Source organism: Oncorhynchus mykiss, chromosome 7 (genome assembly GCF_013265735.2).
Source record: "Oncorhynchus mykiss isolate Arlee chromosome 7, USDA_OmykA_1.1, whole genome shotgun sequence".
In the NCBI taxonomy this organism is placed as follows: domain Eukaryota; kingdom Metazoa; phylum Chordata; class Actinopteri; order Salmoniformes; family Salmonidae; genus Oncorhynchus; species Oncorhynchus mykiss.
This window is the reverse complement of record NC_048571.1, coordinates 10,349,993-10,414,032: the sequence shown is the minus strand read 5'-3', so window position 1 is coordinate 10,414,032 and position 64,040 is coordinate 10,349,993. Positions and strand designations below refer to the sequence as shown.

Sequence of the window (64,040 nt, the reverse complement as noted above, 5' to 3'; positions counted from 1 at the left end):
CCTGCAGTGCCAGACATGTCCCCCTGCTTAAGCCAGTACATGTCCAGGCCCATCTGAAGTTTGCTAGAGAGCATTTGGATGATCCAGAAGAAGACTGGGAGAATGTCATATGGTCAGATTAAACCAAAATAGAACTTTTTGGTAAAAACTCAACTCGTCGTGTTTGGAGGACAAAGAATGCTGAGTTGCATCCAACGAACACCATACCTACTGTGAAGCATGGGGGTGGAAACATCATGCTTTGGGGCTGTTTTTCTGCAAAGGGACCAGGACGACTGATCCATGTAAAGGAAAGAATGAATGGGGCCATGTATCGTGAGATTTTTAGTGAAAACCTCCTTCCATCAGCAAGGGCATTGAAGATGAAACGTGGCTGGGTCTTTCAGCATGACAATGATCCCAAACACACCGCCCGGGCAATGAAGGATTGGCTTCGTAAGAAGCATTTCAAGGTCCTGGAGTGGCCTAGCCAGTCTCCAAATCTCAACCCCATAGAAAATCTTTGGAGGGAGTTGAAAGTCCGTGTTGCCCAGCAACAGCCCCAAAACATCACTGCTCTAGAGGAGATCTGCATGGAGGAATGGGCCAAAATACCAGAAACAGTGTGTGAAAACCTTGTGAAGACTTACAGAAAATGTTTGACCTCTGTCATTGCCAACAAAGGGTATATAACAAAGTATTGAGATAAACTTTTGTTATTGACCAAATACTTATTTTCCACCATAATTTGCAAATAAATTCATTAAATATCCTACAATGTGATTTTCTGGATTTTTTTCCCTCATTTTGTCGGTCATAGTTGAAGTGTACCTATGATGAAAATTACAGGCCTATCTCATCTTTTTAAGTGGGAGAACTTGCACAATTGGTAGCTGACTAAATACTTTTTTCCCCCACTGTATATCTCTCTGGTCACCCCCAAAACCAAATCTTCCTTTGGCCGCCTCTCCTTCCAGTTCTCTGCTGCCAATGACTGAGCGAACTACAAAAATCTCTGAAACTGGAAACTTATCTCCCTCACTAGCTTTAAGCACCAGCTGTCAGAGCAGCTCACAGATTACTGCACCTGTACATAGCCCATCTATAATTTAGCCCAAACAACTACCTCTTCCCTATTTATTTATTTGTTTTGCTCCTTTGCACCCCATTATTTCTATTTCTACTGCACATTCTTCCACTGCAAATCAACCATTCCAGTGTTTTACTTGCTATATTGTATTTACTTCGCCACCATGTCATTTTTTTTTGCCTTTACCTCCCTTATCTCACCTCACTTGCTCACATTGTATATAGACTTTTTTTCTACTGTATTATTGACTGTATGTTTGTTTTACTCCATGTGGAACTCTGTGTTGTTGTATATGTCGAACTGCTTTGCTTTATCTTGGCCAGGTCGCAATTGTAAATGAGAACTTGTTCTCAACTTGCCGACCTGGTTAAATAAAGGTGAAATAAATAAATAAACATGGTTCTTTTGTCCAACACGTCATTGTGTTTTCATCTAAACATGGCAGTAAACAATTATCGCTCACAATGAAGACTTTCACTCAGTCACTTGATGGAGTTTCTTTATTGTCAGTAGATTTGATGTTAGCCCATTTAAAGTTAAACTATCTGTAAATTAAAACTTCAAACTGCTTTAACATGGTTCTCTATAAAACACGTCTCCAGACTACCTGTTGACTATCTGGACCGGTCTATTGGAAGGACATTGATCTCAGTCCTGATCTCCAGACTACCTGTTGACTATCTGGACCGGTCTATTGGAAGGACATTGATCTCAGTCCTGATCTCCAGACTACCTGTTGACTATCTGGACCGGTCTATTGGAAGGACATTGATCTCAGTCCTGATCTCCAGACTACCTGTTGACTATCTGGACCGGTCTATTGGAAGGACCTTGATCTCAGTCCTGATCTCCAGACTACCTGTTGACTATCTGGACCGGTCTATTGGAAGGACATTGATCTTAGTCCTGATCTCCAGACTACCTGTTGACTATCTGGACCGGTCTATTGGAAGGACATTGATCTCAGTCCTGATCTCCAGACTACCTGTTGACTATCTGGACCGGTCTATTGGAAGGACATTGATCTCAGTCCTGATCTCCAGACTACCTGTTGACTATCTGGACCGGTCTATTGGAAGGACATTGATCTCAGTCCTGATCTCCAGACTACCTGTTGACTATCTGGACCGGTCTATTGGAAGGACATTGATCTCAGTCCTGATCTCCAGACTACCTGTTGACTATCTGGACCGGTCTATTGGAAGGACATTGATCTCAGTCCTGATCTCCAGACTACCTGTTGACTATCTGGACCGGTCTATTGGAAGGACCTTGATCTCAGTCCTGATCTCCAGACTACCTGTTGACTATCTGGACCGGTCTATTGGAAGGACATTGATCTCAGTCCTGATCTCCAGACTACCTGTTGACTATCTGGACCGGTCTATTGGAAGGACATTGATCTCAGTCCTGATCTCCAGACTACCTATTGACTATCTGGACCGGTCTATTGGAAGGACATTGATCTCAGTCCTGATCTCCAGACTACCTGTTGACTATCTGGACCGGTCTATTGGAAGGACATTGATCTCAGTCCTGATCTCCAGACTACCTGTTGACTATCTGGACCGGTCTATTGGAAGGACATTGATCTCAGTCCTGATCTCCAGACTACCTGTTGACTATCTGGACCGGTCTATTGGAAGGACATTGATCTCAGTCCTGATCTCCAGACCCTAAACCAATGCATTAGTAGTTGTAGGCTGGAAGGTGTAAGACAAGTTAAGCAGTATGAATGTCCTTGGTTAATTCTATGGAACCCTTGAACCCCGTAAAGCCCATCCATAGTGAACCAGTCGACCTATGGCCTTACCTTAACAGCACAACTTAGACCTTCAAACCGGCTACTGCATTTGACTATACGGCTTTAACTGAACTATAAGACAGAATTAAAGCCAACCTAATTATATTGTATTAGAATAACAACGTGGAAGAATTGATAAACACTAGTTTTTATACTGTAGTAGTGGGGCCATTTTCTGACAGTGGCTAAATCAATGGGGTAGAGATTTGGACGGGGCGAATAGGAAAAGGGTAGCCCAACTCATTTGGGAGGTGTGGGGGGGGTGACCGTTACCCTTCCAACAGCAGTAGGGGTGGAGGAGGGCTCTGTCCTATCTAAGAGGGCTCTGTCTGGGGCCCACATGCTGTGAGAGGCTGCACCAAAGACTCCAATTATCCAAAAACTACCAACTTAACCCAATTAAGTACATATGGTTAAGCACATATCCTATCAGACTTAGTGTTAACGACCCAAACTGAAAAACCTATCAACTGTACCCGTGTGAAAAACACACAATAACTTAAAAGGTCATATCTGGGATTCTTGCTCTACAATATTGTGATGGTGACAGAAGAGAGTTCTGTCCAGCCGTTGCTAGGTAGACTTTGGGGGCATCTTTAATCCAGGAATATACCACATTATAAATACATCATTGTAAATACATCATTATAAACATGCCATTAACAAATCAATGTTTACACCGTGACAACAGAAACTCAAATGGAAACCCTTACTGTGTGGGGAGAATGTTATTTCTGTTTCTTATGACAGAGTGAGTCAGGTCCCTAGACTTTCATACAGCACAAACACAAAGGGGAATTGAGTTCTGCCTGTAAACAGAACAGGGGAGGGGTGCTGTTCTAATCATCATATTACAAGTGGTCATTGTGTAAGCTTACTTGGTGTTCCTCACTGGAACATTGGGTTTTCCTTACAAACTAAGCAGCTACAACATGAGGAGCCAAAACTAAAACACTGCCAACGTGTTGACTTGTCTGTAGTGATAACACTATTGTTTAGCAGCTGCAAACAATCATGTGCATATTGACTCCTTTATGACTGATGGTCAGAAACAGCAGCCTGACACACTGAACTGGAATAACTGAGTAATATTGACTTTAATATTTATAGTGGTTTTATGTGTGAGTCATAAGGACATTTGAAAAAGAAACCTGTTCTGGGTACATGAGTTACACTTTTGCCCAGCAAACTAGATTTGAGCACTCACTCATATCCTTGTGTAATAATGTCCATTCCAAATGCTCTCTTCTATAGCATAACATAAAAACTAAACATTGCATGAACAATTTTATTCCATTTTACAATCCTATTATTTTGTACATGCACATTACATACAAGTGAGAAACAAACATCCTGTGACATTTTATTTAAAAAATAGTAATACAAAAATAGTATAAATATTACATGTATTGTACATTTAAAAAGTAAAAGTCCTTCAGTTTAGGGGTATTGTAGTAGTAGTGCATTGCTGATCAGGTATCTTGGCTACCTGCGGCTGCTCCCGCCGTTGCCCCGGCAACCGTGCAGCTCCATCACCAGGCTCCGGATCTCCTCCCTCTTCCTCCACACCTGTTGCCGTGGAAACCAGCGCTCCAATCGCAGGGGGAGGTCAAAGTGCACCACTGGGTTCTGGAGAAAGTCAGTGAGCCAACCAGAGGTTTGGAATAAGGTGTGATGTCATGCATTGAACGGGCAGTTATCATTTCAGATCAAGTGTTTTAGACAGTGTAGTGGAGACAGAAAAGTGCCCATGAAATGGATGGTTGATGTCAGCTTGTTGTTAAGCGTGGGAGGTTACAGGGGGAGGGCCGTACCTGCAGAAAGCTCTCCACGTACTGCAGGAGGTAGAGGCCACAGTCGCTGCTGTTGTTCTGTAGAGGGACTGTACAATGGGAAGCCTTCATACTGTCTACAGTGAAGTCTCTGCGTGTTCCTCTACGCACCTCCCACTCTACATGTAGGTAACTGGAGAGGACAGACGGGAGAGATTGAAACTAGTGTACACACACATACAGTGCCTTGCGAAAGTATTCGGCCCCCTTGAACTTTGCGACCTTTTGCCACATTTCAGTCTTCAAACATAAAGATATAAAACTGTATTTTTTTGTGAAGAATCAACAACAAGTGGGACACAATCATGAAGTGGAACGACATTTATTGGATATTTCAAACTTTTTTAACAAATCAAAAACTGAAAAATTGGGAGTGCAAAATTATTCAGCCCCTTTACTTTCAGTGCAGCAAACTCTCTCCAGAAGTTCAGTGAGGATCTCTGAATGATCCAATGTTGACCTAAATGACTAATGATGATAAATACAATCCACCTGTGTGTAATCAAGTCTCCGTATAAATGCACCTGCACTGTGATAGTCTCAGAGGTCCGTTAAAAGCGCAGAGAGCATCATGAAGAACAAGGAACACACCAGGCAGGTCCGAGATACTGTTGTGAAGAAGTTTAAAGCCGGATTTGGATACAAAAAGATTTCCCAAGCTTTAAACATCCCAAGGAGCACTGTGCAAGCGATAATATTGAAATGGAAGGAGTATCAGACCACTACAAATCTACCAAGACCTGGCCGTCCTTCTAAACTTTCAGCTCATACAAGGAGAAGACTGATCAGAGATGCAGCCATGATCACTCTGGATGAACTGCAGAGATCTACAGCTGAGGTGGGAGACTCTGTCCATCGGACAACAATCAGTCGTATATTGCACAAATCTGGCCTTTATGGAAGAGTGGCAAGAGGAAAGCCATTTCTTAAAGATATCCATAAAAAGTGTCTTTTAAAGTTTGCCACAAGCCACCTGGGAGACACACCAAACATGTGGAAGAAGGTGCTCTGGTCAGATGACACCAAAATTGAACTTTTTGGCAACAATGCAAAACGTTATGTTTGGCGTAAAAGCAACACAGCTCATCACCCTGAACACACCATCCCCACTGTCAAACATGGTGGTGGCAGCATCATGGTTTGGGCCTGCTTTTCTTCAGCAGGGACAGGGAAGATGGTTAAAATTGATGGGAAGATGGATGGAGCCAAATACAGGACCATTCTGGAAGAAAACCTGATGGAGTCTGCAAAAGACCTGAGACTGGGACGGAGATTTGTCTTCCAACAAGACAATGATCCAAAACATAAAGCAAAATCTACAATGGAATGGTTCAAAAATAAACATATCCAGGTGTTAGAATGGCCAAATCAAAGTCCAGACCTGAATCCAATCGAGAATCTGTGGAAAGAACTGAAAACTGCTGTTCACAAATGCTCTCCATCCAACCTCACTGAGCTCGAGCTGTTTTGCAAGGAGGAATGGGAAAAAATTTCAGTCTCTCGATGTGCAAAACTGATAGAGACATACCCCAAGCGACTTACAGCTGTAATCGCAGCAAAAGGTGGCGCTACAAAGTATTAACTTAAGAGGGCTGAATAATTTTGCACGCCCAATTTTTCAGTTTTTGATTTGTTAAAAAAGTTTGAAATATCCAATAAATGTCGTTCCACTTCATGATTGTGTCCCACTTGTTGTTGATTCTTCACAAAAAAATACAGTTTTATATCTTTATGTTTGAAGCCAAAAAAATGTGGCAAAAGGTCGCAAAGTTCAAGGGTGCCGAATACTTTCGCAAGGCACTGTATATGAATCACACACACACACAAAACAATGCAAGCGCGACAGACACACACACAGAGAGTACTCACTCCCGCAAGAGCTTATAGATGCTCTCATGGTAAGAGATCTTCAGGGAGTCCATGATGAGAATGCAGGGTCTACAGAGAGAAGACAACCCCGTGATACTACACACACTGTTATAGATGGAGGAAGTACAGCCAATTCATTCACAGTTAATGCACTCACTTCTTAATGATGGTCTCCCTCTGACAACCATCTTGGGTACACGCCTTCAAAATTCGGATAATGTAATTTAGAATGTTGCACACATGCTCAAAACATTTGATATTTTTTGTAATTTTTTATTGATTTACAAAAGAGGGTGATATTTACTGGTGGGTTGTGGGGCTTCAATGTAGGTTTCCCACTGGCTCCCCCTGAAGTACGTACACACACACACACACACACCATTTTTAAATCAGCAGCAAATGTTTAGTTCCTTTGATTTTGTTCTGTGGTGTTATGGCCAAATGTGCATGCTCTGTTTCTCAGTGTTTCTTGGCTGGGTATGGAGGACACGCTAGACCTGAACTACAGCCACCAGGCCAACCAAATAATTCCATCTGCAGTTGGGATTCAATTACACACATGCATGAACATGCACACATAACACACATCACATCCAGGTATGGCTAGAACACCCACTAACCGTCAGTTTCTTTTAGAGACCTCATTTTCAGAGGTCTTCAGTTGTTTTCAACATAAGCCCTAACATAGGGTTTTAAAGGGTAGTTAGGGACTGACATCGCAGCCTAAAAAGCCCACTAGCTGCCTTCCAACAATATTAAGGAAAAATAAAAACGATCTAACCCAACGTTAATTTGATCATTAAAGTTAAACAAAGCGTGTGAACACAACCTGGGTTGATTAGAAACACGATTACAGGGTCCTGGTGAGAGAAGTGAGATTCTGCCAAGGTAAATATCACAAACACACAATGCATCGGCGCTGTCCAACGCACCTGCTCCGTTCTGCAGTTTGGGGTTGCTGGCTTCTGGAGAAGGCCCAGTTGAAGCCTGGGACTGGCATTTCCTCTTCCCTCCGTTGGCCTCCACTCCAGCTAGGCCAGACCACTCCTCATGCTGGGCCTGCTCCAGGCCAGGGAAACAGATCACCACAAGGTACCAGTGGGCTCTGGGGAATCAGACACAAGGGAATCAGACACAAGGGAATGTGCAATGTATAATGTATGTGGCTATATGAGAAGTGTTCAATGTGTATGATAAGGGTAATGTATACATTATGTACAGTGTGTAATGTACAGTGTCTATTTTGTATACAGCAGTAGTGTGTGTCTAAGACAATCTGGGACATTACAGTTCATCGTATCCTATCCTATGTGAGAAAGCGTAATGGACTGGGGATACAGAGATCTGTGTTACCACATCTACATTCTCATCTACACATATAGATGGATTTGATCATGGAAATACAGAGCAACATGTGTTGTTTCAATGTGTAAAGAGAGAAACCAGCCAGTCTAGTGGAGTAAATGGCATTCACAAGACACTATAGGGAACTGCTGTGTCCCCTGTCCTAGCCTGGCTGTGTCCCCTGTCCTAGCCTGGCTGTGTTTCCTGTCCTAGCCTGGCTGTGTCCCCTGTCCTAGCCTGGCTGTGGCCCCTGTCCTAGCCTGGCTGTGGCCCCTGTCCTAGCCTGGCTGTGGCCCCTGTCCTAGCCTGGCTGTGGCCCCTGTCCTAGCCTGGCTGTGGCCCCTGTCCTAGCCCGATTCTCTTGTATAGGAACATACTGGAACATACCGTGTCAGAATATAAATCTGTATCTGTATCGTAGCCCATTTTCCAGCTACACGTCAGGGGACACAATACTCTTAACAAGAGTAAAATGCTCCTTATTGTCACTGATGCTTTTTTATAGAAAACCCATTAAGATATGTAAAATAGCTCTGCAGTTGTTGTATAATAATATATGCCATTTAGCAGACACTGATATCCAAAGTGACAGTGTCATGCCTGCAGACATTTTCCCTATGGGAGGAATTGAACCTACAGCACTTGGCATTGCAAGAGCCACGCTCCACGGACTGAGCCAGGGTTCTAAATCATTGTGCCGGGAACAGAAGACCGTGTTGACAAAGGTACAGTATGTAGACTAAAACCCTTCTACTGTGGTCCTAAAGTGAAGTGGGGAGTCGAGGGAACAGGGAACGCTGTATAGCACTCCATCCAGACCGTCATCATTCCACAGCCATATGAATGAAGGTACGCACATCCGGCCCCGTCTCTGTCAGGCGTGACAGAGGCTGTTTCAACACCAGCGCAGCCTTGAGACTAGTACACACACCCACAGACAGACAGAGACTACAGCTCAGGCCACATCCATTCATCTCCACTATGCTGGAGCCCTGCCCTGCCTGGACACTGCCTCCGCTCCAGTTTAATGTCCCTGTTTTCATGTCTCCTTGTCAGAGCCATGATAGCTAGAGGGAAGGAATAAGAAAAGAGCACTGTCTTCCCCAATCAATGGAGTGTGGTGTCATGTCGTGACATGTAGTGTACAGCAGAGTAGTGTAGTGTAGTATAGAGTAGTGTACAGTAGAGCAGTGTAGAGTAGTGTAGAGTAATGTAGTGTACAGCATAGTGTTGAGTAGTGTAAAGTAGCATAGTATAGGGCAGTGTAGTATAGTGTAGGGTAAAGCAGTGTAGGGCAGTGCAGTGTAGGGCAGGGTAAGGCAGTGTAGTGCAGGGTAAGGCAGTGTAGTATAGTGTAGGGTAGAGTATTCTGTTTCTGCGAGGTCGACAGAAATGGTGTCGTTCTTAGTCCAAGTCTTGGCTCTACCCTCTCTGTGTGTGTGTGTGTGTGTGTGTGTGTGTGTGAGAGAGAGAGAGTGTGTGTGAGTGCATGCGTGTCTATGATTCTCACTCACTTGTGATTGACCGGCACAAACAGGTAGTCCTTGTTGAAGATGTCAACATGGCGGGTCCACGTCCTCACCCTCTGGTGTCTCCTGTCCCTGGCCCTGAGAGGAAGGAGAGGGGACACACTTCACAGCAACGCATACTACTCCTTCCATCACAATCCAGGAAGAATATCTCTTAACAATACTCTTAACAAGAGGAAAATGCTCCTTAACTTCTGTCAATACCATCATTAACATCGTTAGCATGTGACTAAGCCACCAGCCTACGTAGAGCACGCCGCCAGGAGCCTAAAGCCAAACATGAGCCCCCCGCAGGACGCCATGTGACGCGCGGCCGATAAAAGACGCTGAGTGCTGATCTCCTTACGGGATGGCAGCCTCCTCCTCCAGGGACGTGTCCCGGCGGGTCAGCTGCTTGTGGAAGAAGCTGCTGAAGACATGACATCTCTCTGCCAGGGGCCCCGGGGCCCGCTCCAGGAGAAGATACCTGAGGGGACAGGAAGATACAGAGGTTTTGCTGGACTGTCACATGCTGTGTGGCTGAGCTAAACTAAGGGGACATGGCTGATTTCCATATATGTTAAATTAAGCTAATGTTAGGGTTTGGTTATGATAATGGTCAGTTTTAGGTTTTGGCTGGTCAGCCTGTCAAAGGGCTGCTGGTCAGAAAAGTCCCCTTAGTCCTGCTTCATTGTACTTAGTTGTGGTTTGAACCAATCAGCATTCAGGATTAGATCCACCCGTTGTATAATCACAGGTTACACGTCTGCCAGGTGGCTAAGATGTTCACATGACAGGAGAAAAACATTGGTCCACAGGCAGATCACTAGAACTCACTTAAGGTAGAAGTCGATGATGACATCATTGAGGAACTGGCCGCTGTCCAGACAGTCTAGGTCCTCTGTTGTCACGGTGATTCCTCCTTTGGAAGGGAGTGGTGGGTACTGGATCAGCCTGATGATGAAGAGATCCAATAGTTAATGTGTAAACAACAACAACTAATACTAACAGGTAGTATATTCTACATTGAAAATCATCAATAACAATAAACTGGTGAGCAGCAAGATATACTGCCCTCATCTGGTGAGCAGCAAGATATACTGCCCTCACCTGGTGGGCAGCAAGATATACTGCCCTCACCTGGTGGGCAGCAAGATATACTGCCCTCACCTGGTGGGCAGCAAGATATACTGCCCTCACCTGGTGGGCAGCAAGATATACTGCCCTCACCTGGTGGGCAGCAAGATATACTGCCCTCACCTGGTGGGCAGCAAGATATACTGCCCTCACCTGGTGGGCAGCAGGCCCTTGAGTCTGGAGTAAGGCTCTCTGCTTCTGTGGTTCCCTCTGGTCCGACTGGGGCTCCCCTGATCGGAACAAGAACAGAACAGAAAAACATTACAGAATCACCCGCCAGAAGTCATCACCCCAGTCAAACACCTCAGACTCTACAGATTCATCTGACTGCATGGGGGATTGTCCTCCAATGTATTTTGGACAAGGGGAACAGGTGACCAAATTCAACGTTTTGGTGAGTGATGAGAATGCGGGGGATCGAGATGATAAAGTCAAGGTCTGCTCTGATGATGAACAGCAGAGAGGAAGAGGATGACGCCACTCACTGTGTGTGTGTTGGCCAGACATGCTGCAGACTTGCCAACCCTGTCCAACTTGTTAGAGTACCAGATGCGCACGGCAAATTGGAGATTCAACTTGCAGAATTTGGGTTTTCTTTCACCCCCATACGCGATCGCAATTATAGAATTGTACCAAATCAAGTGTATAAAAAGGTTGGAATACTTTCTTTCTTCTCAGCATTTCATTTACACATATGGTAAAAGTCACTAACAAGATCTAATTAGAAAGAACACACAAAGGGCCTTTATTCTTGGAGTGTTTTAATTTTATTAAACAAGTAATAACAAGTTATTTGTTTAGGTACAAAATGTACAAATGTCCTATCAACGATAAAACATTTGTATCTATAACGTTTTTCTTAGCACATGCGCCCAAGTTTAGTCGCTATAGTATAGGAACGCTTGTCACCTCTCAAACTGGGCCAATCACTTGGGCCAGCTCACAAGTAGTGGCTTTCTAGACACGGTTCCTAATCAACACTAAAAGCAAAATCATTTTGAAAACATAAAAACAAAAACAAATGATGGCATCGACACAGACCGCAAACGGGCTACACAAAGCTTAAGTAGGCTACCGTCAAGAGAATCTGAACGCGGTTCTCTAGTCCGCTTGCCTATTGTATTTATTTGCAGCGCATACATCATTTCAGATTTTCGAAATGTATAACATCTCAAATCTAGTGCAAAGGCATTTTAGAAGCATTGCCTCTATAGCTAATACCCGACACTCATTCATTCTTTATCGCGCAGTCTTCTAAACTCCCGACTCCATTTAATGCCAAGACGTTAATATTGATTTTTTATTATACTTTTGTAATGCTTTTTGTGACGTGGATCATAATTACATTTACATTCTATCAGGTTGCGTGATCCTCGCAATGTTACGTGGAAAATACAACTAATGGGACGCAGAATTAAATGTATATCACAATCGCACAAATGCGACCAGTTATTTTTCGTATTTGCATTTAATTTATTTCACTAGCAAATGTGAGTGAACTGCTGGCACTTTAGAGTCCACTGAATGTCCATCTTATGTTCGCTAACGTTAGCTTGAAACAATTTGTGTTTACCTTTCCACGACACACGGAGTTGAAAAGGGATTTGTCCAAGTGTTTACCTACAGCTGACAGTCGGCAAACTCAGCATCACAACAAATAGGAGGGGCAGACACGGGGTAGCTGCGTCGAATAATCTCCATGTTCGTTGACACAAACTCCGTACATGTCTGTGTGTTGCAGTTCGAGAATCGGGATGTCAGATTTAGTCATTGGACTTATTTTTATAAAAATGTTTTTTTTTATTTTTTTTTAAAATCAGGCCCTATTCATTTATTCGTACTTTTAACTCAGATCTTGTACCTGCATACACGGACAGATAATTGATAGTTGGTGGCAAAATGCGTGCATGTTGCTGCTTCCACAGATGAGTTCAAGGGAACCAGCTCATAAAGACCCCAAAGAGGTGGCCTACTTTGGTCTATGCCAGCTGGCCCCAAAAACTCTGACGTTCCTGGGCCCTCCCTGGACACACACACACCACCCATGCCGTACTCATCATCCCCACCACACACACACACCTTCGCCCAGCCAGATCCCTTACTTCCTGTGTAATTCCTCCATCCTTCTAGGACCTGTGAGGGAGTAGAGACCAAGCACACTTCTGCTGCTGTTTGGGTGTGATCCCAACCCCACCTAACTCTATCCAACAAGCCATCTCCACCCCTCAGTCTCCCAATCTCTACAGCTCCATCCCTCAATCTCCCAATCCCTCCAATTTCCCCATCTCTCCCCTCGCTGGACACTGCCACTTCATCAAAACTGAGTCAGGGGCCACTCACACTGTGTGTGCGTGCGTGCATGCATGCGTGCGTGTGTGTGTGTGCGTGGGTGCTGACAGGGCCACTTCTTCTAGCTGGCGCTGCTAACTGGCCTTCATAGAACCTTATATTGAGCATCCAGACCTCACAGTGGATTGAATAACACAGACATTATTATAACAGGTTTATCAATTTATACCTCTGAGGCTGAGCCTGCATCTTAAGGCAGAGGAATGGAGAGTTGTGGGGGACAGGGGACGAAAGAGCACAGAGGTATATACACACTGTCAAGCATATAGACACACAGACAGAGTTCTGAGCTCCTGAGTGACTATACTGACCTTTGCTGTCCCCAGGCCGGGGTCTGCCAGCAGGCTCTGCCCCAGCAGGGTGAGGAGGTGGGCGTCCTGGGGACAGCTGTGTATCAGTGCCAGGCCGTCTGCCCAGGACAGGGGGCTCTTCAGGTCGTAGGAGCGGCCCTGACGGAAGGCCTCTACATCCAGCATGGAGGCTAGCAGAGCAGCCTGCAGATCACCCAGCTGTTCTCTTAGGACCAGGAGGAGGAATGGACAGGCCTGACCTATATATCCACAATAGGAGAGAACACACACAGACAGATGCACACACAGAGACACACACTGTTCCACACGTTGGCAGGTGATGACTTTTTCCTCTAGAAAGTGTGGTTGAGTCATGGCGGTGTGCTGCGTTGTAATACTCAGTAACTGGCCCACATTAAGGACAACGTACCACTTCTACACTTCCTTGTCTTTCTTTAGGTTTTGGAGGCAGAATCTTGAGAAGTTTGTTTTCCTGTTGACCTTCGCAGCTTGATTGAACCTTTAACTCAATTAATCCACCTCTGGATTCGGACGGAACACCAGTCCCAATTTATTCCGCCTCATGCATCAAATTCTCTGCATCTGGTGAAAATATGTTGACCCACTATTCATATTACTATAGATGTATTTATCCTCCATTTAACCAGGGAAGTCACATTGAGATTGACATCTCTTTTTCAAGGCTGCTCTTTTAAAGCTTACATGGACTCTCAAGTCTCAACTAACATTGTAATTAATTTCTCTGTCTTCGTTCTCCCAGTTGATAGAGTAGTCTTACCAGGCAGTGTAACGGGGTGGAGGGCTGAGAGCTCTGTCTGTACCAGGTTGGCCTGGGCCTCAGACACCCAGAGGAAGAGCAGGGAGGGGGCCGCTCGGCCGGGACAACCCTGGAAGAGACTCCCGTCTTGGGCTAGACCCCCGTCCCACACCGCGTACCCTCTGAGCTGGGACGCCACCAGGCTCACCGACAGCCCCCCCTCCTCCTCGGATGACACCCTGGAATCTGTTGGAGAAGGGGGAGGGTGTAATAATTCTGTTTTGATCTTACTGGATAACTGATGACAGGGAAGTCTTTTTTGTTGGATTATTTCTATCATTTATTTAAAGGTCTTCTACAGTATTTTGGAGAAGGCAGAAAGACTGTCTAATACACTGACTATCGGGGGTTAAGAATCCAAGACCCTGGAGTTACTAGCACCATGCTCTCACTAACTGACCACCTCCTGCTCAACATAAGCTTAGGACACTAGTAGGATCCACAGATTCACCCGGAGTCAAGTGGGGTGAAAAGGTTGTGCAGACCAGTATGGCCTACCGTCGCCAAACGTAAATAGAACCCTAAGCTGAGCTTCTTAACCCTAACCCAGTCCAGAGAAAAACAGGTACATGTGTAGATGTGTGTGTGTGTTCAGGTGCAAGTGTGTGTATGGGGGCACGTGTGTGTGACCCTCACAGGGTCACAGACAGTTGACCAGGGTCGTTACATGCTCACCTACAGTAAACAACTGGGTAAGCGATGGGACAATAACAAGAGTAACCGTAATGAGATTTATATAAAGGATTAAAGACGGGTTATCTAAGGGAACGTCAGGCTGGAATTAAATCATTACACATAATTAATATTACAAACTGGGTGGGTCGAGCCCTGAATGCTGATTGGCTGACAACCGTGGTATATTTCACCATATACCACGGGTATAACTGCTCTAATTACATTGTTAACCAGTTTATAAAAGCAATAAGGCACCTCAGGGGGTTGTGGTATATGGCCAATATACCACGGCTAAGGGCTGTATCCAGGCACTCCGCGTTGTGTCGTGTTTAAGAACAGCACTTAGCCGTGGTATACAGTTGTTTTGACCATATACCACACCCCCTCGGGCCTTATTGCTTAAATATAGAATAGGCTGATCTGATCCTTCTACATGTATATAATACCTGTAAATCGTTAACAACAAGTTTTTTGCATCGTACTGGCCAACTACCTTTCCTTGCTGGACAATGGATTTCAGCACTACACTTTCAGAACAGAAGTGTGTTTTCCAGTCTGACTTCACCAGCCTGGTTCCAGATCTGATTGTGCTCTTGCCAACTCATTTGCTTATTGTCAAGCCAAACATGTTTAGCATGACAATGAGGGCCAAGGAGTTGGCACGATGGCACAAACAGACTGCCACTCATCTGCCCGCTGCCCTCCTCATCTGAATACCTTGACCTAAGTCTCATGAGGCCGCAGTCTATGACGGCAGCAGGAAGAGGGTGGCTCAGCGAGGCTATGGAGCCCATCTGATCCCCCTGGGGAAGGGAAGGACTGTGTTGCAGTAAAGACTAAAACACACAGTGACTTCACCCTCTGAGGCTTTTTGAGAGCTTTTTATCATCTTCCCCCATCTGATCATTAGACTAGGTCATACTCCACCACACATACACACAGCTGCAATGTCAAGCTGTCAGTGATTACCTTTCAGCGGTAGAGTGATGCCATCATCTGTTACCTACAAAAAGAGGAGGGAGATGAAATATATTAGCAGGAGGAAAATGCTGACATGTTGTCATTACGGTATGTAATAAGAGGGAGGATGAATAAAATAGCTGATTAGAGAAGAGGTAAAGGAGGAGAAGAGATTGAAGACAGGTGGAGGGATATTATAAAGCATCCTGTTGGGTTTATATATTAAGGAGGGTAGACTGACCCCTGACCCTGATGCTCAGTCTTGACCAACCTTTAGAACCTTATTCCCCTAGACCCGTATTCCCCTAGCCCAGACCAGATGCACTTGTGTAGATCTGAAAGGATTGAATAGGTAGTCACATTGGACATGTTTATCATGGTTGCTATGGAAACAATACCAATCATAACAGAATAATACATATTCTGTTTAAAATGGTTGTCAATAAAAAAGACCTCGTTCAACAACAGAAGGAACATTTCCAGACATGACAAAAGCAGCTAAATAAATAAATAAATAAAATAGGCAATGGGGACTTCCCTGTTGTTTTGCTGACCTTACAGTGGAAAACAACAACAGTTTGACACAGTAATCTATTGACCACAAGGCAACTGCTCCGGACTCACTGACCACGGTTTAATTCACCGCGGGACTCTGTCATTAGCACCACACTATTTCTTAATTGCTTGTTAAAGGATTTTATGGCCCTTGAATGGATTTGATGGGAGTTTGGAGAACACCTGGTGATAAACTGCCGATGTTTTGCCAGTTATGGTCTTGAGTTGCTTATCATGTTATTGTCCCAGTAAGAGACTGGCATGTGGGTTTTTGAGACTGCCAGTGAAGGTTGTGTTCCAAGTGTTCAAAGTAGAGACACATATTTGATCTTCTATTTTATTACAGCTCTCTCCATCCGTCCCATCAGTGCCCTATTTTGTGAGGACTGGCCCATTAAGACGTTGGACAACACATGTCCTTTATTAAAATATAAACCAGGAACAAAAACTAGTGATGGGCCAATCACATTAAGGGGGAAGCTATCTGGAAGAGAGCATGGAAAGAAAGAAAGAAGCTGGGCAAATATTGATGTGAAATCAGGACAGTGGGGAAAGAACCTGGTTGTTTCTGTCTTACATTCATAAAGGCTTCAACTGAGACACACATTTGGAACGCACAGGTATTATGCTCAGCTAATTTTGAATGTGGAGCACAAGCACGCGCCTATGTGTACACAAAGATAGAGTGACCTACACACACACACACCACTAGCCAAAGTGTCTTACCACCAGGTTTCCATTGGCCTGCGCTCGGACCACCCCAGCGTGCAGTGTAGAGAAGGACAGTTCCATGATAGGAGGCAGTGGCTGTGTGCTGCCAGGTTGGTGCTCCGATATGCTCTGTGACCCCGTGACCTTCTCTCCAGCCTGTCAATCACAACACAGAGGCACCGGCACACATTGAAATAATTCACAGCATTGCATGAAACACCTCATATCCACCTCAACTGCTTAAACAGATTTCTTCCCAGGCATGAAACAAAGGCTTTCCTAGAAGCAAATGCTTTAAATCGACCACGATTTCCTAGAATGTTTTCAATTGGTGATGTCTTGTCTTTTAGGTGCAACAAGTTACAGTGGGTGGAGTTTAAGGTGGAGGCCTTTCAGCTAGGTCCCTCCAGCTACAGTAAAAGAAGAGACACTGCACTGAGCAACACAGAAATCCTAGAACAGAGATGGGAAGCTCTATTCGAGATGCTCAACAACAGGGGTTACATCTGTTCCTCTACAGCGTCCCGAAACACAATAACAAACATGTTGGATCTTAACCAGAGTTACCTGCTTCTTCTAAAACATCCACTGGGGAGGCTTTCTACTACTAATTATCTCACAGCACCAGACTGGTTTCTTTTATTACTTACACATTCCCAATCCCCACTGTCTGCTAGCTAGCTAAACCTCTACATGTGTTACAGACAGGCAGTTAGCTGACAAGAGCTGGCAAACCTCACCTCAGTCGTGATACAGGCTACAATGTTGTCTTCTCCAAGTCTGACCTCAATCCAAGTCTGAAATAGCTGGCTTCTCTGAGCACTGTCCTCTCTGAGTACTGCATATAAACATGTCCATCTTGATTTGTTTGCTTGATTTGATGCTCTCTGACTGTCAAAAGGCTCTAATATTATTCGAAACCAGACAATATGTTATTTGTCCAGGCAACCATGGAATTAGAACCATATCATTAGAATTCTACTCACTTAAAGTGAATAGGCCTATGCCATGTGATGATGTACCATGATCATTAAAGACACATGCCGCTCCCCCCCCCCCCCCCCCCATCCCTCCCTCCTACCTGTTTGGGTACATGTTCTTCTGGGGTGGGTTGGCCTTGCCTGGGGCTCTGTTGTGGGGTCTTCAGCCTGGGGCACTCTTCTTCATCATCTATGTCCTCCTCATCCTCACTGGAAAGCACAACTGACACACAGAGACACTCGACTTAGTATGGTGATTATACACTGTCGTTAAACAAACAAGGGGAACTGATAATATTACAGGCCAGTGGTCTGTTGCAGCAGCTGGGTGTAAAAACACTGGGCTTAAATGATAAGCGGAAGATAGTTACACCCAGAATATACTAGCCTTCCTTTCAAAATGAGGGAAGAGAGAGGAGAGAGAGACAGAGAGACACACCAGTCTGTAGGTGAGGGGATTGTACTGTATATAGTAAGGTGCCTACACACACTGAGGTCGATCCATGCCAAGGCTGGGGTTGGTGGGCCCAGGGTAATAGGCTTGCCAGGGAGTCATCTGGAGTGTGACGCTCAGCGCTGAGCTAGCCAGAACTGGAGCAACTTGTCCTGCTGTACCACCCATAACTGTTGTATATCTATGGTGCCACCTACTGGGACTGGCACCTTGAAGTGACACTGACACCGTTAGTTAGTGTGTCAATGGGGTGGCTTCACAAAGGAGCTGCTGGCACACTGACTGTGCCTGGAGTTGAGAGCAGGAGCTCCTTTCCATGCTCTACCACCGACTGAGACTGTCACTTCCAAGTCAGTGTGTTAATGAGTGTGTCAGTTGCTGGCACACTAACAGTCAGTGAAGGACTTAAGAGGATTGGAGTGGTATATATTTGTATTCAAGATGACTACTTTGATGAATGATTAGCTAATACACTGTAGGGAGGATGAGCGATTTTTAAAGCCCCCAAGCAGTCTTTGTAATTTTATTTTTAAATCACTGTATGTCTTATAAATCACTGTCTGTTAATGAAAATAACTCCAACATATATATTTTTTTATAATTTACACTGAGTATACCAAACATCAGGAACTGAGTGCATTTCCCTGAGCCTCCTTTCGCCCTTCAAACACTCTGTCTGATCGTGTGGGAGTTAGGAAACAAATGTGGAGATATTTACATAGACAGCCCTGATTGGCTGATAGGATGGTCTAGAGTCCATCCCCTTACCCAGATGAACAGTCATTGGTCTATTATAATCAGATCACATTGTGATGTCATGCTGTGGGCCAAAAGTTCCATCCCACCAGAACAAGCTGAAATTCAAGGCATTGTTTTCTAACATCTCTTACACAAAAAGGGCATTATCATAATTTCAGTGATATTAAGACAGTGTGAAAATAGCATCATCTTTTTTTAAGAATAATCACATTTTTAAATGCACCTCCCCTTTTAATATATCACATTGATGATGATGAAGTACGTAATATTAGCCTACATCATGTTGTTCACCAATACCTTTGACATAAATACAGATTAGCCTACATTGTACAGGTCCTGACATAGGATCACTGACCTAGCTGGAGATGGTTGTTAGCTGCTCACACAAAGTCCATGGGTTCATTTAAAGGGGGACTAGAAGCTCCTGGTAGCAGCGGAAGGACCCAGAGTTAGAGGGGGAAGTGGAGGGGGGAAGGGGATTGGGACAGTGTGGGTCAAGTGCCAGTTGACAGACACAGGACTAATGGGCTTTATAGGGAGCTTTGGCTAGCCACAGTAATCTGGGTGACTACTTGTCTTTCCCCCCCCTCCTCCATATAACACTGGTGTGGCAGCGCCATGCTCCACCCGCCCGCCCCTATCTATCGCTGGCACACTGACTGTGCCTGGAGTTGAGAGCAGGAGCTCCTTTCCATGCTCTACCACCGACTGAGACTTGAAAGCGCTCTCTCTCTCTCTCTCTCTCTCTCTCTCTCTCTCTCTCTCTCTCTCTCTCTCTCTCTCTCTCTCTCTCTCTCTCTCTCTCTCTCTCTCTCTCTCTCTCTCTCTCTCTCTCTCTCTCTCTCTCTCTCTCTCTCTCTCTCTCTCTCTCTCTCTCTCTCTCTCTCTCTCTCTCTCTCTCTCTCTCTCTCTCTCTCTCTCTCTCTCTCTCTCTCTCTCTCTCTCTCTCTCTCTCTCTCTCTCTCTCTCTCTCTCTCATGGAGGGACAAAGGGGACTGAGAATAACCAAGTATTCTCTCGTTATCACTATGGTATCTTCCTTGTCAGCACTTTGAGTGCATGTGAAGACACACACACACCTCACTCAAAAAAAGTGAGCCACCCCTCTGCGGTGGAGCCAGGCATTAATCTCTCAGCAACGCTGACAGCTGATGGTTTCCCAGGCCCGCCTCTGGCTACACATCTCTGACCACAAAGAGCTTGTAAAGCTGTAACTAGGACCCATTAGGAGAAGAGAGAACAAATGCAGACCAGATGAGGATCCTCATCGGACGTTGTGTCCTCATCATTCCCCTGGTGATGCCCGAGCCCCATGTTGACAGAAATATATTTTAATGGCAAATATTGCCTGTACCGAAAATTACAAACCGAAGCTTGAGTTTCCTCTCTCTTCCAACCGCTTCTTGGCTCCCCAGCTCCCCATGTCGTCATCATTATGAAGGCTCCTGTACTCGTTACTACCTAATCACTGTGGATTTGAAGGGCCAAGACTCCGCTAGAAAGAGGAAGCCCATGGGTCTCTGCAGGACAGGTCCTCGCTAAGGATGCAGCTCACCACAGATCCAATCAGTGGCTATGGGCGTGGCTTAGTTGCATAGAAGTTAAGGTTAGTGTTGGTTATAGGGGTGGAGCTTTGGTCCTTCCAGAGGATCCATTCTAACGCCATGGTGGTGGTGCACCATGCCAACAGAGGGAGTTTCCCTGTAAATTGCTTCCAGTGTGTCAGAATGTGCTCTGGGTCGTTCGTAAATTCAGAGTGTTTCACACTCGGGAGCGTTCAGAGTGTACACTGGACGCTCAGGCTGAGGAGAAAGGTTGATCCGAGCGTTCTGTAGCTGGCTAGCTACTTCCAGAGATAAATGAGAGAACACCTCTCTCTGACCATTTTACTCGCCCTAGCAGAGCTGATTAGGCTGTTTTCATGTTATCTAGAGCGTTGGTGACTAACTGTGATTCTGGCAACAATTTAGTTATGTTTTTTTGCCAACGTTTACTGACACCGGTAATATTCAACAGGTGTTGCACATTTGTAAATTCATCCGTTTTTAATCTGCTCTAGCCAGAGTGAATTTACGAGTCTCCCTCGCCTCCAGTCTGGTTTGCATAGCCACAAAGTCAGATTCCACAGCCACATTCTGCCTTGCAAATGACCTCATTACTTTCTTAAAGAGACACCGCACACTTTGATAAAAGATATTGCTGCTTCTTCTTCTGCAAATGTTGATCAGTACAATAAAATAATATGTTCTAACAGTTGCCAATAAAATAATATGTTCTAATAGTTGTCAATAAAATAATATGTTCTAATAGTTGTCAATAAAATAATATGTTCTAATAGTTGTCAATAAAATAATATGTTCTAATAGTTGTCAATAAAATAATATGTTCTAACAGTTGTCAATAAAATAATATGTTCTAATAGTTGTCAATAAAATAATATGTTCTAACAGTTGTCAATAAAATAATATGTTCTAATAGTTGTCAATAAAATAATATGTTCTAACAGTTGTCAATAAAATAATATGTTCTAATAGTTGTCAATAAAATAATATGTTCTAACAGTTGTCAATAAAATAATATGTTCTAATAGTTGTCAATAAAATAATATGTTCTAATAGTTGTCAATAAAATAATATGTTCTAATAGTTGTCAATAAAATAATATGTTCTAATAGTTGTCAATAAAATAATATGTTCTAACAGTTGTCAATAAAATAATATGTTCTAATAGTTGTCAATAAAATAATATGTTCTAACAGTTGTCAATAAAATAATATGTTCTAACAGTTGTCAATAAAATAATATGTTCTAATAGTTGTCAATAAAATAATATGTTCTAACAGTTGTCAATAAAATAATATGTTCTAATAGTTGTCAATAAAATAATATGTTCTAATAGTTGTCAATAAAATAATATGTTCTAATAGTTGTCAATAAAATAATATGTTCTAACAGTTGCCAATAAAATAAGTCCTAAATGGAAAGGATTTGCTTATCATCTGTAGCCCCATAATATCAGCTACAACAAGCTCAATGCACACAATCCTGTTGAATATTATGCATTCACCTGTATTGTGAATAGACCTAGGCTACATCTTGATTCACCCGGTTTATCAATGCAGATTTACCATTCAAATAAATTACCATTATGTTGTTTGGTACTTAGATTAGTAAAAACTAAGTCAAACTGATTGCATAACAGTAGCTGAGTTTATCTGTCTGGATCAAGTGCCATTCTGGGAATTTGTCTAATACGCCTTCTTTCTGTTGTTGTCGTGATACTAGCCAGTCTGTTATGTAATGGCCCTGAACCCCACTAAGACATACAGCTGAAACCACTTCCTCGCCTGTTCATCCATTGGTGTCGGATGATATTCTATACTGACGCCACTGGGTGAGGAGGGCATTTTGCTTCGTTTATAATGTTGGTTCAGCGTAACAACACTCATATTACAGAGTAGTATGTGACGTCATACCGCCAGTCTATGCGTGATGTGGTATGTTCTGATCAATATGCTTTGAAGGGTTCAACAGTGGGTCAACTTACTAGGTTCTGTGGAAGTGGGCTTGGGCCTCCTCAGCCTGAGATGGAGGGAGAGACACTTGGTTGGAGGCCTCCTCTCTCTGTCTGTGAGGTTAGCCCGGAGGGGAGGCCTGCTCTCTCTGTCTGTGAGGTTAGCCCGTAGGGGAGGCCTGCTAAAGGAAAAACGTTTCTCCTGTGTGGCCTGGGTCACTGAAGCCACAGCGGAGAGGGGGTGTCTCGGGGACCCTGTGGATGCACCTCTGGCCCATGACATCAAGGGGCGGTCGGGAGGGTCGTCACTATCTGGGCTCTGGCTTCGGTGGCCTGCGGGGACAGGGACACTTCCCCTGGGGCCCGTCCCTGGTGAACCACTAGTCTTCTTGATCTGGTTCTGCAGTGATCCTGAACTTCCCTTCCCCTCCTTCTGAAAGCATACCAGGTAGGACTATTAGTCACAGGGGTTAACCTAACAGAAAATCCCCTAGAAATGATTACAATCAACTAGAAAAATACAAATAAATCCTAAACGAAAACGTATGAGCCTGCAAATGCACCTACACTAACCAGTTAGTTCTCATATAGTTCGCTACAGTTTGTTTTCAACGGCCACACTTTACAAGACTCTATACTATAGACTCTATACTATTCTATAGACCAAGCCACCCTGGGGTGTTATCCTGTTGCAAGATATGGAGTTACCAGCTCAGCTGAATCAGGACTATCTGTATAGGGTGGAAGTTAAGCTACTTGGCTGTTCACCGTTGTCATTTCACTGTGAGGAATAGACCTAGCAACACTGAGTTAGCCAACACTAACATTGCTTGAAAAAGCTAGCTAACGCTCATCCTAGCTAGCGAACAAGTATGGTTACGACCAATAACTATGTACCAGACTAGTAAGTATAAGCAATTGTTTTCCACTAGACATATATTTATGTGAATCCTGAGGCCAGTCAACTGTATGTGTCCCAAACGGCATCCTATTAACTATAGTGCACTATCTAGGGAAGAGGGTCCCACTTGAGACACAGCTACCTACCTCTGTGTTTTGTGGAGGAGATCCATTCATCCCAGAGTCATGTCTCCTCCATGTTGAGTCTCCTGGGGAGACAGAGAGCCTGTCGTCCGTCTTTGAGGAACTGTCCACCTCTCTTTCTGGAGATGGTTCTGATGCAGAATCCTGCTCCGACTGCACTGGGCTGCATCTCACAGACATTTGGGAATCTCCTGAGGAAGATGTAAAACAGACAATGAATACTAAAATATATGCCGTTTAGCAGACACTTTTATCCAAAGTGACTTTGATAAACGTTTTCGTATGGGTGGCCTCAGCGGGAACCGAAACAACGAAACACAACAGTTCCATTTTGACCCTTGTTGAAGAGACAGTAGCCTGCTTGCCTACATGTATGACATGACAGCGATAGCCACAGGAGTTGGCTAAAGCACACAGCTAAATGTTGCGTCTCCTGAACGAGAAAGAGTTAAAAGAAAAGCAGTCTGAAGGAAAGAGATTGTTTACTGCAGACATTTTTAACAAGGCCATAAAGTTAAGCATTTGTTTATCCAACCAGGAAAATGGTCAGGCTTGCCAACACAATATAGAAGAAGAGGGAAACGCAGGGGGAGGTTTGGTTAGACACAGCAACACCTGCTAAACGTTAACCCCACTACTCATGCTTCAAGAGGGCCACCGTTGTTCCTGTTCCCAAGAAAGCTAAGGTAACTGAGCTAAACGACTATCGCCCCGTAGCAGTCACTTCCGTCATCATGAAGTGCTTTGAGAGACTAGTGAAGGATCAGATCACCTCCACCCTACCTGACACCCTAGACTCACTCCAATTTGCTTACTGACCCAACAGGTCCACAGACGACGCAATCGCAATCACACTGCCCTAACACATCTGGACAAGAGGGATACCTATGTAAGAATGCTGTTCATTGACTACAGCTCAGCATTTAACACCAGAGTACCCTCCAAACTCGTCATTGAGCTTGAGACCCTGGGTCTCGACCCGGCCCTGTGCAAATGGGTCCTGGACTTTCTGATGGGCCGCCACCAGGTGATGAGGGTAGGAAAAAACATCTCCACTCCGCTGATCCTTAACACTGGGGCCCCACAAGGGTGCGCTCTCAGCCCTCTCCTGTACTCCCTGTTCACCCATCACTGCGTGGCCATGCACGCCTGCAACTCAATCATCAAGTTTGCAGACGACACTCCAGTGGCAGGCTTGATTACCAACAACGACGAGACGGCCTACAGGGAGCAGGTGAGGGCCCTCGGAGTGTGGTGTCAGGAAAATAACCTCACACTCAACAAAACAAAGGAGATGATCGTGGACTTTAGGAAACAGCAGAGAGAGCACCCCCCTATCCACATTAACAGGACAGTAGTGGAGAAGGTGGAAAGTTTGAAGTTTGTCGGCGTACACATCACGGACAAACTGAAATGGTCCACCCACACAGACAGTGTGCCTCTTCAACCGCAAGAGGCTGAAGAAATTTGGCTTGTCACCAAAAACACTCAAACTTTTACAGATGCATAATCGAGAGCATCCTGTCGGGCTGTATCACCGCCTGGTACGGCAACTGCTCCGCCCACAACCGTAAGGCTCTCCAGAGGGTAGTGAGGTCTGCACAATGAATCACCGGGGGCAAACTACCTGCCCTCCAGGACAACAACCACCCGAGCCACTGCCTGTTCACCCCGCTATCATCCAGAAGGTGAGGTCAGTACAGGTGCATCAAAGCTGGGACCGAGAGACTGAAAAACAGCTTCTATCTCAAGCCTATCAGACATTGAGTGACATTTGAGTGGCTGCTGCCAACATACTGACTCAAATCTCTAGCCACTTTAATAATAAAAAATTGGATGTATCACTAGTCACTTTAAACAATGCCACTTTATATAATGTTTACATACCTTACATTACTCATCTCATATGTATATACTGTACTCTATGCCATCTACTGCATCTTGCATATGCCGTTCGGCCATCGCTCATCCATATATTTATATGTACATATTCTTATTAATTCCTTTACACTTGTAAGGTAGTTGTTGTGAAATTGTTAGATTACTTGTTAGATATTACTGCACTGTCGGAACTAGAAGCACAATCATTTCGCTACACTCGCACTAACACCTGCTAACCATGTGTATGTGACCAATAACATTTTATTTGAAACTCCAACAAAACACTTAACGAGGAAAAACCTTGATTACACAAGTATGTTTGACCCTTAATTGGTTAAGACAATGTAGATATAAGCACCCTCCAACTGCTGTGGATCTACAGCCTAGACTGAGCACCGAGATTTAAGACAAATGTTTTTATACAAATAATAAATGTTTCACAAAAATAGCGTAGCATCCACAAGTGTAGATTTTCTTCATCAGGCCTCCCTAAGCTGAGCACATTGTCTCGGGATTGTTTTGGACTGTGTGAGAAAGATTGAACGGTAAGCTAGGATTCCACCCCAATGAACTCTCTCTCTCTGTGTGGTGTGTGGTGTGTGTGTGACACTGACCACTGAACTCTGCACGGCGCGTCTTGAGCAGTGGCGACACACACCCAGTCTCTTGATTCTTGTCCCGGCACAGTGTGTCTGATGCCCTCTTAGGGCGCCATCTAGTGGAGGACAACGGTACAATCAGTTCAAATGATTCCAAGTATAGATTTCTATGGTTGGTGTCACTTCTAGTTCTGACAGAGTGACAGATACCAGAACAAGTGTGAACCGAACAAGCAGAATCAAAAAATCAACTACGTTCTAATTCCTAGACGTAAAGTTATCCGTTTTTCAGTTATCAATCTGTTACATTGTAATTTTATTTTACATTTATCCATATCGACTTACAGGAGCAATTAGGGTTAAGTGCCTTGCTCAAGGGCACATTGGCAGATTTTTCACGTAGTCAGCTTTGGGATTCAAAACAGCAACCTTTCAGTTGCTGGTCCAACGCTCTTAACCTCTAGGCTACATGCCGCCCTGATGACATACCCATTTTTGAAGCAGGGAGGAGAGGCTGCTGGGAGTCTTTGTTCAGCTTTGTGTGTTGATGATGTCACAGGGCTTGATTGGATGTGAGGTGGCTTCTTATGAGTCAGAGACTCCGTCTGCTTCTTAGTTGTTCCGTTGACTGCTAGCTGACAGCGAGCGGGTGATCTCCGCAGAGTGCTGGGCATATGGGTTTCTCTCCATTTGCTGTGCTCTGGGGAATTCCCTCTCTGGCTGGCAACTGGATGGTGTTCTGGGGTCTGAGCTGGTCTCTGGAAGCCTGTTGACTGGCTGGAGGTCCATTTGTCTGATTGGCCAGGTCCAAGACGCGCTTCACAGACATCCCTCAGAACTAGCCTGTTAGGAGTGCTGCAAACAAGCAAACAATGATCAAAGTCTCAGCAAAGTCTATCTAACATCTCAGGAACTACATCAATACCATATACAGTTGAAGTCAGAAGTTTACATACACTTAGGTTGGAGTCATTAAAACTCATTTTTCAACCACTCCACAAATATCTCTAGATTTGGCAAGTCGGTAAGAACATCTACTTTGTCCATGACACAAGTAGTTTTTCCAACAATTGTTTACAGACAGATTGTTTAACTTATAATTCACTGAATCACAAATCCAGTGGGTCAGAACTTTACATACATTTAGTTGACTGTGCCTTTAAACAGCTTGGAAAATTCCAAAAAATGATGTCATGGCTTTAGAAGCTTCTAATAGGCTAATTGACATAATTTGAGTCAATTGGGGGTGTACCTGTGGATGTATTTCAAGGCCTACCTTCAAACTCAGTGCCTCTTTGCTTGACATCATGGGAAAATCAAAAGAAATCAGCCAAGACCTCAGAAAAAAGAAAAAAAAGTGTAGACCTCCACAAGTCTGGTTCATCCTTGGGAGCAGTTACCAAAACCTGACGGTACCACGTTCATCTGTACAAACAATAGTACGCAAGTATAAACACCATAGGACCATGCAGCTGTGACACCGCTCAGGAAGGAGGCGCGTTCTGTCTCCAAGAGATTAACGTAATTTTGTGCGAAATGTGCAAATCAATCCCAGAACAACAGCAAAGGACCTTGTGAAGATGCTGGAGGAAACCGGTACAAAAGTATCTATATCCACAGTAAAACGAGTCCTATATCGACATAACCTGAAAGGCCGCTTAGCAAGGAAAAAAACACTGCTCCAAAACCGCCATAAAAAAAGCCAGACTACGGTTTGCAACTGCACATGGGGACAAAGATCATACTTTTTGGAGAAATGTCCTCTGGTCTGATGAAACAAAAATAGAACTGTTTGCCATAATGACCATCGTTATGTTAGGGGGGAAAAGGGGGAGGCTTGCAAGCTGAAGAACACCATCCCAAACGTGAAGCACGTGGGTGGCAGCATCATGTTTGGGGGTGCTTTGCTGCACGAGGGACTGGTGCACTTCACAAAATAGGTGGCATCACGAGGCAGGAAAAGTATGTGGGTATATTAAAGCAACATCTCAAGTCATCAGTCAGGAAGTTAAAGCTTGGTCGCAAATGGGTCTTCCAAATAGACAATGACCCCAAGTGACCACAGTGACCACAATGACAACAAAGTCAAGGTATTGGAGTGGTCATCACAAAGCCCTGACCTCAATCCAATAGAAAAGTTGTGAGAAGAACTGAAAAAGCGTGTGCGAGCATGGAGGCCTAAAAACCGGACTCAGTTACACCAGCTCTGTCAGGAGGAATGAGACAAAATTCACCCAACTTCTTGTGGGAAGCTTGTGGAAGGCTACCCGAAACGCTTGACCCAAGTTAAACAATTTAAAGCAATGCTACCAAATACTAATTGAGTATATGTAAACTTCTGACCCACTGGGAATGTAATGAAAGAAATAAAAGCTGAAGTAAATCATTATCTCTGCTATTATTCTGATATATCACATTCTTAAAATAAAGTTTTGATCCTAACTGACTTTAGACAGGGCATTTTTACTAGGATTAAATGTAAGGAATTGTGAAAAACTGAGTTTAAATGTATTTGGCTAAGGTGTATGTAAACTTCCGACTTCAACATTAACGGTAATGTCATCTGTATAATATAACCTACACTTGTTTTGTCATCATGATTTCCAGCTATACACACTGTACTAGACATTTTGATCATTTAACTGGTTGATGAGCACCATCTACTGAAAACAGTAAGCACTGCCGATATCCATGACCACTGCATCCTGGCAACAAAATAACCAATGAAAACCAGGCACAAGGCGAAAGCGCAGAAAAGTGGTGGAGAGAGTGTCATTGTTGACACGTTACACTCCCAACGGTGTCAAGAGGTGAGTCAAGTAAGTCATCTAGGAGAGATAATTGACATTCTTAATCCAGCAGGACTGTCCAAATAAGCTCTGGCCCGGTGTGTCACGTCACTTATTGATGCTGTTCATTAATCTCAGCAGCATGAACGCTATGGACCAGAGCCATGTACAGATCATGTCTATACATACCTCTGTTTCCCTGCTCTGGGGATGTGTCCATTCAGAGAGCCAACCTGTTCAGGCCTTTTTCCATTTGAAGAGCCATTGCACCAGCTTGTCTGAAATGACACACAGTGTTGTTTCAGCATAACTATTAACCCATAGGATACATAGTACATTGACCTACAGCTTTTAAAGTGTCTTGAGAGTGATCGGTTTAAATTAGAGAAGAGCCTTGGGTTGGGTCGCAAATGGCACCCTATTCCAGAGGAGGCAGGTAGGAGGCACTATGGGAGGATGGGCTCCTTGCAATGACTGGAATGGAATTAATAGAACAGAGTCAAATGTGGTTCTCATATGTTTGATACCGTTCCATTAATTCCATTCCAGCCATTAAAATGAGCCCATCCTCCTATAGCTCCTCCCACCAGCCTCCTCTGCCATTGTCCCAGTTGTGCACTAGCCACCCTGTGGGTTTTGGTCAAAAGTAGTGCATTGATTATTTGGGAAATAGGGTGCCATTTCAAAATCAAATCAAATTTTATTAGTCACATGCGCCGAATACAACAGGTGTAGGTAAACCTTACAGTGAAATGCTTACTTACAAGCCTTCTAACCAACAATGCAGTTTAAAAAATATGAATAAGAAATTAAAAGGAACAAGTAATTAAAGAGCAGCAATAAAATAACAATAGTGAGATTATATACAGGGGGTACCGGTACAGAGTCAATGTTCGGGGGCACCGGTTAGTCAAGGTAATATGTACATGTAGGTAGAGTTATTTGGGCGGCACTTGGGGAGGTTTCATTAGCATGACTTATACAGTATTTTATTAGGAACACCTAATATTGAGTTTCACCCTCTTTTGCCCTCAGAACAGCCTCAATTTGTTGAGGCATGGACTCTACAAGGTGTCAACGGTGTTCCAGAGGGATGCTGGCTAGAGGTCAACCGATTAATCGGAATGGCTGATTAATTAGGGCCGATTTCAAGTTTTCATAACAATCGGAAATCGGTATTTTTGGACACTAATTTTGCCAATTTTTTATATATTTTTTACACCTTTATTTATTTAAGTCAGTTAAGAACACATTCTTATTTTCAATCCCGGCCTAGGAACGGTGGGTTAACTGCCTCGTTCAGGGGCAGAACGACAGATTTTCACCTTGTCAGCTCGGAGGATCCAATCTTACAGTTAACTAGTCCAAAGCAATAACGACCGTTGCAATCCACTGACTGCCTGTTACGCGAATGCAGTTAAGCCAAAGTAAATTGCTAGCTAGCATTAAACTTATCTTAAAAAACAATCAATCATAATCACTAGTTAACTACACATGGTTGATGATATTACTAAATATTATCTAGCGTGTCCTGCATTGCGTATAATCTGACTGACCATACAAGTATCTGATTGAGCGGTGGTAGGCAGAAGCAGGCGCGTAAACATTTATTCTAAGCACTTTCATGCGTTTTGCCAGCAGCTCTTCGTTGTGCGTCAAATATTGCGCTGTTTATGACTTCAAGCCTATCAACTCCCGAGATGAGGCTGGTGTAACCGAAGTGAAAAGGCTGGCAAGTTAGCGGGCGCTAATAGTGTTTCAAACGTCACTCGCTCTGAGCCTTGGGGTGGTTGTTTCCCTTGCTCTGCATGGGTAACGCTGCTTCGGGAGTGGCTGTTGTTGTTGTGTTCCTGGTTCGAGCCCAGGGAGGAGCGAGGAGAGGGACGGAAGCTATACTGTTACTGGCAATACTAAAGTGCCTATAAGAACCTCCAATAGTCAAAGGTTAATGAAATACAAAAGGTATAGAGGGAAATAGTCCTATAATTCCTATAATAACTACAACCTAAAACTTCTTACCTGGGAATATTGAAGACTCATGTTAAAAGGAACCACCAGCTTTCATATGTTCTCATGTTCAGAGCAAGGAACTTAAACTTTAGTTTTCTTACATTGCACATATTGCACTTTTACTTTCTTCTCCAACACTTTGTTTTTGCATTATTATTAATTTTTTTTAAAAATTAGCCCTTTTTTCTCCCCAATTTTGTGGTATCCAATTGTTTAGTAGTTATTATCTTGTCTCATCGCTACAACTCCCGTACGGGCTCGGGAGAGACGAAGGTTGAAAGTCATGCGTCCTCCGATACACAACCCAACCAAGCCGCACTGCTTCTTAACACAACGCGCATCCAACCCGGAAGCCAGCCGCACCAATGTGTTGGAGGAAACACCACGCACCTGGCAACCTTGGTTAGCGTGCACTGCGCCCGGCCCACCACAGGAGTCGCTGGTGCGCGATGAGATAAGGATATCCCTACCGACCAAACCCTCCCTAACCCGGACGACGCTAGGCCAATTGTGCGTTGCCCCCCGGTCGCGGCCGGTTACGACAGAGCCTGGGTGTGAACCCAGAGTCTCTGGTGGCACAGCTGGCGCTGCAGAACAGCGCCCTTAACCTCTGTGCCACCCGGGAGGCCGTTTTTGCATTATTTAAACCAAATTGAACATGTTTCATTATTTATTTGAGGCTAAATTGATTAAATTTATGTATTAAGTTAAAATAAGTGTTCATTCAGTATTGTTGTAATTGTCATTTTTACAAATAAAAAATCAAATAACAATTGACCGATTAATCGGTATCTACTTTTTTTGGTCCTCCAATAATCGGTATCGGCATTGAAAAATCATAAATCGGTCGACCTCTAATGCTGGCCCATGTTGACTCCAATACTTTCCACAGCTGGGTCAAGTTGGCTGGATGTCCTTTGGGTGGTGGACCATTCTTGATACACACGGGAAGCGTGAAAAACCCTGCAGCGGTGCACTTCGACACTCAAACCAGTGCGCCTGGCATCTACCACAATACCCCATTCAAAGGCACTTTGAAAAAATCTTCTGTCTTGCCCATTCACCCTCCGAATGGCACACACACAATCCATGTCATAATTGTCTCAAGGCTTAAAAATCCTTCTTTAACCCGTCTCATCGCTTTCATCTACACTGAAGTGGATTTAACAAGTGACATCAATACGGGATTATAGCTTTCAACTGGATTCACACGGTCAGTCTGTCATGGAAAGAGCAAGTGTTCCTAAAGTTTTGTGCACCCAGTGTATACCTTATAGCTATGCCGATCTCACTTATAACCATGAGAAAATATAAGCACAACATTTATTCACAAATAACGAGTCACCGTGTGAAAATGCAGTTCATTGGAGCTATGTCCACTTCAAATGGAAATTATATGGGATACCTCGAATGGGCTGGAGGTATCCCGGAGACGTGAGAGAGGGGACTGCATGTGCATGTTGTCAGCTTCTGATGGCTGTTTTCTCTTGGGGATTTTGTAGGGGACTGCCATCTGAAATGAAGAATTACTGTATTATGGAGGTGCCACTTACGCTGACCTGCTTGTAGCTAACTATGTTGTAGCTCTGGTCCAGGCCATTAGTGTGCATCCGTCCACTAACGTTACTAGACCAGAGCTAGCTATTTTCCAACACCTCCTAATCAAGTTAACAACAATGCACAGGTTATGTTCAGAAAGATGTGACACAGTTAGCCAGTTATCCAGTAATATGAAAAGCCTTTGGTTAACTAACAAGCCAACTTACTTAACTGTCAAGGGTTCTGAATCAGACGGAAAGATGGCTAACGAACGAAAACAAGAAGCATTGTAAAGACGCCATTATGTTGTCATTTGCAACCAATTAAATGTTATCATATTGGCTAGCTAGCAAGCAATGGATGACTGCTTCTACTAAAATGCTACATCAATCTAGCAGCAAGAAGCCATCAACAACAGAGGCGCCTCTAGCGTTAACAGGAAATTGTTGAAAGCATGTTTACGCGCAACCTGTTTGCACTCTTAAAGCGCAGAACAAGTCTGGTCGGTTTATTACTAGACCTGAAATTGGTGTGTCATGTGTAGGCAAAGGCAATTAAGCCACAAAATCATTATTTATGGATCCGCTCTGGTGATACATAATAAGTTTATGAATTGCGAATGTGTACAATGCACAATCAAATACAGTAGTAGTGGGACGGCGTAATGCTACGGTTGCGCAGTGCAAGACTTCCGTATCTAGCTATCTACTGTAAATAACGTTACAACAAATAGCTTTCTATCACATTTAGTAACTACTAGACAATTTAGCACCTAGAATGTGTTGTATACGAAAGGCTAAGAAGAAATTGATAACATTTGGATTTATTTGTGCAATCGACCGTTGGTGTTGAACTAACCACGTACCATTAGCTACCAGTTAAACAGACGCTGTTGCTAGCAGCTAGCTAGCTTTGTGTTAGATCTAGGCTAGCTAGCTAATTATCAAAAACATTAGGGCTGATTTTGTTTTAATCTGATATGGACTTGAGAAACTAGCTAACTTCATCAAATTAATATTTTTTTGCTTTCAAATAACTTCAAATATTCTTCTGAGAGGTATTCAAAATATTTTAAAATATTGTTTGGTTTTCTGAGACCTGTATTTGAATATCAAAGAAAATCTTTTTTTTTTTTTTAACTCTAACCTCAAGTGAAAAGTTGGTATTTTCAAATGAATTACAAATACAACTATTTCCTGCCCAGGTCTGGACAGAATGCGAGCTTCCCCTTATCCCACTTTATCCCTCTTCCTACTAATGTAAATAATACCTATGGTAAAAACGTTTTTCCAACATTTTCTTTATAGATAGTTTTTTAATCATGGTTTACAGCCTGCTGTATCCTGTGCATATGACAACAAATATTTGATTTGATTGGATTTGACACTCCAACCTGTGACATGTCCTTGAAAAATACAGCAAAAGGAGCACTCTGTGTCTGCATAGATGTTTAGAAGAAGTGCAATATCATTCCTTGAGCAATACATATGTAGCAGACATGAGTCTGGCTCAAGTTCTGGTGATCTGAGAGCCCTCCTCTTGGTCTGATGGACCAGGGTTCAGATCCCTCCTGCGACACATACACTGTATCATAGGAATCAAGTAAACTACAGTACATGCATGTAAAAATGGCATTGTTCCATTGTAAACGCATTTGTTGGTGCCACACTTTTTGAACTCCCACCTTTGTTCTTTATTGTTTCATATAAGTATTTTAAAGTATTTAGCACTAGAGCTCTGGCATTGCATTCCTTCATTCTCCATGCACCCCCAGGTCACACCAGTGTCAATCAGACACACACATTACACATCCATAATCAGTGGTTAGATCATGTGGTTAGCACTTGCACAGTGTGTTCATTCAGACGTCTGCCTTAGGAGGAAGTCAGTTCTGTCTCAAAGTTCACAGCTCTGAGGAAATTGCATATTGTTGCCAGTGTGTTCTGTAAGATCATTACTTTTTATATGAATTGACTTGTTCATTTAACGTATTAAATGAAGTGTTTCATGGATTCTTCTGTTCTTAGGTGTCTTAAAACTGTTGGAGCTGAGGCTTTGACAGACACACTGGTGGAACTTGGACACATTGTGACTATACATTTTACTTTTCCACCCACTAGTGCAGAAAATACATACTGGTACATACAGCTGCAACCACAGCCTCCACTGGCCGTATTCTGTGTGAGTTCTCATGGTACTTATTTCCATGATACATTCTGTTAAAATTGACATCATTTATAGTGGTCATACAGAATGTAACAGAAGACAATTGTGGAGAGTTCTACTGTGCAATGAAAGAAAATGAACAGTTCCTGTTCAGCAATGGCAACAGACTCATCACCATTAGTAAGCACACATAGTATTCAATGATAATATTTTGTCTGTAAAATATTTTTAATAGGCCCTTTTTCATGTTTATAATGCACACAAACCAGCAAGGACTGCAGTCAGAGTTCCGTGTAACTGCAGTATGCTGCAAATACTGCATGCAAAATAACACTGTTTTTTTACTGCAGTAGTTTTGCAGTGTAACTGCAGTTAGAGTGCATTATATTCTGCAATGTCTGGGTCTGAAATACCACAGTGGACGGCAGTTATTGCAGTTTCAAAAGTGCAATCTTTTTTTGTAAGGGTTGATGATGCAGCGACATAAATGTTATAACACATTGAAATTGTAGTGACAAGAAATGGTATAGATTTAGAAAAACGTGTACATTATAGTAGGGACAGGTGGTTTTCACCCATTTCCATACTGTTTTTCAGTATAGCGTGACACAGCTGGTACCCCCACCAAGAGGACCAAGGCCTGACTGCATAGCCTCAACTATTTACTCCGGAGTCCAGTTTTCGAATCCTGAACTCACAACTACTGCTTAATAAGGTGCCACATCTGTATCTACCCTTCCTCTTCAAATCATACCTGGGCTAATGCTAGTCTGGGTCCCAGTCTCTTTAGCTATCATTCTACTCCTTGCCTGGGTACCAGTCTCTTTAGCTATCATTATACTCCTTGCCTGGCTCCCAGTCTCTTTAGCTATCATTCTACTCCTTGCCTGGGTCCATTAGTATAACGATCTTCTAGTAAAATGTCATGATTACAGTTCAACTGCTTAATTTCCTTTTTGGTATAAAGCTGTGACTTTTGTGGAAATGTTCAAGGAAATTGCAGTGAAGATCACAGGAACAAAAGAAACGTATGACTCATGACCCACTCAGTTGAAGGTAAAGTAGAACAGCAGTTGTCAGAAAGATATTACACAGTGGAAAGTAACACACCACACCACCACACAAACAGCTCATGTAAATGGTCACAGGCTGTGGTTTTATAACAGTTTGTTCCAGTGATGTTTGTGAAAGAATGAGTCTGGCAAGAGGTTGTCTGTTGCAATACACTTTTATAATGAATTCCTTCACAGGACTTGTTACCCTGCCTTAATAAAGTTGTCTTTAAAGAAAATAGAGATTATTTTAGATAAGGTATAGATAGCCTACACGTGTCCAATAAATAATGTATAATGATTTTGCCATAGCTTCTGGACCAATGATGCAATAATCACAAAACTCTTCAGAGTGTCTGTCCTTGATGACACTTCATTTACCCAGTTGTGGCAGGGCAAGGTGTGTGTGTTATGACAGGGTACGGGTGTTAGTTGAGGCAGGTTGCAGGGCCTGGTGCTATGGGTTCTACATATCAGGGAAATGACTCTGTCTACAGAGACTACTGGGCTTCCAAATACCCCCTGTGACAACATCCTCTCAGGCTGGTTAGGTGTGCTGCAAACAAACAAACTGTAGTCAGGGATTTGAGGTGAGGCAGTGTACACAAACATCTCAGCAAAGTCTCTATGACATCTCAAGGTTCACATCAATATAATAGCATGGTAATATCATCTGTATAATATAACCTGCACTTTCTAGTCCTTATGTGTCATCATAGTTTTCAATGACACACACAGTCCTACACATTGTGAGCAGCTACATTTTAACTGGTTGAACAGCACTATCTGCTGAAAGTGGTAAGCACAGCAGGTGTTCCCACATTTGATCCTGACAACCCAATAAAATAACCAACAGAAACCTGGCAAGAGGCAAAAGCCCTAGCGCAGAAAAGAGGTGGACACATTATACTCACAAGGGAGTCAAGAGGTAAATCATCTAGGAGAGATAATTGACGTTCCTAATCCAGCAGCACATTGTCTTTGAACACTGTCCAAATAAGCTCTGGTCCAGTACATCGCGTCACTTGCTGATTCTGTTTGTTAAATTCAGCAGCATGAACGCTATGGACCAGAGCCATGTACAGATCATGTCTATACATACCTCTGTTTCCCTGCTCTGGGGATGTGTCCATTCAGAGAGCCAACCTGTTCAGGCCTTTTTCCATTTGAAGAGCCATTGCACAAGCTTGTCTGAAATGACACACAGTGTTGTTTCAGCATAACTATTAACCCATAGGATACAGCTTTTAAAGTGTCTTGAGAGTGATAGGTTTAAATTAGAGAAGAGTCTGGGAATGAGTCCCAAATGGCACCCAATTCCCCTTAGTGCCCTGCTTTTGACCAGAGCCCTATGGGTACACTGATTATAGGCAATAGTGTTCCATTTGGGACACACATGTGGAGAGTGTGTGACCGATAATGTCCAACTCAAAAGGCTTCATTAGCCTGATGATGGGACATGTATATTATTTGAGTTATAGTATATACTTGCCAGCTATGCCTATGGATAAACCATTTGAATTCAATCTTTTTTTGACAGCACCACTTTTGATTTGAATGAAACCTTGTCTTCATCACTGGAAAAGATAAATGGTTGAGATAGAAATCATTTAAAAGCTTAGAAACAGAGTTGTCAAACTCTTCTATAATAAAACTTTTTTTTAAATAAAAAATGTAATATGTTAACCTTTAATGTAAATGAACTCTGATTATTTTCATGTTCGTATTCACATATGTTGTAGCTTACACCGCATTTGACATCATCTAAAGTTTTGGTGTTGTGCCTGCCATCGGCTCTTGAATACAGGGTGGGTGTCATGTTTTGGCTGATAAATCTACTAAAATATAAATAAAATGGAACCACAAAGATGGTTGGAGGTCCACACATCAAAGAACGGTGACTTGAATGGGAATATCTGTTGTTTTAAATTATACTGTCAAGCCTCCATAGGAAACCTATGGAAATCATAGAAATATAGATAGAATATACATTAGCATTTAAGTTGATATTGAATAGTGGATGGACCGGCGGTCATCTTTGTGATAGTAATTAGAAGTTTCAATTCAATTTACATTTCAAAACATTGATGTTTTACTCTCAATACACTGGATAGGTGAAGTGAAATGTGTTGATTTACAGGTTCAGCCATAGTAGAAGAGTGCTCCTTGGAGCAAGTTAGGGTTAAGTACCTTGCTCAAGAACACATCTACAGATTTTTCAAGTTGTTGGTTCAGGTATTCAACCCAGCGCCCTTTCCGTTGCAGGCCCAATGCTTTATGCACTAGGCTACCTAACAACCAAATGAAATAGCACCCACCCTGTATTCAAGAGCATGTTGTGTCTGAACCGATGGCAGGCGCAACACAACAAACTCAGATGATGTGGAATAGGGTGTAAGGTACAACATCTGCAAATATGTATATATTTTTGAACATGTTTTTAGATAATTGACGTTAAAGTTTAAGAGTGGTAGAGGAAGAATCCTAAGAGGATTCATGTGAGTAGGTAGAGACATCATCAGAGAGTGATGGGAAGAATATGTGCTTCAGTAAAGTGGGATCTTTAGCATTTATAACCATGGTTACTAATTGTACTGTAGAAATGGATTGAAAGTCAAAGAACATTGAGTTTGTGGTGGCAGCTGCAGGGGGTGTTGAGTGGTAGTTATATGTCCTCTAAGGCCGTTGGTCTGGAGTAGGACTAGATAGGGTTAAATAGTGCAATGGGTGGTGGATTTTTAGGACTAATGGGTGATAGGGCAATTTACTTTTCCCCAATGTTGTATTATTGTATCAAATAATATAATGTAGGAAGGCCGTGAAAGGCCTCACACACCAGTACAGTAGGTGACGGTGTATGCACCTAAAAGTTGGATGCGATCCGCCAACGAAATCCCAAAGAAGAAGAAGAAGAAGAAGAAAACATGACCCACTCCAGTAGTAACGGGAAATTGGTGAACGCGTGTTCACGCCCAATCCGTTTGCGCTCTTGGTGTGGAAAAAAAGGTCTGGTATATTTATAGGCCTACAAGTGGCGTGTAGTGTAGGCAAAGCCAATTAACCACAAAACAGCTCTGGTGTTTGGTGATATATAAGTGGATAATGAATTGCAAGCGTGTACACTGGACAACCAAAGAGAATACGTTCAATAGAATGACGTACGTTATGCGATTGCGCTGTGCAAGACTTCCGTTTCTGACTATAGCCTAATTAAATAGCTATCACAATTAGTAACTGCTAGCTAGCTAGTTTAGCACCTATATCGTGTTGTATACATAAGGTTAAGAAGACATGGATAGAAGGTAGATGTATTTGTACGATTGGTGTTGTGAACTAACGTAGGTAGCTAGCTAACGTCACCTACCAGTTAAGCGGATGCTGTTGCTAGATAACGTTATAACGCGTTGGCTACAAGACAAATAGTTAGCTTTGCAGTTGTGTTCGATCTAGGCTAGCTAACAACTTATCAAAAGCATTAGTCCTGCTTTTATTTGAAATATATGTAAATTAGCTACTTGAGCAAATAACAGTAAGTTAGCATTGGCTAACTATGTTAACTGGCCAGCTGATCTTATCAATAAGAACACAACTATGTCGAATTATATTGCCAGGAGCTAGCTAGCTGAAGTAGCCTAAACGTGGCCAATTATCTAGCTAGCTACTAGTTCATATGGCTGTGAGAAGCCTGACCTTGGCCTGTTAAGGCAGAGATGGATCATAGCTAACCAAACATTAATCATTAGCTAGCTTGCCAACCCAACAAAGGCACATGCGTTGTGTTGTCCCTCCCACGACGTTAGTCCACTCAACAAATGTAGCCTAATGTTCAACATGTAGCAAGTAGACCTATCTAGGTAGTGAGGAAAGTCCCTGTTATCTCAAATAAGGTGGATAGACCTGTACTACAGAGACCTCTTACTGTTCGTTACCTGTACTCACAAGTTAGTCTATAAAACACACTTCACTGCGTCTTTTGTTTTGGCTAGTTAGTACATAGACTACATTGTTGATTTACACATACCTTTAGATATGGATACAGTCTAGTCTGAAGGCATTTCAAGTACAGTAAAGTAACAGTTCCTTAGGCAGATTAAGAACTAGGCCTAAGGAAAATACTCAATGGGGAGGAACATTACATCTGTTGCAACATGTCCATTAGGTTGACTACCTCTTTGGAATGCACCCACATGTCAGTGCCAATATGGGCCTTTCACATCAGTATTATGATTGGTTGCTCAGCTTTTCTTTCATATTCAGCTAGGCCACTGTTTATAACCCTGCTAGTCTCGTTCCCAACCATAACATGCTCTATCACTACTCCACAGGTGCTGGTTGCCGGTTTGTGTGATCCTGTTGATGGCACTCCAAGGTATTACTATCAGTCATGCTTTATATTGTTTGTTCTTATTCTACATGTGCAAAATTCCATATTGGTTTCAGATGGATTTATTGGAGGCTAATTTTGTCTGTTTTGTAGACTCTTCGCAGGAGAGAGTTGAAGGTTTTACAAGAGGGAAGGTTATTTTACCATGTAGGTACAATGCAATGCCTGCTAAAGAGGTCACCATATTTTGGCGATACAAGGATGACCGTAATGTCTACAATATTGTCAGTGGAAAATCAGACTTGACAGACCAAGACCGTCAGTTCAGAGACAGAACCAGGATTTTCCCTGAGGAATGGGCAAATGGCAACTTCTCTCTCCTACTGACTGATCTCAAGGACTCTGATAGTGGGAGTTATTCATGTTTCATACCAAGAGTGAACATTCTGCATCAAGTGGAACTTTCTGTTCAAGGTTTGCATTACAACCAAGTGTAACAGCCTCTTATCTATACAGTATTGTAATTTACATTAACAGTTTTAAGAAGTTGATGATACAGTATGATAACACTATAAAAATGTCCCTCTGTATTTTACAGAGAAACCAACTCCTGAAGTTGGTCCAAAGAGCAGCAGCATGAGCATCAAAGGACAGAACCTCATCCTCTTCCTGTTTCTCCTCCTCAGTCCAGATCTCCATTTCCTTTGATGTACATCACATACATTGGTCATTGTACTGCTTATGAGACTGTTGACAAGTTCTGAGTGGTTAAACTGCTGAAATACTTATTTTTTTTCTTTAATGTATGTAATAAGTGACTGCAAATATATATCTTGCTTGAACCACCTTCCTAGAGGTGAGTAAAATAGTTATTCCAAATTGCATGAAGCCAAAGTGTACTGATAGGACCACTGCAACACCTAATGGGGATCCTAGTAAAATACCAAACATTTTAGCTTTGCTTTTGTGAACTAAATGTAATGAACTTTTAATACAATATTTGTTCTGATTTAAAGGCATAATGTTTTTAAAAACCAGGGCCATCTGTTAAATCAAATTGGAAATAGAATTGAGTCGATGTGTCCCTTCTGTCAACAAGGTGCAGCTTTACTTACTAAGATATTGAAGTATTTCCAGATCAGTTATTAATATTGTACTACCAAATGACATACGTTTTGTTGATATCTTGAGATTGAACATGTGCTCCACAGTAAAAAGCGTATTAGTTCAGTCAACCTTTCAATTAGAAAGTATTTTACTTTGACACCACAGTATTTTTAAAGGAAACATATTCACTTCCTCAATGCTCTATATTAAAGAGTGTTTCTTTTAGCTTTTTGTAAACTATGGTTTGATCATGTTGTTGCATTGTGTGTTCAGACAGATGTCTGTTAGAAGGAGGAAGTCAGTTCAGTCTCAAATATTTATCCCAGCTCTGAGGATGTCGAGGATTGTTGCCTGTCTGCTCTGTAAGACTATTTATTATTCTTATGTTATTTATTTTACATTCATTTTACAATAAATGAAGTGTCTCATGGATTCTTCTGTTCTTAGGTGTCTTAAAACTGTGTTGGAACTGAGGCTTTGACAGAGACACTGGTAGAACTTGGACACAATGCAACACTGAACTGTTCAGTTCTGATAAATGGCATAGGATAAATGGCTTATTATATTTTTTTTCTTACTAAAACTTTTCTTTCGACTGGATACCAGGCTAACCTTTCCTGCCTTTACAAGCAATGTTAGGACTATCTGTTACTGTACTTTTGACTGCATGGAGACCCAATACACACTGTAAGATGTTACTCAGTGAAGTGTGATCACAATAGTCTATACTAATTCCATCTGTATGGATCATCTTAGCCATTTCAGTGCTGTGGAAGAGAGCTGCTTGCCAGAAGAACCATGACTCTCCTCCAACCCCTGAACCACCTGAAAGGACAGACAGTCTAGAGGTCAGTATCTGTAGTGGGAATATGGATATATATTTACAGTATATGAATATTACATAATATGTATCTTTATGAGGGATGTTTTCACTCATATCCACATTGTGATACAGCTGGTACTCACACCAGGAGGACCAAGGCCCGACCACATTGCCTCAACTATTTGCTCCAGAGTTCAGTTTCCAGTATTTCTGAGGAGTATTTCTGTCTGTAATAAAGCCCTTTTGTGTGAAGAACTCATTCTGATTGACTGGGCCTGGCTCCCCTGTGGGTGGACCTGGCTTCTAAGTGGGTGGGCCTAAGACCTCCCAGGCCTACCCATGGCTGTGAAATCCATAGGTTAGGGCCTAGTTAATGTATTTAAATTGACTGATTTCCTTCAATGAACTGTAACTTGTTACGTTTATATTTTTGTTCAGTATATAAACGTTTTAAAAATGTATGTAGCAACTAAGGATTCTAGCTTTAATACCAGGGATATTTTGAAAAGCACTTTTTCAATAGAATTTCCTGCCCTGTATATATTATTTTAATGTTTGACCTTCTGCATAATGAGAAATGGTCACTAAGCAAGAGATGAATTGACACTCACCACTTCCTCTTTGCACAGACTGCGCTTCATGTGGAAACTTTAAGCAAGTTAACAATGACCTTACACATCATTATGTTGTTTTTTTTTCATCGCTTTTTGAAGTTTTAACTTCATTACTTCAGTTAGGTTTTCCACTAGTAATGTAAGCTGAAAGCTTTGCTATGAGACTCAAAATTGAACTCAGGTCCATCCTGTTTCCATTGATCATCCTTGAGACATTTCTACAACTTGATTGGAGTCCACCTGTGGTAAATTCCATTGATTGGACATGATTTGGAAAGGCACACAACTGTCTATATAAGGTCCCACAGCTGACAGTGCATGTCAGAGCAAAAAACAAGCCAAACAAGGTCAATGGAAGAAAAAAAACAGACAAACCCCCCCCAATTTAATACATATTAGAAAAGGGCTGTAACGTAATAAAATGTGGAAAAATGTCAAGGGGTCTGAATACTTTCCGAATGCACTGTACAAAATGGGCTGTGCAGTAAATCTGTTTTGTTTACCCCAGAGGTTTATACTGACTAAATCAGACCTGCAACTGCAGGTCATCATGGGAGAACTGTCTTCTGTTCATTTACAGTGTTCTGAATGTTATTCTGATGGTTATGATCCTGGGTGAGTGAATGGAAATACTAGATATCAAAATGTAAACATTTTAAATAGTTTAACATTTTAATGTTGTATGCTGAGAATGTTGCTTGTGTAATATTGATATTTCAGTACATATCGTGACTTTGGCATGTCAGAACAGAAGCTGCATTTAAAAACTAAGACCACCTCAAGATGCAGACCAGAGGTAAGATATGTTTTGTTTGGTGCCTGAACAGTTGCAGCATTCTCACACACCAATTGATTAAACTTAAACAGTATCAAATACTGAAACTCATACAACATCTTAACTTAACTAATAACTTTTGACTGTAGATATGGTCTTTGTAAAATATGAATTGCATTGTTTGTTTTTTCAAAGTCATGTGACAATGTTACAGTGAACATATTACTAAAATACTGTTGTGAATATTCCTGTATCCTATCACCCCTTTCTACCGCTAGTCAGTAATTAATAAATACATGTGTTTTTTCATTTCCCCCTACTTTGACATTTATTTGTACTTTACTAAAATGCATGTATGATGTAGTCCTAGTGAGTTATTGGATACATGAATGGTCAATCCATTAGTGTAAATATCTTCTAGTAAAATGTAATGATTACAGTAATCAGCTGCTTAACTTCCTTTTTGTTCTAAATCTGTGACTTCTGTGCAAATGGCCAATGAAATTGCAGTAAGGATCACAGGAACAAAATACTTGTATGACTCATGGCCCAATCAGTTGAAGTAGAGCCTTTTAGTTACGAGAAAGCTCTTGCACAGTGGAAAATACCACACACCACAACACGCAAAAATATCACCATGTAAATGGTGATTGTTTACAGTTTCCTAACAGTAGTTGTTTATGTGATGCTTGTGCAATAGTTTGTCTGGCAGAAGGTGGTCTGTTGCAATACACATCATACTGAATGGTTTCACGGGAACTATTACCCTGTCCTAACAAAGTTGTCTTTAACCAGAATACAATAAGATGTGTTTCCTGTGTAGAGTAAGTCATGCACAATGATTTAGCCATAGTTTTTGGACAATTGATGCAAAAAAAACTACAAAAAAATAGATGGCGCCGACAGAGATGGTCACCTCGCTTCAGGTCCTTAGGAAACTATGCAGTAATTTATTTTTTTATGTATTATTTCTTACATTGTTAGCTCTGAAAATCTCAAGTGTTATTAGATACAGCCGGGAAGAACCATTGGATATAAAAGCGACGTCAACTTATCATCATTACGACCAGGAATACGACTTTCCCGAAGCGGATCCTTTGTTCGGACCTCCACCCTGGACATGGGATCTTATCCCAGAGGACGATCCAAAACAACGCGGTCGCCGCAGGAGAGGCAGACGGAGCGGCCTACTGGTCAGACTTAGAAGGCGAGCACACCATCCACCGCTTCTGAGCATATTACTCGCTAATGTCCAAGCTCTAGATAACAAGGTGGACGAAATTAGGGCACGAGTTGCCTTCCAGAGAGTCATCAGAGATTGTAACATTCTCTGTTTCAAGGAAACATGGCTCACTCGGGATATATTGTCAGAGTCGGTACAGCCACCCGGTTTCTTCATGCATCACGCCGACAGAAACAAACAACTACCTGGCAAGAAGAAGGGCAGGGGTGTATGCCTTATGATTAACCACTCATGGTGTGATCATAACAACATACGAGAACTCAAGTCCTTTTGTTCACCTGACCTAGAATTCCTAGAGTAAATACCTCGACGGCCCTGAAAGAACTTCACTGGACTCTATGTAAACTGGAAACCATATATCCTGAGGCTGCATTTATTGTAGCTGGGGATTTTAACAAAGCTAATCAGAGAACAAGGCTTCGTAAATTCTATCAGCATATTGAAAGCGCGACACGGGCTGGTAGCATTCTGGACCATTGCTACTCTAACTTCCGCAATGCATACAAAGCACTCCCCTGCCCTCCCTTCGGAAATCTGACCATGACTTCATTTTGTTGCTCCCAGCATATAGACAGAAAATAAAACAGGAAACGCCCATGCTCAGGTCTATCCAACGCTGGTCTGACCAATCGGATTCCAAGCTTCAAGAGTGCTTCGATCACGTGAACTGGGATATGTTCCGGGTAACCTCAGGCAATAACATTGACATATACGCTGACTCTGTGAGCAAGTTAATTAGCAACTGCATCTGTGATGTTGTACCCATTGTGACTATTAAAATCTTCCCTAACCAGAAACCATGAATTGATGGCAGCATTCGAGCAAAACTGAAAGCGTGAACCATTGCTTTTAATCATGGCAAGACGACTGGAAACATGGCCGAATACAAACAGTGTAGCTATTCCCTACGCAAGGCAATCAAGCAAGTAAAGCGTCAGTATAGAGACAAAGTAGAGTCGCAATTCAACAGCTCAAACAAGAGACGTATGTGACAGGGTCTACAGTCAATCACGGATTACAAAAAGAAAACCATCCCCATCGCGGACATCAACGTCTTGCTCCCAGACAAATTAAACAACTTCTTTGCTCACTTTGAGGAAAATACAGTGCCACTGACACGGCCCGCTACCAAAACCTGCGGGCTCTCCTTCACCGTGGCCAATGTGAATAAAACATTTAAAAGTGTTAACCCTCGCAAGGCTGCCGGCCCAGATGGCATCCCTAGCCGCGTCCTCAGAGCATGTGCAGACCAGCTGGCTGGTGTGTTTACGGACATATTCAATCAATCCCTATCCCAGTCTGCTGTGCCCACATGCTTCAAGATGGCCACCATTGTTCCTGTTCCCAAGAAAGCTAAGGTAACTGAACTAAATGACTACTGCCCTATAGCACTCACTTCTGTCATCATGAAGTGCTTTGAGAGACTAGTGAAGGATCATATCACCTCCAACCTACCTGATACCCTAGACCCACTCCAATTTGCTTACCGCCCCAATAGGTCCACAGACGACGCAATCACCATCACACTGCCCTATCCCATCTGGACAAGAGGAATACCTATGTAAGAATGCTGTTCATTGACTACAGCTCAGCATTTAACACCATAGTACCCTCCAAACTCGTCATTGAGCTTGAGACCCTGGGTCTCGACCCGGCCCTGTGCAAATGGGTCCTGGACTTTCTGATGGGCCGCCCCCAGGTGGTGAGGGTAGGAAACAACATCTCCACTCCGCTGATCCTCAACACTGGGGCCCCACAAGGGTGCGTTCTCAGCCCTCTCCTGTACTCCCTGTTCACCCATGACTGCGTGGCCATGCACGCCTCTAACTCAATTATCAAGTTTGCAGATGACACTAGTGTGGTAGGCTTGATTACCAACAAGGACAACCACCCGAGCCACTGCCTGTTCACCCCGTTATCATCCAGAAGTTGAGGTCAGTACAGGTTCATCAAAACTGGGACCGAGAGACTGAAAAACACCTTCTATCTCAAGGCCATCAGAATGTTAAACAGCCATCACTAACATAGAGAGGCTGCTGCCAACATACAGACTCAAATCTCTTGCAACTTTAATGAATGGACTTAAAAGGTTTCACTAGTTACTTTAAATAACGTCACTTTAATAATGTCTACATATCCTACATTACTCATCTCATATGTACAGTTGAAGTCGGAAGTTTACATACACCGTAGCCAAATACATTTAAACTCAGTTTTTCACAATTCCTGAAATTTAATCCTAGTAAGAATTTCCTGTCTTACGCCAGTTAGATCACCACTTCATTTGAAAAATGTGAAATGTCAGAATAATAGCAGAGAGAATGATTTATTTCAGCTTTTATTTCTTTCATCACATTCCCAGTGGGTCAGAAGTTTACATATGCTCAATTAGTGACCATGATTTGATATTAACTAAACTCCTCAAATGGTCTGTCCTTGATGACACTTCAGTTACCCAGTGTTATGGCAGGGTAAGGTGCGACACTGCCTGGTGTTATGGGTCTACATAGTCTTGAAAACTGACCCTATGCAACACAGTGACTAAGGTCTGGTTTCAACGATGGACTCTTTTGGCAGAGGAACTACCTCACTGCCATAACTATCTTCACTTTAAGGTTGTTGTATTTGGTGCATGTGACAAATACAATTTCATTTGACTAGGGTCTACATATCAGGGAAATGGCTCCATCTACAGGGACTCTACTGGGCTTCTAAATACCCCATGTGACATCCTCATCTCAGGCCCTTATACACAGTCTTAGAGTAGGAGTGCTGACCTAGGATCAGGTCCCCCCTGTCCATGTGATCCTGTCCATTATAATCTAAAGCTTACAACTGATCCTAGATCAGCAGCCCTACTGAGATGCTTTATGAATATGGGCCCAGCTTGGGCCCTTGTACCAGTCCAGAGACTGACTCTGTTACTCCACAACAAATGCATTAATAGGCTTACATTACTATGTAACAAAATGTTGTTTATAGAGAGCATTTCTTACAAAAATGCAGTTCAAAGTGCTTAAAAACAATGCTTTAAAAATGGAGTGCTTTGCTGTTTAGTGAATATAATCATGCAATGTAAACTCAGAGAAAAATAAACGTCCCTATTTCAGGACCCTGTCTTTCAAAGATAATTCGTAAAAATCCAAATAACTTCACAGATCTTCACTGTAAAGGGGTTAAACACTGTTTCCCATGCTTGTTCAAGGACCTGTTGGATCGGAGGGTGAGGGCTATGGCCATTCCCCGCAGAAATGTCCGGGAACTTGCAGGTGCCTTGGTGGAAGATTGGGGTAACATCTCACAGCAAGAACGGGCAAATCTGGTGCAGTCCATGAGGAGGAGATCAAATCAAATGTATTTATATAGCCCTTCGTACATCAGCTGATATCTCAAAGTGCTGTACAGAAACCCAGCCTAAAACCCCAAACAGCAAGCAATGCAGGTGTAGAAGCACGGTGGCTAGGAAAAACTCCCTAGAAAGGCCAAAACCTAGGAAGAAACCTAGAGAGGACCCAGGCTATGTGGGGTGGCCAGTCCTCCTCTTCTGACTCTGCCGGGTGGAGATTATAACAGAACATGGCCAAGATGTTCAAATGTTCATAAATTACCAGCATGGTCGAATGATAATAGGGCAGAACAGTTGAAACTGGAGCAGCAGCATGGTCAGGTGGACTGGGGACAGCAAGGAGTCATCATGTCAGGTAGTCCTGGGGCATGGTCCTAGGGCTCAGGTCAGTTGAAACTGGAGCAGCAGCACGGCCAGGTGGACTGGGGACAGCAAGTAGTCATCATGTCAGGTAGTCCTGGGGCATGGTCCTAGGGCTCAGGTCCTCCGAGAGAGAGAAAGAAAGAGAGAAGGAGAGAATTAGAGAACGCACACTTAGATTCACACAGGACACCGAATAGGACGGTAGAAGTTCTCCAGATATAACAAACTGACCCCAGCCCCCCGACACTTAAACTACTGCAGCATAAATACTGGAGGCTGAGACAGGAGGAGAGGAGGAGTTTGCGTCTCTGACATGGGTAGGCAGACCGTTCCATAAAAATGGAGCTCTATAGGAGAAAGCCCTGCCTCCAGCTGTTAGCTTAGAAATTCTAGGGACAATTAGGAGGCCTGCGTCTTGTGACCGTAGCGTACGTGTAGGTATGTATGGCAGGACCAAATCAGAGAGATAGGTAGGAGCAAGCCCATGTAATGCTTTGTAGGTTAGCAGTAAAACCTTGAAATCAGCCCTTGCTTTGACAGGAAGCCAGTGTAGAGAGGCTAGCACTGGAGTAATATGATCAAATTTGTTGGTTCTAGTCAGGATTCTAGCAGCCGTATTTAGCACTAACTGAAGTTTATTTAGTGCTTTATCCGGGTAGCCGGAAAGTAGAGCATTGCAGTAGTCTAACCTAGAAGTGACAAAAGCATGGATTAATTTTTCTGCATCATTTTTGGACAGAAAGTTTCTGATTTTTGCAATGTTACGTCGATGGAAAAAAGCTGTCCTTGAAATGGTCTTGATATGTTCTTCAAAAGAGAGATCCGGGTCCAGAATAACGCCGATGTCCTTCACAGTTTTATTTGAGACGACTGTACAACCATTAAGATTCATTGTCAGACTCAACAGAAGATCTCTTTGTTTCTTGGGACCTAGAACAAGCATCTCTGTTTTGTCCGAGTTTAAAAGTAGAACGTTTGCAGCCATCCACTTCCTTATGTCTGAAACACATGCTTCTAGCAAGGGCAATTTTGGGGCTTCACCATGTTTCATTGAAATGTACAGATGTGTGTCATCCATGCACTGCAGTACTTAATGCAGTTGGTGCAGTACTTAATGCAGTTGGTGGCCACACCAGATACTGACTGTTACTTTTGATTTTGACCCCCCCTTTGTTCAGGGACACATTATTCAATTTCTGTTAGTCACATGTCATTAGAACTTCTTCAGTTTATGTCTCACTTGTTGAATCTTATGTTCATACAAATATTTACACATGTTAAGTTTGCTGAAAATAAAAGCAGTTGACAGTGAGAAGACATTTTTTTCTATATCATACATATACAGGTAATTGTAGTTAAACAATATTTATTTAATATAAGTGACACAATATACTACTCAAAATAATATTTTGGTTATCCAGCAAGAGAGTTCTCTCTTGGTTTATTAACATTCTTGAAAGGCTGTCACTCCTACAGAACCCAGACATTCTGTTTCTTCTAGAACGTCTTCTAGAACCACCTGGTTCTGTTCTAGGTCCTCAAACTGAGCCAGGAGTTCCTTGTGGACGATGGGGATGGTTTTGTAGCTGAACAACGGTGCAGGATCAACATCCACTAGTTGTAGTTGATCTTCAGGATGTCTTTAACGGGGGAGTTCTTCTTCTGATGCTTGGTAGTGTTTGAATTTGGTCATCAGGACCTGTTGTGACCGGTAGCTGTCGTGGTCGATAAGGAAAGCAAAGGTCCTGTTGCATGATCCTTGACAGGACCTCAGTTTGATGTCAATGTCCACCTAAGGGTACAGAGACACACAGAGTAAACAGAGGCACCCTATTCACTAAATAGTGCACTACTTTTGACCAGGGACCTAAAAACCAGTAGGTTGCTAAACTGAGCAACAGCACTGTAAAAAACAGTGACTAACCCAGGGGATGTGTCTGAAATGTTGATCTGGCCATAGCCTACTGTATTTGTAATCATTTCTGTAATCGACAGATGATAGACGGATCGCATGATAGCGTACTCGTAATTGGAAAAATGTATGTTTTAAAATGCTTAAATAGAGGTTGGCAATACCTAGGTTAATAATCTCCCTGCATGTTAATATAAACCAAGGAAGCAGCAGATCAGGAGCAGTGTGTGTGTTTTCAATATGCAGAGGGACAAATTATTTTTTCCTACCCTCTCTCCGATTGTTAAGTATTAGGCACATTGATAGCCTGCTATCAAACATCCATGGCAGCTGATTTATAATACTGTAGTAGCAGCAGACAGTACAGATGTAGGATCTTAATTTGATCATGCTTTTGTTGCTAAAGTTTGTAATTTCCACTTTAAAATGTTAGACTTGATTTGCCCTGAAGAAAAATGTATCAAGCCCTACAAAAAATGTCCATTAGCTATAATCCACATAATAATTCACATTTCCTGTTGCTTCAAGATTTTTTTCCTGCTGTAGCAAACTGAATCAAATTAAGATCCTACATCTGTATCTAAATCAGGAATGTTCAATGTCTTTCCTGGAGGGAAGAACCACTACTAATTCAGACCTGGGACACTAGGTGAGTGCAATTAACAGCTCTCCTCTAAATGGTTGGACTATTGGAGCAAAACATGGGCGGAGAAGAGACCGGTGAGAATCAAGCAAACAGAGTGTAATAGCTACCCAAGTGGGCATCGTCCAAAACCCGGGACATGTTTTCACTGAGCCGTAAGCAAGCATGACTAGGTCTTCAGGTGGTATTACATGTTTCATACCCCTTACCCATTTCAGATATAAAGAAAAGACGGAATAAAGAAGATGGTGGGGTAAAGAACACAGGGTTTATTTGTATATTAAATGAAATGGCTCTTTATTCCCTGTATAGTGCACTTTTATTGTAGTGCGCCCCTATTGGCTCTGGTCAGAAGTAGTGCACCATCCAGGGAATAAGGTGCAATTTTGGACAGGGACAGACATCAATGTCCACCTGAATTACAGAGAGACAGGAGAGTAAACAGATAGTATTTGACCAAAGCTTACAGTTTAACTCTGAAGAAAACACTAAAGGGCCTTGACTGGTGGGATGAGGTTGGGCAAGATCATGTTTAGTCAAAGTCTGGTGTTGCAAAGTTTTACTCCCCAGTTTTTTTATTTTTTTAAAGAAATGTTTTGTTACATTTTATTTAACTTCTTATGGCTGCAGAGAAAGTATTGAGTAGCTTGGATGAAGGCGCCCAAAGTAAACGGCCTGCTCCTCAGTCCCAGTTGCTAATATATGCATATTATTATTAATATTGGATAGAGAACACTCTGAACTTTCTAAAACTGTTTGAATGATGTCTGTGAGTATAACAGAACTCATATGGCAGGCAAAAACCTGAGAAGAAATCCAAACAGGAAGTGGGAAATCTGAGGTTGGTCGATTTTCAACCCAGCCCCCATTGAAAACACAGTGGGATATTGGTTATGTTGCACTTCCACTAGATGTCAACCGTCTTTAGAAACTTGAATGAGGCTTCTACTGTGATATGGGGCCGGATGGGAGCTGTTTGAGTCAGTGGTCTGGCAGAGAGCCAGGTCCTGGTCACGCGCATTTCGCATGATAGCGACCTGCGTTCCATGGCTTTTCTACAGACAATGGAATTCTCCGGTTGGAACGTTATTGAAGATGTATCATAAAAACATCCTAAAGATTGATTCTATACTTAGTTTGACAAGTTTCTTCAACCTGTAATATCACCTTTTGAACTTTTCGTCCAACGTTCGGCTGGACCTGCATGAGACTTTGGATTTATGTACTAAACACGCTAACAAAAGTAGCTACTTGGACATTATCGAACAAAACAAACATTTATTGTGGAACTAGGATTCCTGGGAGTGCATTCTGATGAAGATCATCAAAGGTAAGGGAATATTTATAATGTTATTTCTGATTTCTGTTGACTCCAACGTGGCAGATATTTTTTTTTTCTCTGAGCGCCGTCTCAGATTGTTGCATGGTTTGCTTTTTCCGTAAAGTTGTTTTGAAATCTGACACCGTGGTTGCATTAAGGAGAGGTATATCTATATTTCCATGTCTAACAATTGTATTTATCGACATTTATAATGAGTAATTCTGTAAAAGGATGTGGCTCTCTCCAATATCACCAGATGTTTTTGGAACTAGTGAACGTAACGCGCCAATGTATACTGAGATTTTTTTATATAAATATGAACTTTATCAAACCCTATGAGTGTCATCTGATGAAGATCATCAAAGGTTAGTGATTCATTTTATCTCTATTTGTGCTTTTCGTGTCTCCTCTCTTTGGCTGGAAAAATGGCAGAATTTTTCTGTGAGTTGGTGGTGACCTAACATAATCGTTTGTGGTGCTTTCGCTGTAAAGCCTATTTGAAAGCGGACACTGTGGTGGGATTAAAAACAAGATTACCTTTAAAACGGTATAAAATACATGTATGTTGGATGAAAGGTGAAAGGTTTTTTTTCTCCAAGATGGCATAGCAGTCAGACATTCTTTGTCCTCAACTTGTCCCGCATATATATATATATACTTACATCTTTCTTCGCATATCTTTTATATATTTTCTTTTCCAAAAATTCAACTTCAAAACACTCTCCTGCAAACTGCCTCACCAATTTAAAAAAAGTATTATTTACCTCAAATCTGAAATCCACAATAGAAGCTAGCCAGAAGCTAACCAGAAGCTAGCCAGATGCTAACCAGAAGCTAGCCAGTTTACTGGCTAACGTTAGTATTCAGCTAACCATGGTTGATGGTCATCAGCTATCCTTTAGCTCGAAAAGCTATTGCCAGTTTTGTACAATGCGACTCAGACTAGAACATACCGGACCTATTTTTCTCTCCATATCCCCGGATTTCAACCGAAAGCTCTGGATTAGTGGGTGTAGCAGCTGCTATCCGTGTGACTATTGGCTTATGTCGATCCCGGAGCAAACATAAATTATTCCGGAGCTAGCTAAAGAGTTCCATCAGCCACTCCTGGGCTACAATCACCTATCCGGACACGTTTTACTGCCGAAGCGGAGCCCCATCGGGCCTTCACGACTGGACTACCGACGTTATCTGCCCGAGGGTGTTATCCAACTGGTCCCTCCGTCGCGACGTTACCCGAATGCCCATCTGCAGCCCGCTAATCGTTAGCTGTCTTATCTGAATAGATCTATCAGACAATTTTTCTTGGGTCACTATAACTATATCTATTTTGCCAATTGGAATGATCCCCTCTACCACACGGAACCCCACTAATCTACCGACGGAAACGCAAGAGGTGGCTAAAAACAGACCTCCATCCTATTCTAGCTTGTTACTGATGGCCCGGCTAGCTGTCTGAATCGCCGTGACCCCAACCAACCTCACTACTCACTACTCGCATGCCTCTCCTTAATGTAAATATGCATGGTCCATTACTGTTCTGGTTAGTGTTTATTAGCTTATTTCACTGTAGAGCCTTCAGCCCTGCTCATTATACCTTATCCAACCTTTCAGATCCACCACCCACACATGAGATGACATCAATTATGTTTCTAGAGACAATATCACTCTCATCATCACTCAATACCTAGGTTTACCTCCACTGTATTCACATCCTACCATACCTTTGTCTGTACATTATACCTTGAAGCTATTTTATCGCCCTCAGAAACTTGCTTTTAATCTCTGTTCTGGACGTTCTAGACGACCAATTCTCATAGCCCTTATCCTACTCCTCCTCTGTTCCTCTGGTTATGTAGAGGTGAATCCAGGCCCTGCAGTGCCTAGCTCTACTCCTATTCCCCAGGCACTCTCTTTTGATGACTTCTGTAACCATAATAGCCTTGGTTTCATGCATGTTAACATTAGAAGCCTCCTCCCTAAGTTTGTTTTATCCACTACTTTAGCACACTCTGCCAACCTGGATGTTCTAGCTGCGTGTGAATCCTGGCTTAGGAAGACCACCAAAAATTCTGAAATCTTCATCCCTAACTACAAAATTTTCAGACAAGATAGAACGGCCAAAGGGGGCGGTGTTGCAATCTACTGCAGAGATAGCCTGCAGAGTTCTGTCCTACTATCCAGGTCTGTACCCAAACAATTTGAACTTCTACTTTTAAAAATCCACCTCTAAAAACAAGTCTCTCACCGTTGCCGCCTGTTATAGACCACCCTCTGTCCCCAGCTGTGCTCTGGACACCATATGTGAACTGATTGCCCCCTATCTATCTTCAGAGCTCGTGCTGCTAGGCGACCTAAACTGGAACATACTTAACACCCCAGCCATCCTACAATCTAAGCTTGATGCCCTCAATCTCACACAAATTATCAATGAACCTACCAGGTACCACCCCAAAGCCGTAAACACGAACACCCTCATAGATATCATCCTAACCAACTTGCCCTCTAAATACACCTCTGCTGTTTTCAACCAAGATCTCAGCGAACACTGCCTCATTGCCTGCATCCGTAATGGGTCAGCGGTCAAACGACCTCCACTCATCACTGTCAAACGCTCCCTGAAACACTTCAGCGAGCAGGCCTTTCTAATCAACCTGGCCAGGGTATCCTGGAAGGATATTGACCTCATCCCATCAGTAGAGGATGCCTGTTTTGTTTTTTTAAATGCCTTCCTCACCATCTTAAATAAGCATGCCCCATTCAAGAAATTTAGAACCAGGAACAGATATAGCCCTTGGTTCTCTCCAGACCTGACTGCCCTTAACCAACACAAAAACATCCTATGGTGTTCTGCATTAGCATCGAACAGCCTCCGTGATATACAACTTTTCAGGGAAGCTAGAAACCAATATACACAGGCAGTTAGAAAAGCCAAGGCTAGCTTTTTCAAGCAGAAATTTGCTTCCTGCAACACAAACTCAAAAAAGTTCTGGGACACTGTAAAGTCCATGGAGAATAAGAACACCTCCTCCCAGCTGCCCACTGCACTGAGGATAGGAAACACTGGCACCACCGATAAATCCACTATAATTGAGAATTTCAATAAACATTTTTCTACGGCTGGCCATGCTTTCCACCTGGCTATCCCTACCTCGGTCAACAGCACCACAGCAACTCGCCCAAGCCTTCCTCATTTCTCCTTCTCCCAAATCCAGTCAGCTGATGTTCTGAAAGAGTTGCAAAATCTGGACCCCTACAAATCAGCCGGGCTAGACAATCTGGACCCTTTCTTTCTAAAATGATCTGCCGAAATTGTTGCAACCCCTATTACTAGCCTGTTAAACCTCTCTTTCGTGTCATCTGAGATTCCCAAAGATTGGAAAGCAGCTGCGGTCATCCTCCTCTTCAAAGGGGGGGACACTCTTGACCCAGACTGCTACAGACCTATATCTATCCTACCCTGCCTCTAGACCCTGACTGCTACAGACCTATATCTATCCTACCCTGCCTCTAGACCCAAACTGCTACAGACCTATATCTATCCTACCCTGCCTCTAGATCCAAACTGCTACAGACCTATATCTATCCTACCCTGCCTCTAGACCCAAACTGTTACAGACCTATATCTATCCTACCCTGCTTCTAGACCCAAACTGTTACAGACCTATATCTATCCTACCCTGCCTCTAGACCCAGACTGCTACAGACCTATATCTATCCTACCCTGCCGTTCTAAGGTCTTTGAAAACCAAGTCAACAAACAGATTACCGACCATTTCAAATCCCACCACACCTTCTCCGCTATGCAATCTGGTATCAGAGCTGGTCATGGGTGCACCTCAGCCACGCTCAAGGTCCTAAATGATATCTTAGCCGCCATCGATAAGAAACGATACTGTGCAGCCGTATTCTGGCCAAGGCTTTCGACTCTGTCAATCACCACATCCTCATCTGCAGACTCGATAGCCTTGGTTTCTCAAATTATTGCCTCGCCTGGTTCACCAACTACTTCTCTGATAGAGTTCAGTGGGTCAAATTGGAGGGCCTGTTGTCCGGGCATCTGGCAGTCTCTATGGGGGTGCCTCAAGGTTCAATTCTTAGACCGACTCTCTTCTCTGTATACATCAATGATGTCGCTCTTGCTGCTGGTGAGTCTCTGATCCAACTCTACGCAGACGACACCATTATGTATACTTCTCGCCCTTCTTTGGACACTGTGTTAACAACCCTCCAGACGAGCTTCAATGCCATACAACTCTCCTTCCGTGGCCTCCAATTGCTCTTAAATACAAGTAAAACTAAATGCATGCTCTTCAACCAATCGCTGCCTGCACCTGCCCACCCGTCCAACATCACTACTCTGGACGGTTCTGACTTAGAATATGTGGACAACTACAAATACCTAGGTGTCTGGTTAGACTAAACTCTCCTTCCAGACTCACATCAAACATCTCCAATCCAAAGGTAAATCCAGAATCGTCTTCCTATTTCGCAACAAAAGCATCCTTCACTCATGCTGCCAAACATACCCTTGTAAAACTGACCATTCTACCAATCCTCGACTTCGGCAATGTCATTTACAAAATAGCCTCCAATAACCTACTCAATAAATTGGATGCAGTCTATCACAGTGCCATCCGTTTTGTCTAGAGGTCGACCGATTAATCGGAATGGCCGATTAATTAGGGCCGATTTCAAGTTTCCATAACAATCGGAAATCAGTATTTTTGGACACCGATTTTGCCGATGTTTTTTTTTTTACAACTTTATTTCATCTTTATTTAACTAGGCAAGTCACCTTTATTTATTTAAGTCAGTTAAGAACACATTCTTATTTTCAATCACGGCCTAGGAACGGTGGGTTAACTGCCTCGTTCAGGGGCAGAATGACAGATTTTCACCTTGATACTGTACTTAGATGCTTGTATGCTCAGTCAGATTATACGCAAAGCAGGAAACACTAGATAATATCTAGTAATATCATCAACCATATGTAGTTAACTAGTGATTATGATTGATTGATTGTTTTTTATAAGATAAGTTTAATGCTAGCTAGCAACTTACCTTGGCTTACTGCATTGGTGTAACAGGCAGTCAGTCTCCTTGTGGATTGCAACAGTCGTTATTGCGTTGGACTAGTTAACTGTAGGGTTGCAAGATTGGATCCTCCGAGCTGACAATGTGAAAATCGGTCGTTCTGCCCCTGAACGAGGCAGTTAACCCACCGTTTCTAGGCTGTGATTGAAAATAAGAACGTGTTCTTAACTGACTTGCCTCGTTAAATAAAGGTGTAAAAAACAAACAAAAAAAACTGCAAAATACCGATTTCCGATTGTTAGGAAAACTTGAAATCGGCCCTAATTACAGTGCCTTGCGAAAGTATTCGGCCCCCTTGAACTTTGCGACCTTTTGCCACATTTCAGGCTTCAAACATAAAGATATAAAACTGTATTTCTTTGTGAAGAATCAACAACAAGTGGGACACAATCATGAAGTGGAACGACATTTATTGGATATTTCAAACTTTTTTAACAAATCAAAAACTGAAAAATTGGGCGTGCAAAATTATTCAGCCCCCTTAAGTTAATACTTTGTAGCGCCACCTTTTGCTGCGATTACAGCTGTAAGTCGCTTGGGGTATGTCTCTCTCAGTTTTGCACATCGAGAGACTGAAATTTTTTCCCATTCCTCTTTGCAAAACAGCTCGAGCTCAGTGAGGTTGGATGGAGAGCATTTGTGAACAGCAGTTTTCAGTTCTTTCCACAGATTCTTGATTGGATTCAGGTCTGGACTTTGACTTGGCCATTCTAACACCTGGATATGTTTATTATTGAACCATTCCATTGTAGATTTTGCTTTATGTTTTGGATCATTGTCTTGTTGGAAGACAAATCTCCGTCCCAGTCTCAGGTCTTTTGCAGACTCCATCAGGTTTTCTTCCAGAATGGTCCTGTATTTGGCTCCATCCATCTTCCCATCAATTTTAACCATCTTCCCTGTCCCTGCTGAAGAAAAGCAGGCCCAAACCATGATACTGCCACCACCATGTTTGACAGTGGGGATGGTGTGTTCAGGGTGATGTTGCTTTTACGCCAAACATAACGTTTTGCATTGTTGCCAAAAAGTTCAATTTTGGTTTCATCTGACCAGAGAACCTTCTTCCACATGTTTGGTGTGTCTCCCAAGTGGCTTGTGGCAAACTTTAAACGACACTTTTTATGGATATCTTTAAGAAATGTCTTTCTTCTGGCCACTCTTCCATAAAGGCCAGATTTGTGCAATATACGACTGATTGTTGTCCTATGGACAGAGTCTCCCACCTCAGCTGTAGATCTCTGCAGTTCATCCAGAGTGATCATGGGCCTCTTGGCTGCATCTCTGATCAGTCTTCTCCTTGTATGAGCTGAAAGTTTAGAGGGACGGCCAGGTTTTGGTAGATTTGCAGTGGTCTGATACTCCTTCCATTTCAATATTATCGCTTGCACAGTGCTCCTTGGGATGTTTAAAGCTTGGGAAATCTTTTTGTATCCAAATCCGGCTTTAAACTTCTTCACAACAGTATCTCGGACCTGCCTGGTGTGTTCCTTGTTCTTCATGATGCTCTCTGCGCTTTTAACGGACCACTGAGACTATCACAGTGCAGGTGCATTTATACGGAGACTTGATTACACACAGGTGGATTGTATTTATCATCATTAGTCATTTAGGTCAACATTGGATCATTCAGAGATCCTCACTGAACTTCTGGAGAGAGTTTGCTGCACTGAAAGTAAAGGGGCTGAATAATTTTGCACGCCCAATTTTTCAGTTTTTGATTTGTTAAAAAAGTTTGAAATATCCAATAAATGTCGTTCCACTTCAAGATTGTGTCCCACTTGTTGTTGATTCCTCACAAAAAAATACAGTTTTATATCTTTATGTTTGAAGCCTGAAATGTGGCAAAAGGTCGCAAAGTTCAAGGGGGCCGAATACTTTCGCAAGGCACTGTAAATCGGCCATTCCAAATAATCGGTCGACCTCTACAAAACATGGTACAAACATTATTGGGCACAGACAACATCACAAAGGGCCCGAAGGTAGAGACAATAATACATCACGCGAAGCAGCCACAACTGTCAGTAAGTGTCCATAACTGAGTCTTTGAATGAAGAGATGGAGATAAAACGAACGAGTTTGAGTTCCAGTCCCTAGCTGCAGCGAATTGAAAAGAGGAGCGACCCAGGGATGTGTGTGATTTGGGGACCTTGACCAGAATGTGACTGGCAGAACGGGTGTTGTATGTGTTCGATGAGGGCTGCAATAGGTATCATAGACAGGGTGGAGTGAGGCCTAAGAGGGTTTTATAAATAAGCATCAACCAGTGGGTCTTGCGACGGGTATACAGAGATGACCAATTTACAGAGTAGTATAGAGTGCAGTGATGTGTCCTATAAGGAGCATTGGTGGCAAATCTGATGGCCGAATGGTAAAGAACGTCTAGCCGCTCGAGAGCACCCTTACCTGCCGATCTATAAATTATGTCTCTGTAATCTAGCATGGGTAGGATGGTCACCTGAATCAGGGTTTGTTTGGATCAAGCCTTGAGGTACTCCCTTGGTTACAGGCAGTGGCTGAGACAGCAGATGCTCTGACTTCATACACTGCAGTCTTTGAGGTAGCAAACCAGGCCAAAGACCCCTCAGATACACCAATACTCCTTAGCCGCACCGTGGCTGCCTTCCAAGCTATGGGAACCTCCCCAGAGAGGAGAGACAGGTTACAAAGGTCAGAGCAATGGGTGACCTCCCCAGAGAGGAGACACAGGTTAAAAAGGTCAGAGCAGGGGGGCGACAAAATGGCGCCGTAGAGAGAACACAGTGTTTCAGCGAGCTCTCGTGGCATTCGTAAATTTATATTTTTACATTAATCTCCTAGCTTGAAATAGTGGTAGAATTGGCTAAATAAGTTACCATATAATGAGTCTTGACGGCTATTTCGCAAAAATCTCCGACAACATGCCCAACAGAACTACTAAGAAGTCGACCAAAACCACCACCCCTGTGGATGTGCATGAGGAGCTAGCTAACGTTAGCGAGGCTAACACCATTGCGGATCCAGGCACAATGGACCTGGTGATTCAAAAGATGACTGATAACATTACTAAAGTGATCGATGCTAAGATAAGAACGGTCTTGGAAGCAATAGCAGGCCAGTCAGCTGAACTACAGAGGGTTGTGAAACGTGTTGTTGAGGCGGAAGGAAGAATTGATGCAGTGGAAACTTCAACTACATCTATGGACGCTAAGATAAAAGCACTTGAGAAACAGGTGCGCAAAATGGCGGAGCACATTGACGACTTGGATAATCGAGGACGCAGATGCAATATTCGTGTTGTGGGACTCCCGGAAAATTCTGAAGGGACACGTTCAGTAAAATTCTTTGAGGAATGGATCCCTGGCTACCTACAAATGGACACTAAGGCTGGTCGTGTGAAGCTGGACAGAGCCCATCGCTCTCAAGCACCGATACCCGGTCCCAATCAGCGCCCACGGCCGGTGGTTGTAAAGTTCCACAACTTCACCGACAAGCAGCGCGTCATGGACACGGCTAGAAACATCGGCTCTGATGGTAGTCAACGTAAAAGTCCTAATGTCTCATTCTTCAATGATTATTCCACTGCGGTTGTACGAAGACGCAAAGCGTTTGATGAGGCGAAGGCTCGACTCAGGAGAATGAAGATGGACTACGCACTGTTATACCCAGCCACATTGAAGATTATGGTCAACGGATCACCTAAAAAGCTATACACACCTGAAGGGCTGCTGCGTTTCTTGACTCTCTCGGGTAAATAACTTTTAAGCTGCACCTCAGCAGCATTGGATAACTTTGTTTATTTTTGGTTGAATCTGATCATGAAACAGTGGTGTGAGTTCTCACGTGCCCCTGTTCAGTAATATTCGTATCTTTATTATTTTTCTTGCTAAAGTAATAGCCACTATAGCTCAGGCTGAGATATGTGTGAATCCATATTGGTGCCCAGGCTTGGTTTTAGGTGGAAGATCCTCAATCTTCTCCTATTGATTTTCTTTTCCATACATATAAAGGATGAGGCTATTGAGCGGCAATGCGGACTTAAGAGTCTACATTGGAGAGTTGAAATCCCCTGCATGTTAGCTAGTGGGAAAACACCCTTTTGGATCTTTACATGTTTAATTTTTGGGTTTAGTATGGTTCGAGTTCAGGGTTCATATCGTTTGTTTATGCTCGGTGAGATAGAGGAGAGTTCAACACATGGAAAAAGGTACCACCCCACTTTTACAGTGGGATCCAGCCTGGATATTGAATGGTCAAGATAGAATGGGAGGTAACGGACTGCGTGTATGTATGTACATGGAACATTAGAGGGAGCCATAACCCCATTAAGAGGAAGAAGGTACTGTCTTTTTTGAAAAAAGAAAATATTGATATTGCCCTGTTGCAAGAAACTCATTTGGATGATAAGGAGCACCTGAAATTACAACAAGGGGGGTTTGGTCAAGTGTTTTTCTCATCATTTACATTCAGAAGTAGAGGGGTAGCAATTCTGGTGAAAAAGAACTTACCACTTAAGGTCTTGAATTGTGTGAAAGATAAATTTGGTCACTTTGTTATAATTAATGGTACTTTACAAGGGCAGAACATTTCTATAATGAATATTTACTTCCCCCCTGCCCGCCCCCCTGATTTCCTCACTAAGGTATTTCTAGACTTTTCAGAATTAAACTCGGACACTGCAGTGGTTGGAGGAGATTTTAACTGCTTGTTGAACCCCCTTATTGATAGGTTTCCCAGCGGTATAGCTTCACTCTCTCCTCAAGCTAAGTCACTTAAAGCTATTTGTGATGATCTGGGGTATGCGGATGTCTGGAGAGCTTTTCATCCCTCCAACAGAGAGTTCACTTTTTTCTCTGCACCTCATAGATGTCAGACTAGAATAGATTATTTTGTTGTGCCCAGGACGTCTCTGCAGTCTGTTTTATCCGCTAGGATAGGAAGCATAGTCATATCTGATCATGCTGAGGTGATCCTGGACATAAAACTCAATGGGGCATTCAATCGGTCAAGACATTGGAGGTTGAACACAACCATTCTTAAAGACCATACATTCACATCATATTTTATTACAGAGTTTGAAGCATTTTTCTCTATTAACTCTCAATCAACAGATAACCCCTCGCTCCTTTGGGAGACCTGTAAAGCGTATGCCAGGGGTCTGATTATGTCATACACAGCTACTAAGAGACGGAAAAAGTGTGAAAAGCAAAAAATGTTAGAGGGTGAATTAGGAACTAAAGAGAAGGACTACATTAAAACGCCCACTCCTGCCCTATTAAGGGAAATATCAGTCATTAGATCAACGTTAGACTCTCTCCTAACACAGGACACTGAAAATAAAATTAGATTTGTCAGGCAAAAGCTATATGAACATGGCGATAAGCCAGGAAAGTACTTGGCATACTTAGCTGAAAAGAGAGCTGACTCTCAGTCAATTGCTACTATTACTGATTCTGATGGTAATCATTTATATGAAAATAAATTGATAAGTGACGCATTTAAGAAATTTTATACAAACCTTTATGCCTCAGAACTGCCAAATGATGCACCCAAATTAATGGAGAACTTCTTTTGTAAGATTGAGCTCCCTACTATCTCCGAAGAGCAGAGGTCCCTCCTTAATGCCCCTATTACCAAGGAAGAGATAATGTTCGCAATTAAGAATCTGCAAAATGGTAAGGCCCCAGAAAATGTTAGAGGGTGAATTAGGAACTAAAGAGAAGGACTACATTAAAACGCCCACTCCTGCCCTATTAAGGGAAATATCAGTCATTAGATCAACGTTAGACTCTCTCCTAACACAGGACACTGAAAATAAAATTAGATTTGTCAGGCAAAAGCTATATGAACATGGCGATAAGCCAGGAAAGTACTTGGCATACTTAGCTGAAAAGAGAGCTGACTCTCAGTCAATTGCTACTATTACTGATTCTGATGGTAATCATTTATATGAAAATAAATTGATAAGTGACGCATTTAAGAAATTTTATACAAACCTTTATGCCTCAGAACTGCCAAATGATGCACCCAAATTAATGGAGAACTTCTTTTGTAAGATTGAGCTCCCTACTATCTCCGAAGAGCAGAGGTCCCTCCTTAATGCCCCTATTACCAAGGAAGAGATAATGTTCGCAATTAAGAATCTGCAAAATGGTAAGGCCCCAGAAAATGTTAGAGGGTGAATTAGGAACTAAAGAGAAGGACTACATTAAAACGCCCACTCCTGCCCTATTAAGGGAAATATCAGTCATTAGATCAACGTTAGACTCTCTCCTAACACAGGACACTGAAAATAAAATTAGATTTGTCAGGCAAAAGCTATATGAACATGGCGATAAGCCAGGAAAGTACTTGGCATACTTAGCTGAAAAGAGAGCTGACTCTCAGTCAATTGCTACTATTACTGATTCTGATGGTAATCATTTATATGAAAATAAATTGATAAGTGACGCATTTAAGAAATTTTATACAAACCTTTATGCCTCAGAACTGCCAAATGATGCACCCAAATTAATGGAGAACTTCTTTTGTAAGATTGAGCTCCCTACTATCTCCGAAGAGCAGAGGTCCCTCCTTAATGCCCCTATTACCAAGGAAGAGATAATGTTCGCAATTAAGAATCTGCAAAATGGTAAGGCCCCAGGACCAGACGGGTTTTGTAGTGAGTTCTATAAAGAGTTCCATGGCCTGATCCTTGAGCCATTGCGTGATATGTTTAATCACTCATTTTCAAATGACCAACTCCCTCAAACGCTGAGAGAAGCCAACA

At 42.7% G+C, this 64,040-nt stretch overlaps 2 protein-coding genes and 1 long non-coding RNA gene across 5 annotated transcripts; 1 reads left to right on the top strand and 2 right to left on the bottom strand.

Annotated features, from left to right (window-relative positions):
- Nucleotides 1–3,443: 3,443 nt before the first annotated feature.
- LOC110527198 (sentrin-specific protease 7) lies at nt 3,444–33,008 on the bottom strand. 2 transcript variants are annotated; one of them, XM_036982498.1, is made up of 22 exons: nt 32,737–33,008; nt 32,376–32,483; nt 29,150–29,238; nt 26,661–27,026; nt 26,187–26,287; nt 23,695–23,882; nt 22,681–23,077; nt 18,023–18,144; nt 16,957–17,097; nt 15,685–15,718; nt 14,002–14,226; nt 13,224–13,462; nt 10,717–10,793; nt 10,264–10,380; nt 9,794–9,913; nt 9,433–9,525; nt 7,507–7,679; nt 6,879–6,922; nt 6,732–6,775; nt 6,575–6,643; nt 4,688–4,838; nt 3,444–4,502 (listed from the first exon to the last, which is right to left on the bottom strand). In XM_036982498.1, exons 2-22 carry the CDS (start codon nt 32,481–32,483, stop codon nt 4,359–4,361), a joined length of 3,042 nt encoding a protein of 1,013 aa, XP_036838393.1. In that variant the 5' UTR covers nt 32,737–33,008; the 3' UTR covers nt 3,444–4,358. The 2 variants fall into 2 exon arrangements, with proteins under 2 accessions (XP_036838393.1, XP_036838392.1); XM_036982497.1 differs by having other exon boundaries at nt 22,681–23,080; nt 32,737–33,005.
- A 2,879-nt stretch (nt 33,009–35,887) lies between these two features.
- Nucleotides 35,888–40,115, bottom strand: LOC118965244. Its single transcript, XR_005052502.1, has 3 exons — nt 39,749–40,115; nt 36,830–36,918; nt 35,888–36,283 (listed from the first exon to the last, which is right to left on the bottom strand). It is a non-coding gene; the product is annotated as an uncharacterized LOC118965244 (long non-coding RNA).
- Nucleotides 38,657–41,590, top strand: si:dkey-222p3.1 (CD276 antigen homolog). 2 transcript variants are annotated; one of them, XM_021608353.2, is made up of 4 exons: nt 38,657–38,885; nt 40,053–40,096; nt 40,205–40,525; nt 40,650–41,590. In XM_021608353.2, the coding sequence occupies exons 1-4, from the start codon at nt 38,830–38,832 to the stop codon at nt 40,757–40,759; spliced, it is 531 nt and encodes a 176-aa protein (XP_021464028.2). In that variant the 5' UTR covers nt 38,657–38,829; the 3' UTR covers nt 40,760–41,590. The 2 variants fall into 2 exon arrangements, with proteins under 2 accessions (XP_021464028.2, XP_021464029.2); XM_021608354.2 differs by having other exon boundaries at nt 38,876–39,029.
- Nucleotides 41,591–64,040: the final 22,450 nt, after the last annotated feature.

Bases quoted from the DNA above. Each gene is read 5' to 3' on its own strand.
- LOC110527198 (XM_036982497.1), bottom strand. From the start codon at position 32,483: ATGGCAGTCCCCTACAAAATCCCCAAGAGAAAACAGCCATCAGAAGCT. The intron at 18,145-22,680 runs GTAAGTTGACCC...TCTGTGTGTCAG, and splicing joins GCCCACTTCCACAGAACCTA to TTGTGCTTTCCAGTGAGGAT. The intron at 4,503-4,687 runs GTACGGCCCTCC...GACTTTCTCCAG, and splicing joins ACGTGGAGAGCTTTCTGCAG to AACCCAGTGGTGCACTTTGA.
- si:dkey-222p3.1 (XM_021608353.2), top strand. From the start codon at position 38,830: ATGAATTGCAAGCGTGTACACTGGACAACCAAAGAGAATACGTTCAAT. The intron at 38,886-40,052 runs GTACGTTATGCG...ACTACTCCACAG, and splicing joins AATACGTTCAATAGAATGAC to GTGCTGGTTGCCGGTTTGTG. The intron at 40,097-40,204 runs GTATTACTATCA...TCTGTTTTGTAG, and splicing joins CCTGTTGATGGCACTCCAAG to ACTCTTCGCAGGAGAGAGTT.